Source organism: Hippichthys cyanospilos, chromosome 4 (genome assembly GCF_059441005.1).
Source record: "Hippichthys cyanospilos isolate Australia breed blue-spotted pipefish chromosome 4, RoL_Hcya_1.0, whole genome shotgun sequence".
NCBI classification, from domain to species: domain Eukaryota; kingdom Metazoa; phylum Chordata; class Actinopteri; order Syngnathiformes; family Syngnathidae; genus Hippichthys; species Hippichthys cyanospilos.
In genome coordinates, this window is record NC_142372.1 from 11,901,548 (window position 1) to 11,959,359 (window position 57,812).

The 57,812-nt window shown below is 38.6% G+C and overlaps 3 protein-coding genes and 2 long non-coding RNA genes across 5 annotated transcripts; 2 read left to right on the top strand and 3 right to left on the bottom strand.

Moving 5' to 3' along the window:
* The first annotated feature begins 4,602 nt into the window (after nt 1–4,602).
* Nucleotides 4,603–9,030, top strand: rhcga (Rh family C glycoprotein a). The gene is made up of 11 exons (XM_088412574.1): nt 4,603–4,876; nt 5,505–5,697; nt 5,928–6,078; nt 6,570–6,717; nt 6,790–6,956; nt 7,019–7,156; nt 7,471–7,607; nt 7,683–7,807; nt 8,148–8,221; nt 8,347–8,420; nt 8,511–9,030. Exons 1-11 carry the CDS (start codon nt 4,660–4,662, stop codon nt 8,542–8,544), a joined length of 1,458 nt encoding a protein of 485 aa, XP_088268700.1. The 5' UTR covers nt 4,603–4,659; the 3' UTR covers nt 8,545–9,030.
* Nucleotides 9,031–20,545: 11,515 nt separating this feature from the next.
* Nucleotides 20,546–29,073, bottom strand: LOC148424614 (uncharacterized). The gene is made up of 3 exons (XR_015865482.1): nt 28,752–29,073; nt 27,976–28,179; nt 20,546–20,808 (listed from the first exon to the last, which is right to left on the bottom strand). It is a non-coding gene; the product is annotated as an uncharacterized LOC148424614 (long non-coding RNA).
* Nucleotides 25,646–29,357, top strand: LOC148424615 (uncharacterized). Its single transcript, XR_015865483.1, has 2 exons — nt 25,646–25,762; nt 27,637–29,357. It is a non-coding gene; the product is annotated as an uncharacterized LOC148424615 (long non-coding RNA).
* A 1,813-nt stretch (nt 29,358–31,170) lies between these two features.
* On the bottom strand, nt 31,171–42,955 carry kif7 (kinesin family member 7). Its single transcript, XM_088414106.1, has 20 exons — nt 42,890–42,955; nt 41,355–41,719; nt 41,053–41,250; nt 40,416–40,815; nt 39,989–40,336; nt 39,707–39,899; nt 38,727–38,894; nt 38,432–38,584; nt 37,949–38,061; nt 37,706–37,818; nt 37,226–37,381; nt 36,936–37,141; nt 35,958–36,155; nt 35,749–35,874; nt 35,488–35,664; nt 35,185–35,400; nt 33,196–33,402; nt 32,696–32,894; nt 32,097–32,258; nt 31,171–32,016 (listed from the first exon to the last, which is right to left on the bottom strand). Exons 2-20 carry the CDS (start codon nt 41,683–41,685, stop codon nt 31,649–31,651), a joined length of 4,032 nt encoding a protein of 1,343 aa, XP_088270232.1. The 5' UTR covers nt 41,686–41,719; nt 42,890–42,955; the 3' UTR covers nt 31,171–31,648.
* Nucleotides 42,956–44,166: 1,211 nt separating this feature from the next.
* On the bottom strand, nt 44,167–54,078 carry LOC148424617 (fibulin-7-like). Its single transcript, XM_088412321.1, has 8 exons — nt 53,913–54,078; nt 50,749–50,908; nt 50,477–50,647; nt 49,989–50,114; nt 47,489–47,677; nt 47,271–47,408; nt 45,622–45,757; nt 44,167–45,402 (listed from the first exon to the last, which is right to left on the bottom strand). The coding sequence occupies exons 1-8, from the start codon at nt 53,979–53,981 to the stop codon at nt 45,039–45,041; spliced, it is 1,353 nt and encodes a 450-aa protein (XP_088268447.1). The 5' UTR covers nt 53,982–54,078; the 3' UTR covers nt 44,167–45,038.
* Between the last annotated feature and the right edge of the window lie 3,734 nt (nt 54,079–57,812).

Below are 57,812 nucleotides of genomic sequence, written 5' to 3' on the forward strand. Positions count from 1 at the left end.
ATTTTCAATTCAAAATTTGATTGACAATGACAATGATTTCTGCTTTAAAACCTAGATGTGAAAAAATTAACATGATTCTACTCCAATCTACTGTGCGAGACAAAATGACGAATGGGGACATTGATGTGTGGTCTTCTAAAATTGATTGCGTTTCGAGTTGTAAGGAACACACTTTTTTCCACACCAGTTATGATGCAATTATAAACAATGCATGAGTGGATATTTTTGCTTTCTGAGTTATAAATGTATGACGACATCTGATTGCACCATGGAGTTAGCGGCTTGTGCTAATGCTGGAAAATTGTGTAGTATCATAGAAAGACAGCGTAATTGACTAATGGAATTTTAACATCTTTAATCAGTAAGACATTGTGATTTTTAATGGCGGTGCCTTGGATTAATTGAGAAAGCTTCTTTATCATTCATGAATCTGAAGAAAAATAAGTCTTGGTTTGATATTAGTTTGAGTGATTGTATTTTTTTTCAGTGTAGCGTTTCATCTTTCCCAACAAAATTCCTAAACTTAATAACCTCTGAAGTAGACTCTGGTCACAAAGTAAAGTCCGCCAAGGTGTGCTTGGACAATTGTGTTCCATAGGCGCTCAAGAGCCCCGACTTGAAACCAGTCAACCACAAGTGCATGTATGTTTAACCTCGTCTACGCTTATAATGCATTAGAGGCTCATTCCTCAAGTTGTGTTTAACGACACTGAGTAATTGGACAAACATTTTGAGACCAAATACGCTATTTGTGGTATTCCCTTGTAGCGGTTACCCCTCTCAACATGTAACACAATGCAGTCATTCAAGAATTGTGACTGTCGAGCTGGACCTGCTGGCACGTCACTGGAAGTGAGTTTAAATTGAACTGAGGAATTTGTCTGAACAAGCACAGGTCAACATCACTAAAAGTGTCCCTTGGTGTCCTCATTCAAACTATTTGGTCATCATAAAAACATAATTGAGACCCACTCAAACCACAGAAAAAGAAATGAGTGTAAATGAAGGTGTGTCTTTCATGAAAAACACAGAAGAGAAATATTTCATAATATAGGTGAATAATTGGTGGGAATCTGTAAATACGTGTGATGGGTTCACTGTGACTGGATATTTTCGATCAATCGCTATAAACTCTTTGCACAGTTTAGACATTTGTCATCGTCGACCCTGTCAATAAGCTCACGTTTTGCTGTTTGCATGTACATGGAAAACTGAGAAAGTTTGACCAATATGCATTTCTAAAAGCATATCTATTTACTACAATAAACATAAAGTTCAATAAGTTAATTTACTGATATTATTTACTCTGAACCATGTTGAGGACAAAGTTGAGAAATTGAAATGAAATTGAATACACTAAAAAGACAAGATATTTATTGTTCATACTGATGTTATAAATGTTTATATAAAAATTAGGAACTGAGGATATTATTTGTTGAGATTTTGTAGGTGTCATTCTTTCCCATTCTATCCCTAACCACTCGAACCATTTTTGCTCATTTTATTTTACATCATTCACATGGTATTTTAGCTAAGACGTGGCATACTCCTGGTCGTGTCATGACTAAGTGGCCGTATTATTTTGAAAATTGACATGTTGTTAACATATGGGTGAAATTTCAGCTCCCTGGTTTCAACATTCACTGCCACAATCTTCAAAAGTTATCTTCTGAGAACTATCAGCTGATGGACTTTTATTTATAATTGGCCCAGAGGACAGCAAATAACTGTAATCATTGGCAATGGACATATTCCTGATACCACATGACAATGTTGAACTTTCATCAAGTGATACCATTCGGCCTTGCCATATGTGCACAGAAATTTCTCCAGATTCTCCAAATCCTTCCATAATATTACTGTAATCCCTGAATTTATTGCAATCGTATGTTGAGAAACTTTTTTTAAATTTTGGACTATTTGCTCAAACAGCTATTGATAATGTACTCAACCTTACCAATCACTCCATCCTTGCTTGTAAATAACTATCTTTCAGGAATATCCCTGTTATGCAAGCCCAATCATGACATTCAAGTGTTTCCAATTACCTTGTCATACTGTGGAGTGTTCCAAATAGGTGTTTTTTTTTCCACCCCTCAATTTACCTTGTCTTTAACTAAATACAGCTTGAAAAGGATTTGACCAAATAAAAAAAAGCACCAAATTGAATGAAAATAAGGTTGGTGTTTTCTACGTTTTGGATAGAAAAGTCTCCAAGACACCTTATGGCTATGGTTCTCAGACGGGGGTACTTGAAGGGGCTTTAGGCGGTACTCAAGATTTTAAACGAAACTAAAAAACATGCACAAATCTTTCAAAATTAATTATTGACTTAATTTATTGTATAAGGAACGTATAAGTTTATAAAATAAATGTTATATTCAGTAGGTAATTCAATCTCATTATTGTAAAAAGCCAGATTCTCCCCCATAGGAGAATGGTTCGACCCAACTTGTCACATGCCACCTCTCTTTACCTTTCAAGTGAATGTTTTATTTTTGCGAACACATCTCGACTATGGTCCAAAAGGAGGTTGAGATTTATAAGTTTTTATTTATAATTATTTATTTTTGAGATCTGACCCTTTTATGTTGATAATTTTGGGGGGGACAAATCGTTATTAATAAATAAGTTAATGGTTTCTTTTTGGGAAGAGATCTCCACCGCAACCCCAAAACAGGACGCTTTATATTTCATATTTTTCAGTGGACAAATATTTCTATATTTTTTTGTTATTTAGTATAGTTACAGTTATTTATAGTTATTTCTTTTGATAACAGATTTCCTCTGTGGTCCAAAAGAGGACACTTTAGAGTGATTATTCTTTTGTGGACCAATACAAATGAAATTTGAAAGGGTGTAAAGTTTGATAAATCAGACTGATGGCATGTTTTTTTGTTTTATTTTTTAACCCCAAAATTCTTTGCACTGGGTACTTGGCTGAAAAGATATTTCACAGGGGGTACATCACTGAAAAAAAGTTGAGAACCACTGCCTTGCGTTAAAATGGTTTCTGTCCATCCATCTCCTCCATCTGCCCCCTCGGTTTATGTGTTTCAAATAAATGATAGCGAAAGAGATGTTCACATCCACGTGATCTGTGGGCAAAGTCTTCACATTTTTTTGCGTTATGTAATTAATTGAAGAATGAGCGCATATAGGAAACAGATATGATCTGGAATGTTCTTCATGTCATAAACAAAACCAGGCTCACCAACATGTGACAAATGCCTCATCTGTAATCTTGATGTCGTGATGGCGCCCAGCAGCGTCTTTTCGCAATGCTAGTGCGACGCAAACAGTCAATAAACACGTGAATGGACTGTCCCACGCACGAGGAAGTCTTTACGCAAAATCCCGTCTTCAAGAGGTGGATTAAATAACAGGATGACGAGATGACCAAAAACAAGATGCACCCACAAAAAAAAACAAAACAAAAAAACATACATACATAATGGCTGCCTTTTTCATGTACTTCAATCTACAGCCACAATTTTTTGGACAACTTGATTAAATCAAATCAAAATTGTATGAAATCTTGTACTGACGTAATAGTTGAAATAGCATTTGGCAATCACATTGCTATCCTTAGACATCATCACAAGTGTGGACGACTTTCAAGCAAAGGTATCAGCAAATCTAATTTAGTTCAATTTAATGCCATAATTTAATTTAAAACCATAACCACGTTATTATATTGTTAAAGTTTTATAATTAGCATGAATTTGTACATAGAAATAAATAAATGTAAAAGATCAATACTGACTCTATGGCACAATTATCAAACTCAAGGCCCAGGGGCCAAATCTGGCCTGCCACATCATTGTATATGGTCCTCGATATGCACATTTTAATTTCAAGTTTCTGGCTAAAATATTAAATTTGTGTTCAACTTTTAAAAATTTGGAGAAAGAAAAAAAAAAAAACAAGCATTTTTTTTAAATTCCCAATATCGTTTTTGAACATTTTTGACAGTATCTGGTTTCAAAACTTGGTAAGTGAGTGACAAACTCCATTTTTTTGTCTTCAAAGTCATAACAACCCCCTGACAGAAACTAGAGCTATAATGTGGCCCATGTTAACAATGAGTTTGAAATCCCTGCTCTATGGTATTAATATGATACTGATATAGACTATGGTATCAATTCTATCAATAGCACCACCCTAGTTTTAAGTGTTTTTTTTTTAATCTATAAATGCTGTTTAGAGGGTTGCAAAAATCTTTCACAGGGAGTGCATCGTTGTTTGTAGATGTGAATTCGATAAGTTGGACCCAAACCTCAGTATGTAATTGAAGTAAGCATAAAAATGAACATTACTCCAGCCTAAGTACATTAAAATAAACAATCCATTTTTTTCCAGTGTGATGTTTTTCTGTCAGAGTAAAAATGAAAATAATGTTTTTTGAGTCTGTGTAGTGTGAATCGGTCATTCCTGTTGAGCTTCCTGCCTCGTTAGGAATGTCGCCTACCTTGATGCAGAATTTGCAGGGGAAGGGGCGGCGTGCGTGCTCACAGGTGAGGTGTGCACCTATCCATGTGCTTGCAAACCGAGGGGAACAAGAAGCAGGACACACCTCCTGGCCACTCCATATAAATCCAGCCGCTGTGATGCTGCGACGGAGGCACAGTCAGCTGAGCATCTTCAGGTCAGATCACCATGGGCAACTGCTGCGAGGCCATCTGCAATGTCCGCAAGAACACCAACGTGCGGGTTAGCCTGCCGGCCGTCTGCTTCGTGTGGCAGATCGCCATGGTTATCCTCTTCGGAGTCTTCATCCGCTACGATGACGAGTCGGACGCTCGTTGGGAGGAGTACAAAGCGTCTCAAAACATCACCAGTGATATTGAGAATGACTTCTATTTTAGATATCCCAGTAAGTATCTTTTTTTTAACTATTCTTGTTGCAGCAATAATGCCATTTCTCATTTTATTTGTGACAGAGTTGTTCATCGTTGTCACAGCTTTTTGAAATACACATTTATTATTGAATTCATTCATATATAATTTAATTGTTTCATTGGTTTTACTGTATTAAAAAAACGCCATTCATAGGATTGGGGTGAGTGACAGGTGTTCACCTTAACACTAAGCATGTATCTTTGATTGTTTTTGTTGGAGAGTTAGTTCCATATGAAATATAATACATGAATATACTAATACTACTGAAAAGATATATTGATGCATGTATCAAAATCATTTAAGATCAATTAAATGTGACTTAATACATTACGAATAGGGATAGGCGAGTACTGATAGTAAGTATTGGTATCAGGCCGATACATGGTCATATTTCAGTGTATCAGTTCCCACAATGCAGCCGATACTAGTATCGGCCTCTCTTTTGGAGCATTTTTAAGATCGTGAACTGGATAATGCAAATAAAAAGAATAGGAATTTTCCATTTCATGCCATTTTAAGAAAAATGTTAAATTGGACAAGGAAGATCTTCCTTTTGCAATAGGAGCTGTGTCCCAAAACGGATAACGTCTTTTCAATTCTAGGTTTCCAGGACGTCCATGTAATGATCTTTGTTGGATTCGGTTTCCTGATGACCTTCCTGAAGCGTTACAGCTTTGGGGGCGTGGGCTTCAACTTCCTGATCGCCGCCTTTGGCCTGCAGTGGGCTCTCCTCATGCAGGGCTGGTTCCACGCCCTTGACCCAAACACTGGAAAAATCACCATCGGAGTAGAGAGGTGAGAGGAATGCGAAGAACCAGACAGACATTCGAGTTATTTTTGTTTGAACTGGACCTTCCACTTTTGTGGTAAAACATAATTATTTTAAAGAGCTTCTGTCATGTCCTGCAGCCTCATTCTGCTCATAGCCCAGAGATTAAGCTTGCAGTCAAGAGTCATTTAAGGAGCTGGATCTTCAAGTTTGGCTGAAAAAAAAATGGACTGTGTTTTCTCAATGTTTCTTCCAGTTTGATCAATGCTGACTTTTGTTGCGCCGGCTCTCTAATCGCCTACGGTGCGCTGCTGGGGAAAGTAAGCCCTGTCCAGACGTTGGTTTTCACCTTGTTTGGTGTCACGCTCTTCGCTGTGGAGGAGTACATCATCCTTGACCTCCTACATGTGAGTCTCACGGACAATCATCAATGATATTTTGTACTTTGTGCTTGCACATAAGACACTAAAAGGCTCAGACAGAACAGGTGCATCTGCATACTTTGCTGTTGTGCAGACAAGATAAGCACCTCTCATTATCATGCATTACACACACACAGCAATGCAAACTATAACCACAATCATAAAAAAGATTGTTCGAATATAGCCTGTCAATCAAAAGGGAGCATTATCGTCTTTGTAAACGCTTGATGTTTCATCAGACTGCACTTGTACCTAATGAAGCGGCTAAGTGTATATACAACTCAAGTTTCGCAACAGCGGCAGTTTTGGCACATAGACAACAACTCTACAAAAAGCTAGCTTTAAATCGTTTAACATCTCCGTTATACAATTGAAGTAATTCCTCAATTTTTCAGGAGGTTTCGGAATTCATTAAATTGTATGTAGAGGCAGCAGGGAAATTCGATTTATGATGCTGATGTAAATATTTTCAACAGTGCAGAGATGCCGGCGGTTCCATGGTCATTCACGCCTTCGGGGGATATTATGGTCTGGCCATCTCCTGGGTTCTGTACCGACCAAAACTCAACCTCAGCAAACGCCTGAATGGATCCGTGTACCACTCGGACGTGTTCGCCATGATCGGTACGAGTCTTTTGCGCGCGGACTCCATCTCTAAGACCTGGCCACTGACACTCGACTTGTTTCACCGCAAAGGTACATTGTTCCTGTGGATGTTCTGGCCGAGTTTCAACTCAGCCATCACAGACCACGGCGCCGGTCAGCACAGAACAGCCATCAACACGTACATCGCCCTGGCGTCGTCCGTCCTCACCACCGTCGCCATATCGAGCTTGTCACAGAAGAAAGGCAAACTGGACATGGTAAGTTTAAAAAAAGAGCATCTATGAAGACATTGTAACTAATGGAACCTTCCACCTGATAGGTGCACATCCAGAACGCCACTTTGGCTGGTGGCGTCGCTATGGGGACTGCGGCTGAGTTCATGATCATGCCCTACGGTGCGCTTATCGTTGGCTTCCTCACTGGCATCATCTCAACTTTCGGCTACCTTTTCATCACGGTGAGCTTCTTGCCTCCTTTCTAAATTCAGCAGGACTTGCTCAGCAGGGAATCTATTTTCTAAAATTCCCTGAGACATGGTCACCATGCCCCTGAGTGGCATCTGCTTTACCACAAAGCCATCAATTTAGCTTAAAACTAAACATTGGCTTTCTTAACCTATTCACCACAATTAATGGCTACAGACAGCAAAAATAATGTTTTACCGGGCTGGTACTGAATGAGTTAATATACTCTACTGAATGCTCAAGCAGGTGGTGTTCATCTGTTTCATATGGATTATTAAAACACGTTTTTTTTTCTTCTCCTTCTCAGCCCTTTTTTGAAAAGTACCTGAAACTGCAGGACACATGCGGTGTCCACAACCTACATGCCTTACCGGGTATGCTTGGCGGTTTTACCGGTGCAATTGTCGCTGCTGCCGCCACTGAAAGTGTCTACAGCAAGCAAGGGTAGGCAACTTGCACACTCAAACGTCTGTCGCTGATTTCATATGTGAGTCACATAATCGATATTTGTCCCTCCAGACTGATAGACACCTTTGACTTTGAAGGCAAGTTTGAAGACAGGTCTGTGGGGACGCAGGGGGGCTTCCAGGCTGCTGGCACGTGTGTGGCTATCGCTTTTGGGCTCGTAGGAGGAGCGCTTGTTGGTGAGTCAGACTTCATGTGTACTCACTCTATAATGATTGAAAACTTTCGTTAACACAAGAACCCCGTGAAAAAATCTCTAAGTTCTGTATAGTCATCATAGCATAGAACAGCCCATACTCTTTGACTAAAAGTCAGAGTGTGACAGATGTGCATAAATTACCGATTTATTCAATTTTGTGATGTTACAGTATGTAAAATATGGGCTCAATGAATCGGAAACAAAGTTTTACTGGGTCCTGAAGCACAAAAAAGTCGGGATCTCTTGAAAGCTGAAAAGCATAAAATAATATTTAAACAATAGTTGGTGATTGGTTGTGGCGCTCATTTTTGTTTTTCCAGGTGTCATCCTCAGGATCCCAATTTGGGGCGACCCTGCTGATGACAACTGCTTCGACGATGAAGTGTACTGGGAGGTGAGTGCGCTTTTGTACCGCCAGAGGGCGGTCTTGCTCCGTGAGCGGTGCCGGTATTACTCGCTGTGGTTTTCCCCTTGAGTAAATAGTGATAATGAACCTGTATGTGTCTTGGCGGTTTGCAGCTCCCAGAAGAAGAGGAGAGCATCCATCCGGTGCTGGAGTACAACAACCACATGATCAACAAGCACCAAGACCTGTAAAGTCACTTCTGTCACTAAAGTCAATTTTGAGCCTTCTGTATTACTGTAAATACATCTTATGATTTTTCTTTTCTTTTCTTTTGTAGATCGGAGTCCAATTTCTCTGTGGAGCAGAGCTAGTCGCACAGTGGATGATCTCAGAAGATATGACCGCACAACAAACGAATAGTACAAAAAAAAGGATGGACACAACTTTTGAAATTTGATATTTGAGTCCCATTAATGTATGTGCATGTGAACTAGTGTGTGTGCGTGTATGCGTGTGTGTGTGTTTGCATAAGATGAACTACTGCGGTGTTTTGCAAATACATCTCCTATCCTTCATGACCGTGAGGTCTAAAATCTTTTTGGCGTGTGTCCATCAAAAGGTAGTTGTTGAGAATAGTACGGTATGTGCACTTGTAAATTGTAGCTCTTGTTCCTTTCAAATGAACTGTTTGTAAGAAGTGTGTACAGTTATCATTTTCCTTGCCATTACTTGTTGTTAAGGTGACTCAAAATTTTGTGATTTATGTGTGTGCTCAATTAATGAAATATTGATGTATTATTGTTCTTTTCCAAAATCTTGTAGTATTACTTTAAATGTAAATTAAAGATATCATGTTATCTTTTTGTTCATTCATTTATTCATTTTTTAGTCACTTTCATACGGTACGTCCTTCCAGCGATCAAAACGATTAATTCTGAAATTTATTAAATCCAATATGTCCTCTAATAGAAACGACCACATATGTACGTCCACAGAGTTTATTCCATGACAGCGACTCTTAACGGTGACAGGTGGAATAGCATTTTTGCCAGTACACGCTGTAAGAGAAGTGACTGAGTATGGGTGTGTATGAGCAACTGAAGGTAAAAACATTCCACGTTTATTAATGGTTGAGGTTAGGGTTAGAAATTAGTGAAGAACAGTGTCCGATGGTTGGTTATAGGGATAAGATTCGGAATAATTAATTTAAATACGACCTATGCAGTCGACGGAATTGTAGGGCATGATTCTGTTATCAAAAATGAATCGCCAGAAAACAAAATTAGTTCATCTCAACACATCACTTACTTGGAGAGTATACCAAATATACTAAGATAAAAGGATCCAAGCATTCTCATTTAATATTTCAGTGGTGCCTTGAGATACAAGCAACCCAACTTAAGGGTTTCACGTGACGCCATTGGTCATTCAACTAATTTGAGTTGTTTAATAAATTGAAGCGAAAAAGTATATGTGGCAAATACTGTTTATTTATTTTTGATTATATTTAATTGTATAATTTCTGATGCTAACATTTCCTGGAGGTCATTGCTTGTTGTCTCTGTTGCTGCCTTGATTGTGATGGTAATTATGTGTGGACGGGTCAGTCCGTGGGGGTCATATCCTGACCAATGGTGTGTGACTGAATGAACTCTTTATGCACAGGGAGGACATATGCTGCATGTCAGAGTGCACATCCTGACGGGTCAAACACATTAACTATCATGTTTTTATTCAAGATCAAAGCAATCAAACATTTTATTGACATTTTATTGAAGCGTATTTAATCCTTGTTTCAGTTTGTTTGTTGTAGTGTTTGGAACATTTTTCTATAAATTGCATGATGAAGGATCTTTTTTGAATTTGTTCATAAAATACATATTTTGTATAGAATATATATCAAAATATATGAATTGACTAGAAAATAAATTATGAAATACATCAATACAATAAAACACAAATATCTCGAAGAAAAATTGGAGGATCAAAATATGTGGTTGTACAACTTGGTTTTCAGTGAACTGCAAAGAAAATTGAACAGTGATGCTGTAGTTTTGGGATGTTCAGTGTGTCCACTGCGGTAGTCGAGGTCGTTTTGGGCAACTACATGACATCCCACTAGATGGGGCGAAAAAAAGAACGTCAATCAGAAAAAAAAAAAAAAACTGTGTTGTTGACATCAGTTGCTACTCTGGAAGGAAAAGATTATCAAGTTGACCGTTGTAATGAGCATGCTTCCAGTAGGAACTTCAACATAAAAGTTTACCAAGCATCTGGTTTGTTTCTTTCTTCGCTACAGTATGTTCAATATGACTATCTTTATTTTCAATTATGAAACAAATGTTTTTTTTTGTATCTCATTACGCTCATTTGACATCCAGTGGAATGGCCTTAAACTAAACCTACATAAACTTACATGCTTAAAAAATATCCCAAAATAAATATTATTGCTTCCCTGGACTTTTAAATGATGCATAGATCACTGGAAATATAAAATAAACACAAAATAAAATAAAACGACATGAACAAATTTCTCTTCATACCAACAGTAAACCAGCGCCATCTCAGGGCAACCAAATGAACTGCATTCATGTTATCAACTGATTCAATTAGTATTATAAATTTAAAGGGTTTAGGAGTATTGGGGGGGGGGGGGGGGGGGCTTTATATGACAGTACATTGTAATGCGCGTTACTGTCATTTGTGCGGGGTAAACTATTGCTAGTTTTTTTTGTGTGTGCGTAATGCCTCACACTACCGCGTTACAGCAAAAAGTAATGAATTACAGTAATTACATTGCTTTTGTAATGCATTACTCCCAACACTGTTCTACATCTTTTTCAGCTTTTTTACTTGCAGCAGTAAATACTGAAATTGGATCGTATGAGACAGGAAGTGGGAGACGTTTCTTCTCAGTGATTTTACCAATAGAGGACCTTTTGAGAATCATATTAGCCTGCCGAGAGTGTTTGTGAAACCACTTGGTCCGCTATTGTCCTCCAGGGACTGGTCGCCTCTGAAAGACTGCAGAAGCCCCTGTAATCAGATTAAAGGCTGCTGGAAAGGGGAGGAGGGACGTCGCGGAATAGCCGAGATGCCGTGGAAGTCCTCTGACCGGTACCTGCCATTGAAGTGCAGGAGAGGGGCTAAATAACGCAGCAGGGTGGAGGAGGCGGGAGCCGAGCCGGAGGGACAAATTGGCCTGTTGTTGCAGGGGGATAATGGAACAATGAAGGAGGGGAGTTTAATCAGCAAGTATAGACTTGGAGAGAATAGGTGCAATGGGGAAAGGAGGAGAGTGGAGAACTCCAAAAGCTGTGGCCTCATCCCACCCTGTCCCGGCAATTATATCACCTTTGTGAGCTGATTGGAGCGGTCTGCGCCATCCATCTGGGCTCCACCCGTATTTTTTTTTCTTCAACAAGACCCTGAGAGTGGGCCCCCTAAAACTCATTTTTCTTAAGGGAATAGCAAAGCAGTTAGAACGTCTTCACACCCCTGTTTAAATGCTGTCTACTTGGCAATTCCTTTGATTTCAAGATGGCAAGTAAAAAGGAATGACAGAATGTGGTTCCACAAGAGTGCACACCCTGTTGTAGCCATAGGTCTTTGATCGTTTTTGTTATCTATGGTCTGAAGAAACTAAAGTTGTACATTTTGGGCTGAAAAGTATGTTTGGCACGACAAAACTGCTCACAAGCAAAACAATGCCCCTACCTACAGTAAAGTATGGCGGTGACACAAACTTGCTTTGGGCCTATTTTTCTTCACTTTTAATGGAACAGTAGACAAGATGGAGGAAATTATCCAAATACTCTGAGTTATCATAAAACACAACCCCCCGCCCCTCAAAAAAAAAAAAAACATTGAAAATTTGTGCTGATACAGTTAATATAACTTCTAACTAACCCTAACCAGTTGCAATAGGGGGTGCACAACTGTGCAATCACATTATTTCACTCATTTATTTTTTTCACTCAAAAAAAAAGCTGTACAGACTACCATATTTTCCACACTAAAAGGCCTTCAATTTTCTCAAACGTTGACAGCGTGCCTTGCAATCCAATGTACCTTATACAGTGCATAAATCTTGAATTTTGGGGGAAGAAAAAAATGAAATAACTCAATCAGCATGCAAATTCTTCAATTTTAACATTTGTGTAGACTTTTTTTTTTTATATCCACTCCAAGCATATTTTGATATGTTTGATTTTGTGTTATAAAATGTAGCTCTTATTGAGTTCCCCCATGCAAAAATAACTATTATTTTTTAAGTTTACACACAGAGATACAGTAGCTAGAAAAATGTTCCAGAAACAAAGCACTCACTCATGCACCCTCGGATCTCTACTTTTTGATTCAGCTGACAAGCATCCACTGGGTGGGGTCAAAGTCTCAGGGGTTAAGACCTGTGTGAGGACCAATGCCATCAAAATCCCTTTTCATAGCGGGGGAGCACTTTGATAGGTCGGTACGCGCCATTACTTGCTCCATGGTTTCAAAAGATGCCAAGCAGCTCTAAAATCGTGCAAGGCAAATTGAATAGGTGAACTAATTGGGGGCCCTAGCTGCCCTTGAACATCAACTAATAAATGTCGGCCATTATGGTCAAAAATTACTAAAGGCTAAAGTTTGGATGACGTGTGCATTGGTTGATTTTCATTTACATCAGAGAGAAGTTTTTACAAGTCTTTAAGACAAACCGCATTGCTTTCGTCTGCTGTCCTAGCACTGCATGCAGAATTCATTAGAACAATGGTGGTCATGCTTCTTCAGGCTTGACAGGTTTGGCATGATTTTACTGCACTGTTAGGTTAACTACTTACTACCTTTTAGTTTATGCTCAATAAACAAGTTTACGAACGAAATACGTCTCCTTTTCTGTCTACTTTGTTGTCATAAAAAAATACATCTTTAAAAATCACTGTTTCAAACGTGTTCCTTAGAATTTCTGCATTTAAAAATAAAACAGCTTCAAGCATACCTTAACTGCTTTGAGTTTTTTCCCCTTTGACTGTATGTCGACTATGCAAAACTCTCCGTGAATTACATGCAATTTTTTACTTGCTTGGTAACTAAATCATAAATTACTTATTTCGTTAAATGCTTACTTGTATGTACAATTATTTGCTATTGCTCATTATATACAGAAAGTAACACATATAAGATGACATAACACAATATGTAACAACATCACATAACAACATTGATTTTTCAGAAATTCTGTAACCTGTGAGGATAAGCGACTAAAAAAATGGATGGAGGGATAGATGTTTATACTGAGATCAGTTTTTTCACCTGCCATGCATGATTTTGGAATGTGGGAGGAATGCCCAGAGAGAACCCATGCGGGCTCGGGGAGAACATGGAAACTAACAAACAGGAAGGCCGAAGCCAGACAGATTTGAACTCAGGTCCCTGAACTGTGAGGCCGATGTGTGCTGAGCACTGAGCAACTGAGCTGCCACAAATCCCTGTAATGAAAATAAATATAACTATAAAAACTGGTAAACCGGAGGGCAAAATTTTCATCAAGTGCACATGAGGTGCAGTGACAGAGAGACGGTAGTAAATTCTCACTCAACAATACGAAAGCGGCCAAGGAACACCATACAGACGTGGCGGGATGAAATGAATGATAAGGAGAGCTGATGATTCTCTTGGGGGTGTTTGGGTGAAAAGCAACAGCATATGTATTGTTGGAGGCCCTGACTCGCCACCCTGGAGAGATCCCCGTTCCCACGGTTTGCTCAACAAACAAATGTACCCCAAGCGCTCCCCCCAAAACACACACACACACACACAACCACCACCATGCACCGCACGAAGGGTGATGTCATTAATTACCATCAAAATGAGCATGACAGCAAGCAAGTGTGCGTTTGTCTGCCAGCGAAGCTTTGTGTGCATGTGTATGCGAGTGTGCGTATGTGAGTGTGAAAGACGGAGAGAGAGAGAACACGAGAGAGAAGGGGGCAACGTAGGGAATGAAAAAGAAAGACACCATTGTCCTTTATGAAATAAAGAAATCTCCAGTGAAGCAAAAATGGAGCAAATTTGCGCATCTCTGAGCGCGAGCCGGCTTGTCACGTCTCATCAGAGCTTCACAAAACATGATGCGTGCACTTTGCCCGGTGTGTGAGAGGCTATTAGGTACATCACTTAGGGTTACCGCTCACACACTACAGAAACGCACCCACAAACACTAGTCAAACGCACTCATATGCATGACTCACAATGCTCTCACACTACAGAAATACTCACAGACTACTGAAGTTTATGCCCGCTACAGAAACGCTCAAACTCAAACTATTGAAATGCCCCAAAACGCTACTGAAATACTATTTTACACACTACCGAAATGCTCTCACACTACTGAAACACTGTTTGGCAACGTCCCTGACGGTCCATTTTATCGCGCATATTTTCACTTAGGGTGACCGCTCACACACTACAGAAATGCTCCCACAAACACTACTGAAATGCATGACTGACAATGCTCCCAAACACACTACAGAAATATACATTACTGAAACTTACAGTATGTCCGCTACTGAAATGCTCAAACACAAACTATTGAAACGGCCAGCGAAACACTATTGAAATACTCACTTACACACTATTAAATTTCTCTCACAATCTACTGAAATGGTCTTATCCTCTAATGCAGGCATGTCCAAACCCGGTCCTTGAAGGCCACCTATCCTGCATGTTTTTGATGTTTTCGTCATCCAATGCAGCTGATTCAAATGATCAGGTTTGTTGTCAGGCTCCTGCTGAGCTTGCTGATGAACTGATCATTTGAATCAGGCGTGTTAGGAGGACAGAAACCTCCAAAACATGCCGGATGGGCGGCCCTCGAGGAATGGGTTTGGACATGCCTGCTCTAATGAGACATTCTCATACTCATGCCTGGCAAATGCTCTTAGACACTTAAATCACTAATGGACACACAACTGTCATTGATCTCATACATACTGTTTTCATGCTCTCACACACTGTTGAAACATTCTTGCACATGTAACTGATGATGTTCTCACACTCACTATTGAAACCACTGAAACCCTCTCATTCACACTGCCACTCTCATACTCTGTATGCTGTTATACACTCTATTAAATGATCTAAAATAACCTATGTAACACACACCCACACTTGAGTGAATGGCTCTGACACACTATCATAATGCTATGAGAATATCATGTTGGTTTCAACTTGTTGCACCCTATGTTTTTTCTACAGTATTTTTCTTTGTGTGGCTTTAGACTCTCAGCGGAAAAAGTTTTAACAATTCTGATTACAATTAGTCCATTAAAGATTATTCGTCGTCCTAATAAAACCACAGTGGTTGAATATTGACATGGGTCAAAGAATAATCAAGGAACTGATAGATTCAGCTCAGCTTTGTCTGTTCTTCGGCTGAGAGTCCATCAAGGACGTGTCTTGGTTGTTAAATGGAGAAAGAAAGGGATAATTCAACAGTGTGGGCCTCACTAAGCTCTGCTTGTGCACCTAACCAGGCCAAGGATGAAGATTATTGTCCCATGTATGAAAGCATGGGATGCCACCTCATCAAAGTTCACAATGATCATTGTGAGGATTTGATCTCCAATAGGTGGAAAGAAACTGTGTTAATTAGAAGCTGTGATTAGGAAACCAAGCACAGAGAGACAAACATGTGCTTTGTTTGCTTGAACAAATATCTGCTTTCAGAGGTTAGCCGCTCCCGCAGCATGGAGGGTTTTTTTGTTTTCCAAACGTCTGTCTTAGGAAACTATTTATGAATGCCTCATTCCGATGGCTCATCAGGCACTCTGGCAGTACTTGTACGGATACAAAACACAATTTTACAATGACTGCGATGCCTGAGGAGTGAAGGAAATTAAATTGCTACCATTTTAAAAATGTACATGGTCAACTTATATTTACTGTAATTGTGTAAACACATTAAATAGCTGTTCATGAAATAAAAGTGTTCCTTCACGTCTTTGTTCATCGAATGTTGGTTGTGTTAAATAAAATTATTAGGGATTTTGTAGGGTTAAAGTATGAAATATTTGCAAAAATGTAAAGTTTTGGAATGAGGAATACAAAGGCTTAATTTGTTGGAATGTCTTGAAGTTGGAAAGGTGTGACTCAGTTGTGAAATAGAAATAGTTGAAGGATACAAAAAAAGTGGATAAGAAAAATACTAATGGTGAAAAAAGTTGTTAGCAAGAACATAGCTTTTGGGAGTGTTGGGAATCTTTGTCAAGGTGAATTGAATGAGCTGAACATTTTGAATAGCAACAATACAGACCTTAAACCAGCTCCTTAGATGACTGATGAATTTTGCGGCTGAACAATCTACAATATCTTGGTGAAAAATATGTCACTTTTGGTAAGTGAGAACTGATCCTCCCACTTGAAAGATACACTTCATTTGTATAATGGCATCGATGCGGTATGAATGCCACATACAGTATTCATTGTTCAATGTGACTTTTATATCCAGCAGATGGTGCCAAATGTGAAATGATGCCCTTGACAGTGCAAGTGATTTACAGTAAAGGTTTGAGGATGGGATTAGTTGCTCATTTGTTGAAATATTCTTTGACCCTTCAACAATTAATGCGACCTCTGAAAGGATTATATAATCACAATAATAGAAAACATGGTAACCTTTGTAGTGGTTTCAAAGTGTCAATTAAAGTTTCAATGTCTTTGAGTGAACCACAAAGAACAGTTTTGCGCCTCTTCACAACGTAAAACACAACCTTTGTGCTACAGAGGGTGCTGTAGAGCAACATGAAAGTTTCTTGCAAGTGCCGAATTGATTTCTTGAAAAAAAAACCTTGATATACAGTACTAGAAAACCCTTGTGAACATGATTTTTTTTCAGTGAACAAAATTCCAATGGGCTGTTTTGTTACCATCATTTTATTCTTGCACAATCAAAAGTATCACTAAAAATAATAATAAATAAATAAAAATCTTGCTCGAATCATATAATCTTATTGAACTGTGGATTATTACACAGTTGAAAAACTGCTGTATTTTTTTGTATTACCTTGCAATCTCTTAAATTTTCCAAATATGAATAGGTCTACAAAGGCGGGAATCTGTAAATGCCTAAAACAAACTTGTGGAGGGGTTCTAGCCAAGCAGCCAGGGGCTTAAGATATATTAAATTACCATGATTGGGACTTAAAGGCTGTTTGAGTGGCTGGGGAGCGTCAAAGCGCGGCTATTCATGTCTGGGGAGCTGGGTCAATAGGTTGGGGAAGTTCACAGGACCTGATGGCATTCTTATGCAAATGAGGAATACAAGAGCTAAAGCTCAGTGAGTTGGAAGATATAAATGACCGTGCAATCATCTGCAGCCTTGCACACACACAAACGAGCTGCCCGCTCGCCACTGCAGCTCAGTCTGTCATTTCCAGTACTGTACAAGATGGGTTACATACTGGTGGATTTAATGCATAGAAAAAAAATCTCATGTGCCACTTGAAAAATTTCATACTTAAAATATCATGTCACAGTCTAACTAATTGGATGCTTTACTGAGAAGCATTTTTTGTCAGTGCTATACTAAGGGGCCACTGAGGTATTCCTAATCACATGTATGACAAAAATGTCTAGTTTACTGACCCCAAACTGCCTTATTCACATAGTGATAACGCAAACTTGTGGTCGGATTCATGAAAGGATGAGCAAGTGTGCGTCGGCGGAAAACATTTAGACAACCACTGTAGTTGTGAATGTGTTTATAGCATGTTATAGTGGATTTTATTTGATGGAACACACTGCTCTCAAATAAATTGGGCTACAGCACGGAAGTGGTGACTTTTCCTGTACATACAGTAACTGAGAAAACAACGACAAATTGGACCCCTATCAGCCTCAAGGAGCCTCGACTGCTTATAAGACCGGTACTGCTCCTGTCTACTGGCTTCCAGCTCGTGGCTAATGCTAGCCAATTCCTCTGTTAACATTGAGATTAGAATATTATATACTAAAGCTATTAAATAACATATAATAATATAATACTACTATAGAAAATAGATGGATGGATGCATTTTACTGAACCCTAAAGGCTATTGTTCCCTTTTTTCCCCTCAAAGATGCTATATATTAATCATAATTATGATTATTCATATTACTATTATTAACAATACCATAATTAACATTATTGTTGTTTGGACATTTACTTACGTTTTATTCATTAATTAAACTGCTAATAAGAAAGACAAAATTAAATTTTAAAGAAATATTATATTAAACATGATGTATTTACTGTATTCTCCACTTTTCCAGTAGCGTGCCATATGGGCTTTTAAGGCCTTCTCTAAACACCTCTGGCAGATAAAGATCGTCTTCCCTCATCAGATGAATAAAAGCCTTCTGGGGAAGAATCTATGTCTTCTAAAGACAATATTTTGTTTATTCAAGAGCAAGTGGCAGCAAACCCCACTGTATCACACGGGGATCCGAACGGCTTTGACCGAAATAGCAGTCAGAGCTGCGTCTGTATTCTGTGAAAATACCATTTCATCCATTATCAAGGTATCATTTATCCCCTTTTTTGTATCAAGATATTAAATCATATCAAATTGATATAACCAATAAAATCTCACAAGATTAGTTAGGAAACTTTGTAAACTCACAGATAAACTGGTCATTTGTTTACTACTTCAGAAAAAGAACCAGTGCACCAGCAATGTGCGAAATATAACTTGAATAAATGTTGAAGTTCCTCAACCAACATTTGAATGGTTTTTTTAACTATTTTTTTTCACTTAAATGTTTGCATAATCCTGCTCATTAAACTCCATGAAATCAACAAATGTCTGATGAGTTTTCAAATGCAACTCTGTGACCTGTTGGCCTTTTTTCTGCAACAAATACATTATAAGAAAACAAGTTGTTATTATCCATTACTTCTGATAGATTTACAGATAATCATCTTAATTTGATGGGAAAAAAAGACCTGTACTAACTTTCCATTTAAAGCAAACGAACTTGCGAAGTTAATAACCTGGAGAACATACTATTTCTTTGGTGATTCGGCTTGAGGGTCAACTGCAACAAGACCCCTGGGAGGAAGCAGCACGTGTGTGGCAATTTGCGCGGGGTCAAGCTGCGTCCCAGGAGAGCAAAAGGTCACGACTCTTCTGTTCGACTCACTTCGGACATCATGTGAACGTTTGTCCATCTGCTGTCTTGACTTGTCACGTTTATACTTTCAAAAGACCACTTGAGACATGATCAATGAAGGTCTCCATTAACTGGAACCTCAAATTCACATCTATTATGCTAAATGAAGAGTATAGTAAATACATCTATCTTGCGCCACAACAAGTTGTTGTTGTTTTTTTAACATATTGCAAGATTTGAGAACAAAATTGAAACAAAAAGTGAAAAAGGAAGTCATAAATAGAGATTAATGTAGAGAACACATGTTCAAAGGGAATAGGAAAAAGTGCAAAATTTATCTAATCCTACCCCTTATTTTTTTATTATATTTAACTTTGATATTAGTCGTACACTGGTTGGTTATTCATATCCTACATTCATCCATCCATTTTCTATAGCTGCTTATCTACAAGAAAACATTATACGTTAAAACACATTACTATCTATATCTATATCTATATCTATATCTATATCTATATCTATATCTATATCTATATCTATATCTATATCTATATCTATATATAGTTTGCTCACAGATCTTGTTCTTCACAAGGGGTCGCAGGCTTGCTGGTGCCTATCCCATCTGACTGCAGGCAGTAGGTGGGGGGACACCCTGAACTGCTGAACTGGTTGCCGGCTAATCACAGGGCACACAGGGGCGAACAACGCACCCAATCACTTCTAAGGACAATTTAGTATGTCCAATACATCTGCCATGCATGTTTTTGGAACGTGAGAGGAAGTCATGCACCTGCCATGCATGTTTTTGGAATGTGAGAGGAAGTCGGAATGCCTGGCGAAAACCCATGCAGACTCGGGAAGAACATGCGAACTCCATGTAGGAAGGCCAGAGTGAGATGGATTTGAACTCAGGTCCCTGAAATGTGAGTTGAATGTACAAACCACTGCCCCACCGAGCCACTCAGATTTACAACAGTTGCATTATTTTTAAATTGCTTTCTCACATATTTTCTGTTCTATCTTAGTCATTCAATAAATTGATACCTTCTACAGATACCCACATTTGTTTTATGTTTGTTTTTATTTTTTAAAGTCACTCTTGTCCCTTACGCTATATTATAATAGTAACACCTCCTGATTTCAATATAAAGGTCTGTGCAGAACATTAGTATTTTTATAGCAATAACATTTGCAATAAAAGCTGATGTAAGGAATAAAAGAGAACCACACAGTAAGTGAAAATATAAGAGCATTTATTTGAATTATCGTTTCATATAAAGACATGAAATTGACATGAAGATTCAAAAATCGGTTGGCTCGGATCAAGTTTTCTCCCAAATTGTTTTTTCATTGATTTCCAGGCAAAGTCTGAGTATAGACGGCAGTCACTTGGGCTTCAGGTTCATAGTTGTGACAAGTGAAATGCGTTTAAATTCCTTTTTAAATGTGAGAGACTTGAATGGCGATCCACAACACGATGGCATTTGCTGCTTCTTTTCCTGAAAAGACAAAAACAGTCATTGCTACACTTTTTAGAATCGTGAGATGTGATTTGTGTGTTTGTGTGGCGACGAAGGATGCGCGAAGCGGCGAGAAAGGGTCGCGAGGATGATAAATGTGACATTGCTGGTGTTCCCAGGGTCCGGGTGCTATTTGAAAGGCCTGATGAGCGGGAGGGGGGGAGTGATTCGGCGGGCGGGTCGATGCTTTTGGGGTGCTAGTGTTGTCGGCGGGGGGGAATTTGTGCACAGCTGTTGGGGGACCCTACGTCTCCCTTCTCTCTGCCTCTATGTGCGTTTGTGACAGGCTGTCCTTTTCACCAACACATAGCCGGGCCGTCCAGCCTGCTGCCATAACAACGCCACGGCCCCTCTGTCATCTTAACGCCAAGAGGGGGTCGGGGTTCAAAAGGGGGAGGAGAATAAGTGAATGAAGTGTCCAGACATTTCTATCCTGTGAACTTGAACTTGACTGGCAGTCTGAGTCACCGGCGGGAAGGAATGGAAATGCATCCCGGGATGATTATTTGATTTCTGTGGAGTGGATCCTGACCCATGGCTCGCGGAGAGCAACGATCCGTGTACGCTCGTCGCACGTTATAGAGCAGTGAAAAAATATAGTTGAATGGAAAAGATGGAAAAAAAAAAAAGGAAAATCATGAATGAGTGTAAAAGAGCCTCAGGAGATTATTTAAACACCAACGCCCAGATATTAACGGTTCAATAAACACAAATTCGGAATTATTTGCTTAGTATTTCAATACTGATAGCATTGATCAATTTTTAACTCATTCAATGAAAAATATATATTTTTAAGTCCAGACATTGAATATCAGATTCTTTTTTTTTGTTATTTTTAATTGTATGGTTAAATGAGCGCCTAAAAATGGCTGGCACTAAATGAATTACTAAGGTAATAAATTACATTTGGTACCGGTAATAAAGTATTGTAGTAATTTTACTTTTACTTTTATACAATACTTTAGGTAGTAAAGTACATAAAAGAATCACTTAATCCTTAGTTACCTAAAGTAATTCATTCCTTCAGTACTTCAGTACATAATCAGTTACTTTAGGACTTATTACCTAAAGTAATTTTTTGAACGTTAGTACTTAAAGTAAATGATTACTTTAGCTCTTAATGCATTGATTACGTAATTATTCTTAATCCATCAGCCATTGATAGCCCCAATAGCCAAACATGTAACATTTTGAAAAAAATAAATAAATAAAATAACATCCCAAAAAAAAAAAAAAAAATATATATATATATATATATATATATATATATATATATATATATATATATATATATATATATATATATATATATATATATATATATATATATATATATATATATATATATATATATATATATATAGTGCCTGGGATAAAATATCTAGATTTAAAAAAACAATAAAAATATGTCTTTGGGGTTGAATGAGTCAACGGCATGCTGCATTAAAAAGGAATGAATGGCAACCACAAGTCCCCATTGGGGACCTTAACAGTTCCGATCCACTCGACCATGGGAAAAAAAAGAGGTGTGAAAGGTCCCCCGTCAGTGTTACAAAGACAAGAACAAGCCTGAGTGGGATAATCAGGTTTATCCCCGGATTAAGACGGGATTGGCAGCTGTGGTCTCCTGGTGGGTGGACTGACACATCACTGGTTCCCAGTTCAGGTACCTCACATTTACTTGACCTGGCAACCATGATATATCTGACCATGGGCGTTTCTAGTCCATTCTAGAAAGGCTCTTGAGCACCCCTAAATTGAATCTCAGCACCGCTAATTATGTAAGATTTTTTTTTCATGTAAATCCCTCAATTTCAGAACAAGCTACAGAGTTTATCAAAACAAAAGAATTTGCTGAAATATGATATTGTGATGACAAAATTACAGCAAATGTCCCCAACAAAAAAAAAATGGTTGTTGGCACCCAATTTATTCTCGACCAATTTTTATAAATGAATATGGTGTTTTGAGACAACATGACAGTATAGCAAGTGTTAGCATGTAAAAATATAGCTTGTTAGCTCACAAGAATATAACATATGTTGTTAATAGCTGGCTGATAAAATTATTGCTTTGTACCACTCAGTACTCTCACAACTTTTTGTTCATGCACTCCATGCACTCCTCATTGTTGCTGCATTAAATTTTTGTTTGCCATTCATATTGTTAGGAAGAAGCTCGCTGATGTTTTTTTTTGCAGTCACCTGACACAAAGCAATATTAAGAAACATAACCATACCTAATTGTGTTCCATCAAGCCTTTCAAAATAAATATTTATTGTATTGTATTTACCAATTACTGTGTGTTGGCTCAATAGTCCTTTCCCACCACAGCCGTCCGTTTTGAACCTTCAAAGTTCAGATCTAGCTGGGTTGGAGTTCAGATGGGCATATGCGCCGCTGTGGGTGGGGACACTGCTGACTTTACGCCATTCTATAGAAGTGGCTCTCCTCATTTTCTTTAAATTCAGCACAGGAGAGGCGCAAGTTCTCCATCCATGACATTATATATTACTTTCAAAAGAAACCACATCCTTTTGCTGAGGATGGCCATACACACCTTATCCCCTCGATCGTGAGCGTGTATGTGTGTGACAATCCCCTCAAACCCACCTATAGTTGCAGCTCAGTCAAGGAATGAATAATGAATAATAATTCATTCAATATATTGATTCCTACAATGATTCAGAGGGTTTGAGTCACACTTATCAATAAAATATGATGACATTCCCCCACCAAAATTGTGTTACACACAGAGGTGGCAAATCCAGGTGCCACAGTTTGGTTTATACTTACTCCCTTCTCTTATATTATTTCATGGACAGCGTGCAATTACACTGGCCACAGGTAAAAGTATTGCTGCACCAGATTTAGCGAGTCGCAAATTTTTATCTCTAGTCCATACATAAAACTAGAAGACAAAATACAAAACAACAGTGGCACAACAAACAACCATCACCTACACGTCAAATAAATCGTATTCAGACACAGTCACTTTCCTGATATGAAGCGAAGGGCATAAAGCACCTTGTGTGCACATACAATTTCCGGTTAGAGATTGCTATTTATAATTCTATGATTTAACTCAACCTAAAGATGAAGAAGCTCGTTTATACATTGCACATAAAAGTTGAATGCAATTTGCACTTTTGACGCAAATTTGTCATACTGTTTGCTTAAAAGTTAAATTACAACTGAGCTCTACTACTAACTGTATGTGATTATTCAAATGTTTAAACGATATGCGTAGGTACAAGTTGAAAGGAATTTTTCATTGTATTTCAAATGTCAGCGTTTTTTTTTTTTAATTGGGTCTTGCAAATGCCACAAGAAAAGATCAACATGCCACACTTTGAGAATCATTAGGTCTAAATAATGTACAACACATAGCATGTACAACCATGCACACAACTACAGATGCTCATACACACACCCACACGGTGAGAATGTGCCACGCAGACAAAAAGAGGCATTAAAGACAAAAGACGACTTTTCGGGAGACGTCTGCTGTTGTCTGGATCGCCGTTCCCACCTGTTTACCCAGGCTTCGTTGCAACCCTCTCCCTTTTTTGCGCACACACGCACACGAATTTGCACAGACGCGGCGCAGGCCAGTCTTTGTCAAGTGGCCCATGCACAAAGCTGCCATTGTGGAGCAAGGCCTCGTTCAGAATGATAATGTGCCCGATGAGGCACGTGTTTACCAACAGGACTTGTGAATGAGGCAAGGGCATGGTTTGAGATGACTTCAAAAGTGGGGAATCAACAAGGCAGTTTATCACTTAACCAGGGTCACGTATGCTGTGGTTTTCCTTGGTCCAAATCAGGGAGTCACTAACCTTTTTGAAACTGATAAATGCAAATGCAAAAATTCAAAAGTTAGTTTATGTTACCTTGAATGATATAGTTAATTATATAGCCACTCATTGTTTTGGAATAATACCAAGGTTAATGTCTCTCACAATAAAAAGCAAGCAGGATTTAACAAGGTGGGAAGCAACTAAATATAATATGCAACTCTATTTCTATAAATCTCTGCAAACGTTTTTGTATCTACAATATTTCTAGGAAAATGCAACCTAAGATTACGAGTGAGCCATTTATAAAAGAGGCTCTTGGCTAATTACGTGGTCTTCAATGGCAACCTGGTGACTCCTGCTAGAAAGGCATTTTACAATCTCATGAAGGTCACATATGCACATCTTTTCTGGGATTAAGTAGAGAAACAGTCTTTTCAACATTTCACTACTGTCTGTCTACCACAACATATAATGCTGAATGAATGTTACACTTTATGTAAAATAACTGTACTTTGTGACAGTTGAAAGTTACATGTATCAAAAACGGATGTCATTTGGACAATATTCAGAGAACATTATTTGCCCAAAAATATTGCCCCAAATTAATTGTGAAATTTGAAGGGTCCTACCTAACTGTGTACAATTAAAGGTGCATATTTTTAATAGTTATTGCTCCACCAAGGGAACTAAAATAACAAAATAACAGCAGTGCGTTTACATGTAATTTGTCTTAATGTAGAACTGCACAGATAATGAAAGTGACGTTTAAAAAAAAAGCATGCTGCATAACAAGCGTCATCCGTGAATTATCCAGCTGCGTGTGTAGGTGGTGTTGAAAATAGTGTCGCTGTTTCTTTAAATATTCAGCTTCTCTCGTTTCTATGCAACTATGTTAATGAGTGGTGCGGTTGTTTGCCCCTCAAAGTGATTCATTCTCTATCTCTCTCTCTCTCTCTCTCTCTCTCTCTCTTTCTCTCTCTCTCTCGCTCGCTCGCTCTAATTTTGCACGCGGTCAAAATATCATCTCCGTCGTCCTTTTCCTTGAAGCACAAAAGATACGTAAAGCACGTTTTAAAAATAGAATTAATGTTCATGTTTACAGATTCAACGAAAAGGCACGCGCCAACACTTAAGTGAGTAGGCTATATATGTCATTTTTGCCGTGTTGTTTTTCATTATTACAATCCAATAATCGTTTTGTTTGAATCCATTCGATTTTTCAAATGAGAGCAGGCGACGAAAAACAGCCTTTTTTTTGTTAGGGCCAACTCCAAATTTGGAGAGCACATACATTTAACATTAACAAATTGCGTTTCACATTTCCTAACGAGTTATGCTTTAAAAAAATGCATTTTGACGTTTATCAGCTTAATCTTTTGATAACATCCCCATAGGAACACTTCCAAACCACAAGTACAAATTAAGGAATTAATCTTTCTTCAGATAGTGCATCAGAATTGCGTGATTTAAAATGTAGATGTGGCTCACTATTGAATCTAACGCAATAGATTCATTGCAAAAAACGCCTGATGGCATTATACAAAAGAGGTGCTTTAAAGTTGGTTTTGAAATGCATTCAGCAGTAAACAATATAGTAATAATAATAATAATAATAATAATAATAATAATAATAATAATAATAATACTTTTCATCTGAAAGATTATTAAAAAAACGTTTTTTAAAGCATGCAATACTTTGTGATTTATGAATGTTTATTAAGGGATTGTAATTGTGATCATTTTTAATTAATATCAATATTTTGGGCAACAAGTGCTTTTTATTTATTTTTCTAATATTTTAGAGTTTTGTATTTTACAGTGAGTTTCAAGTCTGTCATGATGACAGTGTTATGGGACATATATGCATGCATAATAATGAGTATTTCTATAAGATTAATGTCCAAACCAAATGAGTTAACTCTTCAAAGAAGGATTTGGACACTGGGGCATTTTACTCTCAATTTCTTAGGGATTTGTATGATACAGTTTCCTCAGGTTGTACCGCAGTCTAATTTTTCATGACTATTCAAGATGCAGTTTTATCATTTTCTTCCACGAGTAAGGAAACCCAAGAGTGCTAATTGCTTTATAATGAAGTGCGCAGCTAATTAAAAATGAACAAATTTGCTTCATTGCCTCATAAAGGGTTAAATAGAGTGTGACCTGTGAGAGGCCTCAATACTGTGACCTCATCATGAATCTAGACTTAGTGAGATCAAACGTTCAAACCAGGTCTTAAGAATAAATAGTGCCAATTAGGGCTGCTGGGTTTCCATTTGCACACCATGCAGGGAGAATGTCAAGATGGCTGACAACACCATGCCAGTGAGCATGCAAGCATGTGCTGCCTCAAATAGGCCACGAGGCCTTCATTTGTGTGCCTCCTTGATTTGTCTGCGGCTTGGAGCAGAAAAGATGCAAAATGAGCTTCTCTCTTAACACAAGGCGGATGAAAAGTAACTACTGTAGATTTAAAACAAATTTTAAACGCACACTAAAAGAAGATTTTTTTTGTCGTCATTCTTCATGATCTAATCTCTTTTCCCTGATAGGATGATCACTTGACTGTTGGTTGCTTATGATGATCAATGACTATTTATTTTCTAAAAGTACATATCACTTGTTTCAATACCATTGTAATAGGACGATGGATTTTATGAACCAATTTTTAATGCAATTTTTCAGCCACTGTAGTTGGAAAAAAGTACTAGTTTCTTTGATACTGTGTATTTTGTCTTTGAGACTGTGATGATTCAGGGCCACACAAATAAACTTGACTTAGTTGATGTTTAGTTATTCGACTATAGGATGCCTTTTTGCCCCACCCTTAAAACTTCTAGGTTCAACAAACAAAAAGGGCAAAAAATAACCCAATATGTGTTAAACAAAATACAGTAGCTATTTTTTTTTAAACCAGTTGTTACATGTGTGTAATTGCCTACAGTAATGTGGCTTTTTCTTTTTTCTTTTTTTTTATATACCACCTGAAAATAACTTGGACCACTAGATCTTGGTGAGGGTAAGTGTGGTACAAAAATTGAAGAGAACAGTTTTGTAAAATAAAGATAAAAAAGTAGCATTTTCTATTACTTAAAATAGTCAATAAATGTGTGAAATTATCCTATTAAGTTGACAGAAACTTAACTGAAGTGGGACCATTTCAGATGGCAAAAAATGTCTGAGAAAGAGCAAAAAAGGCTCCTTGATTTCAAATCTTGGGATCCATATAGATTCAGGGGAGTGATGTATGAAGTTTTGATCAGGTCTTTATGAAGCGTTTGCCAAACGATATCATCAAACATCATATTTAAACGTGCAAAAGATTGAGACTCAAAGCAAACCTAACCTGAAACGAAGAGCCAGCACATCCTCTTGTGTTTCTTCTGTCTTCTTGTCTTGCGAAGGTTTGAAGGTCATTCCTACTTTCGGTTATCTAGCTTTATGATGGATGATTAACACTCATACAGCTAGATAACCAAAGACAGGAACAGGCTCTGTTCTTTGCCATGGCAGCACACAAGTGCGTGTGCATGAGTGTGCGTGCTCCTTCCTGAATGGGAACAGAACACCCCAAATATTTTAAACTGAAATTTATTACTGGGTTGCAAACGTGGCTTCCCCAAAACTCACTTTGTATTGTGGCATTACATTTGAGAAAGTAGTTCTAAATGCACTCATTGTTCTAACATAGTCGAGAGTGGCTCTTTTGAACATTTTGTACTTACATTGATTTCCAGTTTGTCAGTTTGTTGTCTTCTTTTGTTATTATTAACTATGGCCACAAAAGGGAAAATTACATTTTGATCATCTCAGAATTTTGGGGCAATGCTTGATTTTAGTTAAGCATTACTGGTTCCTTTAAAGAATTTATCCCGCTTTAAAAATATAAGAGTGATTGCATTGATCGCATAACTATGCTTATTGGTTACTATTAATAATCGTTTTTATAATGTGATCAATCATATTCAAGTAATGCCTCTGTGGATTTGCAATTCATATTAAATAACCACAACAATCCTATAAACATTATATGTAAAAACACGAACGCATGTGATGACAGCTTTGATAAGAGGACGACAGAATACATGCACAAGCAAGAAACCCACAGGAGGTGTAACTTACACGCATTCGTACAAGATGTCCATCTGCCGTAAACGTGGAGCACCCCCCCTCCCCTCCCTCTTCTTCTTCCTCTCACATCCAGCACATGTGCTCGTGGACATAGAGCATCCTTCCGGTTCCAGGTGTGAGAAACAGGTGATCGGATCGATACGTGGGACATGCCCTTGATGCTCCTGCTCCTTTGTATCCGTCTGCTTGACTTCCAGGCCCGCAAGAGGGGGGGCCGAGGAGGACGTGTTCAGTGGCCGAGAAGGCGACCTCGTTCCCGGGTGCGTAGGCTGCGCAGTGTCTCTCTCCCTGATGATGGAGGCTCCAATGCCGCCTCTTGCCTCCTCTGGTCCTCTTCCTCCCCCGAACTCCTCCCCTCGGCCCTATGACGTTACCGAGGGAAGTTCCAGATTAACCAATCAGAATTGTGATTCGCCCCATTTTTGTTTTTTATTCTTTTTTCTTTTCGACATCTAGTGGAAGAGTTTTGATTAGTAACATGTCACCTGCAAGATTTGATCTCCAAGACTCGCATTCTAAAATTGACAGGGATATCGATGATGACTGACAGTTTTAAAATATGCATATATATGCCCATTAAAACAAAAAGTGCAATGATTTAAGTCTTGTTTTGTGCTATGTGAGTAGTATTCCAACCTTTAAAAATAGTTAATCGAAAACGGAAATTCTTTTGCTGCCCCCCAGTGTAAGTATGCAGGAAGACTGAACTAAAAAGAAGACATCGCCCAAGGTAACCACACAAACCCAATGAGATAAAATGCATTGGTTGTATTAAAACATGCTTTCACAAAAAGAATGTTATGCCATTTTAATCGACGCTGTTCGTTGTGGTTCTGTAGATTCCACTATTGTTTTACTGTTCACGTTGATCTAGTGGTTCTCAAATTTTGAACCTGAGAGCCATAACTTAATCTGTAAAATCATGAAAAATGAATGAGGTAGTATAATTTTTAATTAAGATTTGCACATATCTCAGGTCAGAAACTCTAACGTGGCAAAATCACAGTTTTTGCAAAATTAAGAAAAACATGGCTCAAGTATTCCCGTTTACGGGTTGATTATGGTTATAGTTATCTATTCACTTATACCATTCTTGCAAATTTCCGAAAAGTAGTTGTTGTTTGGGGTTTGTCCACTTTACGTTTTTGCTACCCACTACAGAATTCCCACACTTCTATGTAAGGTTCGCAAGCATTGAAACAACTAAATGCTACTAACATTTTTGGACGAAAAACAACAACAAAAACAAAAAAATAAAATAAAAAACATACGTATCTTATTGTTACAGCCGTGAAGCGAATAATATGCATGGATTCAAGGGGAGCCAACTTGATCTTTGGTTTAACTAAAAAAATTTGTTGGAACAAAACATTTAAAGACTAAAACATATATCTGACACAGCGACATATGAAGCCCTGCAATGTTGTTGCAACATTACGTCACACGCTTCTTTAGTTGACTATCAGCGATCGTGCACTGTGGTTACACTTCCCCCTGTTGTTCATTTTGGGACACTGCCACCATAAAAAGAAACTCCAGTGTACTAGTCGTTTACGGCAATTTTATCCTACGAAGACGGCGTAATCTTAACATGGATGCAAAGCAAAACGCCCCATCGTCCATTTCGCAGCAAATACCTGCATGAAAAACACTTTTAGGCCAAAAATAAGAAACAAAATGGCAGAGGGGGAGAAAATAAGGAAACGTCCAGTTTTACAATAAAAATATAAATGCCACTGGTATTTCAGCAGATTCAACATCTGATGTAATATGGCGTTCCTTCGTTTATTGCTGGGGATACATTCCCAGAAATACATCCAATAAGTTAAATGCGTGATCCAGAGGTAATTTTTTCGTATATTATATATACGTTTTAGTTTTATTTTCCATAGGAACGTTTAATATCACTTTTTTTCAGACCAATCCCAGTACAAATACTTAACTTCTAAGTAGTCACAAATACCAAGTACCGATTCCACTAATACTTTTAATTCACATAAGAATTCCTCCCCAAATTGGCCCTTTTATTCCAATGTAACATGTTCCTTTTTTTAATCACTATTGTTCTAATTTGTAGTTCCTGATTGTCTAACTACCATCTGTACTTGAGGTTTTTAATAGTTCCTTCTTTCATTCTGCCTTTTTTTCCCCCTTGTTCAGTGTCTTAGGTCATTGGGTTGTGCCTAATAGATTTCTTTCAGAATGCTTTATTTACCATATTTTTGGGGGATGGCACTTTTTTATTTTAAAAGGGACAATGTGTAAGATTCAGACCTTTCTTCAGTACGGGCAGCAGGAGGTGCTGCATTTACCATTGTCCATCACTATAACAAACATGGAACTCAGGAGAAGTGCCACAGTAAAATATTTTAATGATAATTAGACCTACAACTATATTTAAACCATAATGTTGGTTAAGAACACCTTTATTTGCAAGTTTTTTAACATCTATAATCATTTAATTCATTCCTTTTTAATGAAAACCGGTCTAAATCTTACAGTGTCTAAAACAGATACTGTATTTATTTACTTCAGCAAATAGGTAGTTAACGGTAGTTGAGGTCTTTTACTTAATTTACCCGTCATTTTGACTCAGATGCCTGTAATTCGCATAGTGTGAACTCTTTTGCCACCTCTGCTGTGACCTGATAAGACTTTAAAAGAAATCCTTATTTCGTATTCATGCTGACGAATGACTTTCAATCTTAAAGGGCAATACGTCGCACACTTAACACAAAAACTACCAGTCAAAGTGCTTTGTATAAAAATCAGTCCATTAAACAATTAAATACAAATATATCAAAATACAAAACTGAAAACACGTTTTGGGGAAACAATTAACAATATCCAGGCTATTCTACATGAATAAAATAAAAAGTTTTTGTTGTTCAGGCAAGATTCTTCCTCAAGTCTATGAGAGCATTGTTTGCATTGAGCGGTCCGACATTAAGGCTGCTGCGGCGGGAATCTCTCCGAGACTTCATAGCGGGCAACGATGTCGGAACGCTGGACGAGCTCAGCCCGGGTTGGACCACACGGTTGATGGGGCCATCCGAGGCCGTTCGCCAAAGCTCCTCCATGACTGCGGGCTCCTCGGTGGGGAGAGAAGAGCGCCTCCATATGGATGGAAGAGGGGCGTTCACCAGCTCCCGCATTTCCTCTCTGGATTTTGAAGGTTTGTCGCTCATTGATGTCCCTCTGCCCCCGTGGCTGTCAATACTACTGACACCTAGTGGTTTACCGTAGCATGGCACCACTGAAGAGTAGCACAATAGAACAGTCAGAAGATCAAGATTGATTCTATTTCAAAGGATGAAAATAAGACTTGAAATATACCTTTGACCTGCTCCTTTGGCTGATTGGCAGAACCGCAGAATTCTCTCAGTTTGTTGCTCAGTTCCACATTTGCCGCCTTATAGTGGTTCAGCTCCTTGCTGAGCCCGTGGATCCATCCCTCGTAATGTCGCTGCCTTCCTGCCAGGCCCTCGTCCATTTGCTCTGCATGGACGCACATTTGCAATTTCTAGCAGCTTAAAGAGCTTAACAAAACCAGAAAATGCAAATTATGGAGAAACTGTGTGTGAACGCTGTTGTTGGGCACACCTCTAATGTGAATCTGTCATAATGAATGTGCCATCTGGGAATTAATGAGTTTTTCATTTGGTGAAAATGTGGAAATGTTGGAAAATTAAACTCTTCGTATAGATTCATAATGTGAAAATACATTACCTCAATTACGTATTTTTTTTAAAGTCCAGACATTAAATCCCTGATAGTTAAGTATTATATCAAAACTTGAGTACATTAATTTCTAGATACTTAAGTATTAAATTGATACTTGATTGAATGTCTGAACTCTTAAAAAAACATGAAAATACGTCCCTGGCATTGAATGAGTTAAAAGCGACACAAGGTTCTGGAAATGCGATCCACACCTCGACACTGTTGCAGTAAGAGCTGCACGCTCCTCTCGTGTTCCTTCTGCTGCTGTGTGAGCCTCCGGTCGGTGTCGAGCTGCGTGCGATCCAGAGCGTTCTCCAGCCACTGCATCTGCCGCTGCTGTTCATCCAGCTGCATTTCCAGTTCGGCGAGCGCAAGTTGTAGCTTACGCTCCTCTTCGCGCAGGGACACCACCTGCGCAAACAACCGAGGTTACCACAGTGTTTAGCGCGACATTAAAATGATCATTATTGTTTCTAGTAGAGGTTTAAACAGTAGTCTTTCTCTTACACGGTATCAGGGCTAAGGTATCACATTTTTAGTGTACAATATTGGCGCTGATAGTGGTTAGCGGTGCAATCCTTAGCCTTGAGATAGTTTTATTTATTTATTATTTATTCATTTAGGAAGTTGAGTTTCAAAGACAAGATCAGACCACGGCGTTTCAATGGCAGGACACAGCCCTGTAGGTGAGATGAAACGAAGAACCACAAACCTTGTCAAAATACTTGCAGAGCAGAGCTCTGGTCTCAGAAGCAGACAAGTAGCTGAGTTTCGCCATGAGGTTCATCTCCCATTGGGACAGCATGCTGGCAGATGCCCGGAGCTGTCTCTGCCTTTGGGTGATGGCCTCGTTCTTGTACTCGATGGCGGCATCCAGAGCTTCGATGGCCTCATCCAGCTGGAAGAGGGTTCGCTCCTCCTGGTTGAAACAGAGAGAAAAGACTCAGGTTCATGTTGTAAGAGCTTGCTTGACGTTAAGCAGGGTCACCCTAGTGTTTTTTTAAAGCTATGAACATTGAGATAACGAACATTGACTTGAAACGTTAGAATGGCCACCAAACGTTTAGGAAAGCATTTTTAACGTAAAAGGTTTTGTTGGCCTAAACTTGTTCCCAATATTGTAACTTATCATGTGAGCCGGTTTGTTTTTTTAATAATCTACTAAGGTGTGAAGGAAATTCATATTTTTCAAATTCAATATATCAATAAAATAGTGTGTACATGGAACTGTGTTATTCTAATAAAGATTGAGACGACGTAATGTCAGTATAAAGCAGATATGGTCCTGGCCCAGGGGAAATAAAGACAAGTCGGCACCTCCAAAAGGAACAGATGGCATCCCCCGACCAACATTCCACCATGGGCAAAAGGCTAGGTGTGGCCTTCAAGAGAAGATATCAGTCAGGGTTTTATGGTGCTCAGACTTCCTCCCGCTTCAAAGAATGGCCGGCAGAACAAAGACTTTTGAAGACACCATCCCCACGCAAACAGACCCCCACGCACGCACACACGCACACACCGACAGGCACGCACGCACGTGCACGCACACACACACACTTGCATTCCACAGTGGGACTAGATGCCCCAAAAGGGTATAAGAACTGAATGTTGAAGGTGAAACGTTGCCATTTTCTGCTCCGACCCATGGCAGGACTGGCCCGAGGCCTCGTGTACTTTCCCACTCTGTCTGGATTAAATCAATTGTTTCACTATGTTGTGGTGTGGGCGATCTTTCAACAAAAACGAACACGCTAGGAACTAGTTTAAGGCAAGAAGCTTTTTCTAGATTCCTTCAGGTGGATGTGAATTGAAATGAGTGGATAACTACTCATTATTCATTATCTTCTATACATATGAATATTTACAACCCAACAAAATTAGCCTATGTCAACCAGTTAGCAATTGCGATTAGCATTAGCACACTAGCAGTTACCAAAACCTTTATGTTATATGGTCATGTGTGGCAATCTTTGGAATCAGTAGAAGAGCTGAAAAGGACCAAAATACCACAAACGCTAACTACCACTTCCTTCACACATACATAATATACACATCCCGCACGCATTTGTGTCCTTAAAGTCACTCATAGATGATACATCAACAATATTCCATGAGTGAACTTGAGAGAAGAGCTATCTGGTAGCTACTATACAGTACTACTTCTTGATAAGCAGAATGTTTGACTGTCCCCTTCTAGTGAAAATCCATACTTCTAAAACCAAGCCAAAATGAGTTTTTTGTAGTTATATAGCCTCCCTCATTCGACCACTAGGTGGTGTACCAAGACAAGCGATGGAGCGGTTGTCAAGACAAGTCTTTGCATACCTTTTTTTTTTTTTTTTTTACTCTATTAGTACCAATATGGTACGCCTTCTCCGCTATAAAATGTAATTGAACATTAATTCTGTGACCGTTTTTTTTTTCAAATTGAAAATGATCCCTAAGTTGTGTTATCTTGCTTTTTGTTCTCCTTTGCCACCATTGCAACACTGTGTATGTCTGCAAGAAAGGTCCATATGGAAAAGGGCGGCACAGACATAGTTCAGGCATTACTTTGAGGCGGACATTTTTCGTCAATCTATTTTTAAAGTCGACTTAAACTACTTGGTCGACTTTCTCCCCAGCCCTAGTTACACCCCATTGATAAAATACACGAGAAAATGTGGGCGTACGCTAAAATGTTCAGGGTGAAGATTCTGACCTCAGGTGAGAGCAGGTTTCCTTGGCGCAACTTATCATCCAGCTCTACTCTTTGTTTGAGCAAAGAATCTTTCTCTTGACGCAGTTTAGAGATTTCTTGTCGAATCTGCTGGGAATCCTGAGCACTGCTGCTGCGAAGGAGACCGTTCCTCTCGCTCAACTCATGCTCAAGGGTCTCTATGCGTCCCGTCAGAGTCACCAGATCTTTACTCAGCGCCTGCAGAGACAAATGAAGTCAGTGAAAATGTATTACTCTTTCCCTCTTAAGCATGCCCTTTAAACTTCTGGTTTTCTGGTTGAATACCTGACTAGAGCGGAGCCTCTTGGTCTCCAGACCACTGCGCTCCTGTAACAGGGCTTCTTTCTTGGCCAGGATTTCCTCCCGTTTAGTCAGTTCACCTTCCAGATCTTCAAGTCCACGTCTCTGGTCCAGCACACGTTCCATTTCCTCATCCAGCCAGCGTTTTTGCTCCTCTATCTTCTGCTCACACAAGGCACGAAATGGCACCGTCACCACAAGACAATGGAGTTTAGGCTTGCTTCTGCAATACAATTATCACTAAACCTGTTGCTCCTCAAGAGAGATGACAGAGCCATTGCTACCGCTGCGTCTCTGCCGCTGGAAGGCAGCAATCTCTTCAGTCTTGATCTTCAGGATCTTTTGCTGCTGCTCATTCTTTATCTCAAGCTCCTATAAAAGAGGACGCGTGAAGATCCGAAAACCTATCAAAAGGATCAAAAGAAAAGAAAAAGAATACACAAAGTAAAGAACACCTTGACTCTGTGAGTTCTGCGCTGCATCTCTGTCTCCAGGCGACGTTTCTGCTGACTTTCCTGACGCAGCCGCTTCTGCAAAAGCTCCTGTTGTTGTCTCATTGACTGAACACTGCGCTCCAGTTCGAGCACACGCCGCTCGCTTTGCGCCGGCAGATTAGCCAGATGGGCCGTATCTCTCTGGCGTTGACTCAGGACCTTCAACAAAACCATTTGCAAATTAATTACGGTAAATACTTTTCATGACACAAACTGACAAAGTACGACATCAAAATAAATTGTTTGTGATGCGTTTTCACAAAACCAGACTTATGTAGAATTATATTCTAATTTTCCATAACATCCCCTTAAATTTATATAAAATATATGGCGGTAGCTCAAAAACAAAAATGAAGTTACAGCAAGTTGAAATCCCTAGTTTTGAGGAAAAAAAAAAAACCTTCAAAGTTTTGGCACGTTCATATTTCAAATGCCCATAGCAAGCAGGAACTACTTTAAAATCTGAGGATATTTTACATCTTAGCAGTTGAATTTGGGCAAAAAATGGTTCTTTAGCCTCAATCCTAAAAAACAACTTTACCATTAAATTCAAATCTAAGATTTTTGTGTCAATTAAAACATGTTTTGCCATTTGGTGTGGCCTAGTGGGCCTCTACAAACATTAGATTTTAGACAAATCTCTCCCAAAAAATTGTGGTCTATAGGAATAATTTATTGGCTAAAACAGCACATTTTAGACAGCAAGGTTTGTTAAAATGTGATCAGAATGGTGACTGTCTCAGGTTCTCAGCATCAAAGCGTACAGCATTTTTATAAACCAAATTACTTAAGGACTTCTTTCAGCCTTAGACATGCCCACCGAAAAATTGATAAAAGCCTCAATTGTCAAACAAAACATGCCTATGTTGAGCCCCACTCTAATATAGCTTGATATTTAGTCGGAGAGTGAATGGGTTCCACAGCTGACAGAATGCAAACCTGAACTTTGCTTTGAGCAGCCGCAATCTTTCGCCGACACTCCTGAGCTCTGGTCTTGTCTGAGGCACTGATCTCTCGTTCCTGCCTCTCCAGCTCCTGGAGTTGCCTTTGGGCTTCATGCAGCTCTTGCCGCGCCTGCATGGCTTCGCTCTCCAGAGCTGTGATCTTGTGACTGTACTGCTTATTCAGGGACTGCGCATCCTTGCCTGATAAACCACATACAGCATGTCCAAGTGTAACATATGGCACAAGAAAGAGAACATACTCAAAAATTTCAGTAGGACGTGTACCTGTTTTGACCAGCTCCTTGATGAGTTCTTCTTTCATGCGGATAGTGACTGACAGCTCCCTTATCTTCTGCTGAGCCTGAAGAAGACCTGGCTCTGAAACTCCTTCGAAGTTCCTCAGGGCATCGCGTACAGCGGTTTCACCTACACTGGAGTTGGCTGAGAAGTAATGGAAGGACATAGTACGAGTAAAAATTAAAACAGGAAGTCGTTGAATGAACACTAATTGAAATGTAGAGAGTTTTGTTTGAAATGAAGTTGACAATCAACCTGGGAGTTATTTACAAGATGTCATTAAAGTCTTCTATGATGGTGATCTGAGCTGAACACTTCAAATCGAGTCTTTTTTTTCTCCCTTTTACGTTAAGGTGACAAAGGAAACTAAGAGAAAGGCGACTTGTAAACAGCCACTGCTTGACTTGCATTTCTGTATGTATGACTTCAGCCCACCTGAGTGCCACAATGTAAAAAGGTTGAACTTACATGCTTTTCTGGCTACATTGGCACATTGATTGGGTTCGGGTAGATGAGATGTCCCATCGACTACTCGCCCAACCAACAGCATGTCCTTCTTGGTCCAGGTTTGGTTCACCTGCCTGGCATCAAATACGTTCAATGTTACATCATGAAAAAACAGGAGGAACAACTGCAATTATAATAACGGTGTGTGAACTGTTGTAATTGTATCTTGATTGTGTGAGGTACAAACTGATTCTCAAGACAAACCTTTGTCTCACTCTGAGATGATTACATTGTGCCCTGTCAAGATTGAGCCCATGAATTTCGGCTCCACTCGAGGTCATCTGTTCCTCATAGAGAGAAACATCCTGATCATCACCCTGTAAAAACCATCATCACCCAAAAACGCAAAATTACATGACTATGCACAGGACACCTTAGCTACATCTTCAATTTGATGTGACCCCAATGATAACAAAAAAAAAAAAGAATTGAGAGCAGGGATTAGAACAATTTAAAAAAAAGCGGTGGCAGTTTTTTTCCACATTATTTTAATAATCTATTACTTTTGAAAAAAAATTAAAAAAAAGCACCAACTATGAATAGAAACTTTATTTATAAATATATCTCCGACAAGGTTATCGTGGATTTAAACCAGGCAAATCGGGACATTAACATCATAAGGCTAAGATGCTAAATAAAAATGGTTTATTGGTGCAAATACAAAAACTCAGTCCAGAATTTGGTTACCTGCAAACCTCCATTTTGGCTTCTTTGCATGGAGCTAATCGGAGCAGTGTGAGGCCGTGAAAACAAATTCAGGCCCAGGCCGCGCACATCGGGACTGGTTACCAGACACTGTAACTCAGCAATCAGGTCCTGTTGCTCCTGCAGCTTATCACTCTGACAAATAGAAAATTGTGATATATAGTAAAATAAACAAATATAACAGCAGCAAACAGCAACTTTGTTGGGCTTCTATTCTGATGAACCAAATTTCTGCTGGTAACAAACCAGCAGAAATCAGGACTCTGATTGAACAGACCTGTAGCTTGTATTGCTCCATTGCATCTTCCAGAGCCGCCAAAAAGTCTGTGTTCTCCCTCTCCAAACGAAGGACCTGAGCTTGAAGCCTGGCTACGGTCTCATCCTTCTCGCCGTCTTTCACACTGTCCCGCTCAAAGTCCCACTTTTCCTCCACAGAATCGGAATCCTAAGTTCACATGGCAGAAACAAAGATTACTATGTAACACATGTTCACTGTTTGTGTTTTAAATAGTGTTTGGAGGTTAACATGAGTCAAAATTTTATCGGATTAGTTATGTTTATCAGACATTTTGTTCAAAGGTTAACGAAATCAAGGTCTGCATTAGGTTAAGCAAGTATATCATTAGAAATTAAAATATTTAAGTCATATATGAACAAGCTTAAAGTTGATTCAATATTATTCTCTGCAAATAATTGGATGCCTTCCTTAAGAAAATTTTTAATATAGATGACACAAGTTCGCATAAACGCTGTGCTTTTGTCAAGCGGCGTCTCTATTGTATTGTACTTACTTTGGCCCAAAGATGCCACAAGATGGCGACAAAGCACTGCTTTTCTCCAAATCAAGGCTTACTGATTTAAATCAGCTACTTCTTTGCTTTAATTACCTTCAATAATGTTGATAAGCATTAATGATGCTCATACTATTTTTGAAAACATTGGTCAAGAAAAAAAAACACACACAAAAAGATTGACTTTTTAAATGTTAATATTACCAAGGATCAGTTTAATTAATTGTGGCAGTCAATATCATGATCGCAATTAGAATTCAATTAAATGTGCATCCGCTAACATATCGGCATAAGCGTTGCAGTTACACGTAAGGCCTGAAGATATCATCGTTTTGCAAGAAACGCGGAACTTCAATAATGCCATTTTCAGAGGGCTTAAAAAAAATGTATGGTCAGCTTTAATAATAATTTAATACAATTGTTTTGTTATTTTCAACTAAAAAGCATAGATTTGAATGAAACACACCTGGTGGTTGACAGAAGGCCTTTCCCTTCTTAAAGCCACATTTTCTTCTGTTGAGCTGTTCTCAATGCCGCTGTCTGGTCCGGATGCGGTAGTCAGACGACTACGTTCCTCCTCCACAGAGCAGAGCCACTCTTTCACTCTCAGACTGTGTTCCGCAGTCAGCACTCCTTCACTTTGCAGCTCGCGAAGCAATCTACCATATCGCACAGTATAGCTTATGATGGGAAGTTTATACATTACAGATACAGTATTTATACTACAGGAGTTAAATCGTAAAGCAACCTGTAAGCGGTGTCTGTGCAGGTTCGATAGTGGGCCCCCTGCACTTGCAGTCTGCTGATTTCTCCTTCGCCAAGTCGCGGCCTCCTGTTGGGATCGGCGTGAGAAATGATCCGGGTCTCTGAACGATGGCGATTTTCCAGGGCTCGGCGAAGGGCCTTAATTTGTTGCTCCAACCCTTCGACTCGATCCGGCTCTCGCTTGCAGTTGACTGTAGCTCGATTCTGAATATTGCGGGCCCTTGTGGCGTAGTTGAGCGTGTTGAGGCTTTCGTCAAAGTCTGATGACGACGGGCTGATGCAGGCTATCATCAGGGTTTTTGAATTCCCTCCCAAAGAGTCTTTGAGGATCCTGTGTGAAAGTGAGATAATACCAACTGTGGATTAAATGTATATGCTTGATTAACAGTACGGTATGACTAGAAAAGCACCTTGTGATTTTTGAATCTCTGTACGGAATGTGAGAGCCTTTTCTTTTGGGGTCACCGAGGGCTCCGATAACATTTCCAAGGGCAAGAAGACCGCTGTTAATCTGAATGCTCTCCTTCAGTCGTTCTCCCGTGTTGCCTGTTCTCAAGATGCGCTCGGAGCCGGCCAAGTCCACAAAATGAAATTTGGAAGACAGCATTTGGGGTCCGCCACCTGCGGCACTCCCGTAGAGACGCAAACTTCCCCGACGCTGATCCATGTATATGGTGAAAATGGTGTGAGAGCGGCTGGAGTTTGGATTCATTTGAGTTGCGCCGGTGTGTCTGGCTGTGTTTCCTGATTCCAGTAAACTCAACACCTCATCGAGACCTTCTACGACGCACTCCTTGACCCCACACAGCACTACACAAAACAAGAGATCAGACAGACATACAGTATACTATAGCAACAAAACATACCACATGACTAATTGTGCCACACTTATGTCAAACCTTCCCCAACTCAATATTTACAGGCTGTCACACAATTTTATAATGGATTATTATACCTATTATGCAATTGTGCTCTTAAATTGTTTCTCAGGTACTAAATGTCATGGCCATTGAGGGTATATTAGAATGAAGACAGAAAATCCCATACCTATGTTGCCCTTATCTTCTCGAATGTGGATGTCCTTGCTTGCAGTTTCCACCTCCAATAAGTCCTTGAATTCCTCTTTGTAGACCTCCAAATAGGACACTCGGACAGAAAAGTCTGTGAGGTCGTTTTCATCCAGCAGCTTGAATACATCCGCAACCGCCCTGGGGATGATGCCCTGCTCCTCATCTCGAAATGACGCTAAAAATACATGCAGACAACAACAAAAAAAGAGTGGAGAATGGCTCAGAGCAAATTAGCAAATTGAACTATTAAACTAAATGCAGACAATATGAACAACTTACATATATTAGCTTCCCCAATGGTGTAAGTCTTGCCTGAGCCCGTTTGACCATAAGCAAAAACTGTCGCATTGAAACCTTGGAAGAAAGCATCAATGAGTGGCTGGACTGAAGCTGAATAAACCTCCTCTTGAGAGCATGTTTCCTCAAATAGGAAATCGCACAGAAAGTGTCTGTCGTGACCTAGGGTGACCCGCTGGAGCTCAGAATCCACAGTGATGCAGCTCTCGTGACAGCGGAGAAGCTCTTTTGGCAGAAGCGGCCGGACTCGGACTGCGACTTGAACAGCTGAATATTCCCCTTTGCCTTGGCCGCTCGGCACTTTGGGAGACATTTTGCTACAGCTTCAGAGCTATGGCTGTGTCATCCTGAAGACAATCACAAAGCAATGGGTTGGAAGATGCAAGAACAATGAGTTGATGCGCGCAAAAAGAACACCATCTTAAGCAGTTAAAAAAAAAAAAGCAGATCGATTCCGGTACATGCCCTGCAATTGGCTGGCAACCAGTTGAGGATGTCTCCTGCCTACTGACCGAAGTCAGCTGGGATGGGCACCAGCAAGCCTGCTACCTTTGTGAGAATAAGCGGCTCTAGAAAATTAATGAATGGATGGATTCTAGTACTAATAAAGCCAACCAATTTAACAGACTGGTACATATGAACTACTCTATACTTTGGAGTTGAATTTCAGAAATGGACCTCAAATGCACTATATCGTTTTCTAGTAATCTTTACTTTTTTTTTTTTTTTTTTTTTTTTACTTCTGAAGATCGTGTTTTAAGCACTTTTTGCGTTAACTGTTGTTTTGAATGCCCAAATTTACATTTCATGGTTAAGGTGAATATGAGGCCGAACCTCAAGTTTACCTAAAAGCTGAATACATCTAACGTTTGTGAGAGGTGTAATAAAAAAAAAAAGTTATACCCACCTGTAAATGTAACAAATACAAAAAAGATATTTCTCTGAAAGGTTTTACGCTTAATGGAGTTTGCTATGAACAATGTGGAATATAACTTTTACATCTACAGCTAATAGTAAAATGTAGCGCAAGAGTTTATATAAACACGTGATGAATACAACACAATTTAATTGCAATTTGCGAATTTAACGTTGCAGGTAAATAATCACAAACATTGCGTTCTTTTCAGCAAACATTTGAACAAATCGTTTGGGTGCAAAATGTAAAAATTTCGTAGCCCGAGGCACTGCACAGAAGACCACGCGTGCCGAACTACGAGCATTATCACAAATTAGCATGTGAGAAAGGCTGTATTGTTCAACAAGTAAACTTATCTGTTGGCGACAGCACTAAAAGTTCACATTTTAGCACTTCAAGACGCGAGCTGCGCTTACATAGTTCGCCCGCTTGTGTTTACTGAAAAGCTAAGCTAACGTTCCAAGCTAGTTGGCAGTAGTTGGAACAAAAACAAGACAAACGTGAGTTTTCCTGCAAGCTCCAAAACTTCAAAACAAGGTGGGAAATTCAAGAGAATGCAATCATTCGGGTTAAGTTCAAACGACCCTTAGAAGTTACTTACTTGGGTGTTGTTTAAGTTAATAATGATTGAAGAATAAAAGTTTTTTTTTCCTTGGGAAAATGGAAGTCTGGGGGAAGTCACTGGGAGGAGCCGGAAAAAAAGTTTGGGATTGTTCTTTTTTTGAACATCACGGATGTTTTGACTAAGCGTCATCGGGGCTTAATCTACACATATTTATTTACTCATTCAATCATTATTCATTCAAAATTTATTTTCAGACAAATTGTAGCCAACAATCCCTTTTAGTTGTCTCCATTAAAATTTCGTTAATTACCATTAATCCGGTGAGGTTTGAAAGACCATGGCATGTTTCGTAAAATAAATTACACATAATTAAAAAGACTTTTACGCCTTTTACAAACTTCGAACATCGTCTGAAATATTTCTAGGACGTAGTCAATGAAAAATGATGTTAACTATTACAACGCGTTAAAACGAATGTCGTTTTTTCCCAACTCGTATAAAATGCAATCAATGATTTACTTTATATTGTAGATTCACCCTTTTACAAATATTCATTGCGCTTTATAAAATGCACGCACACACGCAAGTACGAACGCACGCACGCGCGCGCACACACATGCATACAGAAACACAGAAAATTGCGTCATATTTCGCTAAAATAAAAGTACGTATATTTGTCTTGAGAGAAAAAATTTTGGCAGCAAACGGGTTTGCGCAATTACAAGACCAGACAGTGGGAGGCGATGTAGCTCCGTGTTTTAGCCACGTACTTAATGTCTACAGTAGTTTCCACACACGCTGAAAAACGTTGTTTTCAAGAGGGCATAACAAATTACTGAATGATTTTGCCTTGTGTGTTAGCTAAACAAGAGGCATATTCCAAATCTTAAGAGCCATAACAATATAATAACGTTGAAACTGTCGAGTTTCATGCTCCCTCGTGATCCACAGGTACATGTTTTGTTTGGCAGTTCTTGATTAGAATATTGCACGAATTTACACTCATTAGTACAGCACAATACAGTATATGTTTCAGACACTCTCACGCATGCACTGTGTGAATTGCAAAGACGTGCTCCTGCATGCATGTTATATAGGCGAATTTAAGCCGTCAGTTATTCCTGCACTGTACAAAGCAGCTTCTTTGAGCAGCCTGTATTTGGTGGTGTGTTTGCAGAACAGCGGTTCCCTGTTATACTTTGTGGGCTTTTTTGACACTGGGTGTTGCAGCAGCTCACATGCACCCCTCACTTTCATGAAAGCCAAAGACATGGCCTGGAGGATTTTTAATATTTTTGCACGTAAAAAAGGCATTTTTTTCCACACATTTGAATTTATTTGACAGTTTTTTTTTCAATAGAAGAGAAATCACACACATTTTTAATATATACATACATCAGTATTGAAAACATTTAAGCTATCACATTTGCTCTATCTTGCTTATAATGTGAAAGACAAACCGTTCAATCGGTTACCACTTTTGACAGTAATGTCTATCATTCCAAACCTTTATTGAGCCCAAGAACACTCGTTTTACATGAGAATAAACTCACAGAACACCATAAAATGAAAATGTCACACAACGTATATAACCTGAAATAATGAGGATCTCATTGCGATATACTCAGATTTACTCACTGTACCAAGTGTGAAAGCTAAGTCTGTTTAATTTAACGTACAGCTTTTATTCTGTTGTATGACTGCCTACTGTTGGATACACAGGTTTATTGTACCCTCCACCATCTAATGGAAGAGTGTTCAGTTATTCTGCCTGACAGATAAACTAACATGTGTTTCTAATTATTCAAATATTTTGGGAAAAATGAAGTGAAGTTGGATGATTTCCCAAAGCAACACTAATGAAACATTCACCACACCCTGTTTGGAAATTGCAGGAATACAGTTTGTAATGCAAAATAATTCCTTCGTTCTGATTAAATTTAATGAAGTGATTCAATATTTCATTAACACAGACTAGACATTGAATATGTTTCGCTGACTTCATCAAAACCTGCACTAGATTAGCATTTCTGTAGCACTGTATGCATGTCTTCTAATAAAGCCACCTACAGTATCACGTGCAGCAATGCAAGAACAGCTGTATTGCAAATGACATAAATGGCAACTTGCCAATTTATGTTTCTACTAATAACCATCCAGGCTGCAACTTTACCCATCTTTGGTTTTAGAACTCATATGGGGAAACAAACATGGTGACTTTTGTTATGTACCTGCCTAGCTGGACCCGTCTCTCCAACTCACTCATCTCCACCTCAGCCTCCAGAGTGGCAGGGCCCTGCACCGCGCTGCTCAGCATCAGCTGACCCGTCAGGCGATCCGAACGCTGGACTGTGAAGTGACGTCGGGCTTGCCTCCCACCCAGCAGGGAGAAGCGAAGCGTGTCACCTATCGGACGCAACGCTGAAACCCGGAACATGACACGGGGAGCTGACAGGTTGGACACGACTGCCAGGTAATGGTAGGAGAAGGAATTTGGAGCTTGAGAACACAGCTTGTTATCCACAGGGCAGGGATTACGCTCGCAGCGCCTTGAAAGAAAGGATAACAAGAGTAAGCGGAATAACAATGTTGAAACTGTGTCTGATATAACACAGGGTGGTGTATGAAAATTTTAGTCAGCACGGTATTATTAAAGTCAGTTTGGTTGTGGTTTGAAGTGGAATTTGTTTTTTTGCATCTTATTTTCAAGAATTACAAAGATGGACTACCGGTAAATGTGTGAGCCAGTGAGTCTACGCTAGTCTTACATTGGTGATGTTTTGACATAGGTGGCATGAGGGTTTTTTGGACAGTCCACACGAACGCATTGAAAACCTCCATATGTGTTGATGCACGTCTGCTCCCTGGTGCAGTTGTTTTGTCTGGAGGCACACTCATCAATGTCTGCAAGGCAACAGAAGCAACATGGCAGGCACAAATGTATTCATCATTCCTCCAACGTCTTGCATGAGAAATCAATTTAGATGTGTAAACAAATTGAAAGTGGAAGCTGGGAGGAATTATTATGATAACTTCCACATGGTCCACTCTTGGAGTATGTCCTCCCATAGGAGAGGAAGCTGTTAAATCATTGACCATTTCACCATGATGTCATATACTGTATATTTTCAGGTGGCAAAAGGTCAGGTGGCTACACAAGTAAACAAACGCCTGAACGCACACAAGGCTAAATTAACGAGGTGATACAACTGATGCTTCCCCTCTTCACCTCGTTCTTTGTCCTTTTTTACTCTTTTCTGCGCAATGAATTTTATTATCTTGACTTTTTTTACATATTTCTTTGGGGTCACAGCAAATAAGTCGCCCTTCACATTCACTGTAGGCGATAAGAGTGATGGTGAGAGGTATTATCATTTGGATAAATATCAATTAGTCATTGCTTTACATTTGAATCTATCTTAGCATATCCGTTTTAAGTGTTGATAACAATGACTAATATTAATATAAATTTATTTTAGGTGTTTTTTTTCTTAATGCAATTTTGCAGTGCTCTCAGTATCCATGCCAGGTGCCTAAGTATTTTCCTGTGCTGCGTATTGCAGCATGATAATCTTCTCTTTAAAACTATTTACAATTTTGACTTTTACATTTTCTTAATTAAGGAATTAAAAAAAAGTCTTTTGGGGAATATCTGTCAGCATAACCAAAACAAAACTGTTATTTGTTATCGATTCATTTCATGGCATTTTCTTCCGTTTGGAAGTACCTGAGCTACCTTTTCTTAAAATAAAAATGAAATATGAACCTGTTGTTTAAAAACATTATGAAATGGTCTCCAGAGCTGATTCTCAAATAGCAGTGTGCCTACTGGGGACACATTGTACATGGGACTTTAACAAGTTTCTGCAGGTATCAGCAAATCCAATTTACTGTCCTGATAGAAACAAAGTAATTTTTCTTTTCAAAATAAGAGCAAATCAATTAGAACACGAAACAACGTATGGATAAATTATGTGGTAGTGACGTTTTATACGGCTGCACATTGCCATTACTGACACCATTTTCTGGGAGACTCGCCAGAAATAAAACAGGTGATGTTACACAATCTATCTTCGGGAATAAATGACACTTAGATAGGCCACGACCAGTGCAGTTCCAAATTTAAATCAAAACAGATGACACAGCAGTTGTTTTTAATTGTTTTTTTCCCCATCCAAAATCTTTTCCTTTGATTTGGGGTTACTTGGCTGAAAAAAAAAAAAAGATTTCGCATTGAAAAAGGGTTGACAACCATTGAGGTCTGTAGCATCAAAGGGAAAACTCATTCCACAATAATGCCAATAAACTGAGAATTCAGAAGATTTGTATCTTGCAAATGTAATGCAAAAGTAGATGAATTTTGTTTACCCATATGCTGCTTGTACAAATTCGGCAAGACATAACGATAAAGATGCACCTTTACAGCTGCGTCCATCGCGGGTCACATTATATCCAGCAGGACAAGTGCAGCGATAACCTCCAGCTGTGTTAACACATGTGTGTAAACAGAGTTTCCCAGCCTGTCCATTATGAAACAGCTCACATTCATCTATATCTGTAATGCACAAAACATACACTCAACATGAAACCACATGGCTTGAGGGTTTTAGTTTTGACATCACCGATTAGTCATACCGGTGCAAGTGGTGCTGTCTCTGCCCGAGATGGTATACCCTGGCTCACAAGTGCAGTGGGTGGTCCCCTGCACCGTGCTGCAGCGTGATGGCCGCACAAAGGAGCCAGCTGCATCAGCCGCCAGTGTAGCAGCGGCGGTGGCAGAGGCTGGGGATGTGGCGGCCGAGGTGTTTGTGATGGTGGCAAAGACTGCAAAGGAAGTCAGAAAAGGTCAGTGGAAGTAGATTAGGCCAAGCTGGATCAACTCGACAGCTAAGTCATTAAGGGCACTAGCAAACTGGCTGACTGATAAGTCAGAGAGGTTTATTTAACAGTATGTGTATTATTTTAACGAGACGTGCATCAAAACTGCAGTTTTTTACATTGACGCATCGGCATTAAAAATTAAATGCAAGTAATTTCATCCATCCTCGTATGAGTCAGTGTAGCAGAGATCAACCCAACCACAATTTAAGGCCCCAAGGGCCACAAGAAAAGCCCATGGGCTCATTCTACTAATAGCGAATCAGTGATGGGACATTTAGGGTTTCTCAAATTTTGTAACATTGAGTGATCATTTGAAATGTAATAGAGATTGATAGAAATAAAGCACTGCTTTTATTAAGAAAACATTAATAGCCCAAGCTTCTATTTTTGTTTTCTTTTTCATTTTACCACTTTATGAAATGGAAACTAATCCGTCAAGTCCATTCAGGGAGGGAAAATACAGTACTTAACCCATACATAAATCAGCCTAACCCTAATTTTGAGAGGTGAGTCCAAGCCAAAAAACACAGGATTTTGCATCATTTATGCAAGTATTGCTACACTGGTATCTTTTATGATTTTGTGTTTGTGAAATTAGTTTATTCATTCAACCATTAAAAGACAATAAAACACATGACTTCTTCAAAATACAGGAAAACAGCAAACAAACACTTTTCTTCTTCCTAATTAACATGGACTGTGTTTTGCAAAAAACAGCGCCATTGAATGTCTACTAATGCAGGTAGCAAAAGTTGATGCAGGAAGCCCAGTGTACTCTACCCACCAGCACATTACACCTTCAAGTTGATGGAGAAATGACATGAAAAAAAAAAAACCCTAAATAAACCAGGCTTCAGACCTAAGGTCTCTTTGTATTCCACAGCTGTGCATCAGGGAGCAGATAGCCACTCACCCAGAAACTGTCCAGGACTTCAGGCTTAAATTCAATAAATCCTACTTTGTGGGTTGTAGCATTGGCTTGTATTGGCAAACCAAACCACTGAGCAGAGTAATCTCCTTTAGTAGACCAGGGAATTCCAGGCTTAAAAAAGTGTTGTCTGTGGATTTACATAAATCTGTGGTCGAACTTCACCAGACACTTCATTAAGTACACCTGAATTTTTTAATGACAGCCAACACAAGAGCCGTATCAACAACAAAGTATATACGGTGCGTATAAAAGTCTAGATGCCAAAAGTGCCTTAATCTGTGGCTGAGCAACACCGAGTATTAACAGGCTGTTAAGACTGCTTCAGACTTCGTGTTATGGCTGAGCGTCGGGGTGTTATTATCGTACGTCATGTAGAAAAGGAGAAGCGCAAAGCGGTGAGGGAACACTGTGTAATGGGGTCACTTCAATTGCAAAAGAGAGAAATCTTTTAAAGAGGGGAAGGAAAAAAAAAACAATTAACTCTTTCAGTGCCAAGTAATATCTGTGTCGATTTCGAGCATTTTCACACATTTTTCAAGGCCCACAGACTATTGTATTGTATGACTTTGTAGACATTGAGGGTAACATATGAAAGATTGGATTCCATTTGTTATTTAGAAAAAAAGTAAGATTATACCTTATTCCGTTCTTTAGTAATCATTCTTTGAATATAGGGCATTTGAATAACACGAAGCTATTTCGGACAAAAGGAGAACATTTGCTTTTTTGTGAAGATGTGTTTTCTGCACGACAGTGACTTTGACACAAAAAGTTTTTTTTAGTAGCATCTGAAACATTTCAACAGTCCTTCCCTTCGTTGAAACGTAAAAAAACAGTGAAAATGTCTTTTTGATAGCAAAGTAACAGCTTGTGTATGTATATAACTACATTACAACAGTGTTCAATTGGCATAAAAAGAGGAGTGCTGGCCATGAGTGTCTTCTATCCATTCATTTAAAAAAAATAGTGATAATAATTCTTGTCACTGACACACAACCTAAGTATTTTACATGACAAAAATTCTCGTCCATGGCACTGAAAAAGATAAGATAAAGTGCACACCTTTTCGCCATGACTGCGTTTAGACTTGACCAATCACATTACTATCATATCATGGTGTTCTTTTGCTGATGAACAGCACTGAGTGTGCCAATTTGCCAAACATGCCTTTTGGAATACTGGCTAAAGGTTCTACATTGTTTTCATCAGACCATGACACATTTTCACACGTGAAGCATTATGGTGGTAGAATAAGGAAAATAAATATCCATGTTTATTTGTGGTGCAGCGGAGTTTCATGTCAATATACTGTATTGTACATACATGTTGGTACAGGGCTTTGGCAGGTTTCTCCAGCCCAGCCTTTAGGACAGATGCATGAAAACTGGTTAACTTCATCTATACACGTTCCACCATTCAGGCATGGGATGGATGCACACTCGTTGACTTCTGCGTGAGGACAGATCAAGATGGAAAATTTGTGTGAAGAAACTAAAAGACGGCATTTTGAAGGTTCATTTCACAAAAGTTGCTGTTAGAGTGGCTAGAGAACAACAAGCTGACAAAATGAAGTCAGCTTGTGCTCTGTCATCATTAAGGCAATAATATGTTGCGATTTGTATTAAAAGAAACATTTTATATCGTAATGATGCAACATTGGCTTGTCATGAAGTTTCGCCTTAAAATGTGCAATGTTTTTCAATTAAAAAAAAAGTAGCATTAAAACTCTTTGAAAAAAGACAACATGAAAAAAAATATATAGTGTTGAGTCACACACAGAATAGGGTATTGGGAATGTTGGTCACGTTCACCTCTGCATATCGGTTGCTGGCCGCTCCAGTTCAAACTTTCCTGACAAATTCTGCTCTCTGTTCCCACAAGTTCATAGCCAGGGTCACACAAAAAGTGAACCTCATGGCCCACGCTGTGTGATTTGCCCAGTTTCCTCCCATTGTTTGGCGCATCCAGTTTTGGGCAGGTACCTTGTAGAAATAATCAATCCAGACATGAATATTTTGCTTGTTATATTACATTAATATAGTACTATTTATTTTGAGCCATTCTTTCCCTATTTAGAACTTACTGTTTATGTTTCTTGTGGTGTGCTTCCCTGTGCTGCTCTGCAGTAGGTTTATTTTCTTTTTCAGGTTGCGCAGGCTCTGCAAGTAGGAGGCTTCATGAGCTGAGAGAAGTTTCTGAATTTGTTTCAGGGATCCTTGTAGTTCCAGTCTGCTTGAACAGTCCTGTAATCCAAAAGCGAAAAGCAGTAGTTGGTTGTAACTCACAACACAAAAAATGTGTCCGATGCTCAGGTTTTGCAAATTGAATGATGGAAATTGCATTTCTTCTTTTCAATTATTATTTTATTATTATTTATTTTATTTTAAAAATTGAGCAAAAAACATTTTTTGTGGCGGATAAGGCGCACTAAACTGTAAGCCGCTGGTCAAAACATCAAATAGTGATGCCAAAAGGTGGTATATGGAAGTTGGTTATTGTTTTTTTTTTTTTTACATTTTTTTTTAACTGCCTGCCAACGGCAACATCCTATGTTTAGCATCAACATATTAGAGAAAACGGATTGATGGATGGATATTTTCAGCGACAGAATACTGGTTAAGTTAAATAGCAGTTCAAACTCAAAATCAATAATTTGATTGTCTTCTTTTGTCTCCCTTTGTTTCATTGAGTGAATATTTTAGTGAACAACACATTGCACATAATTCATCTATACAATCGTAAATATATAACTACAATCATATATACTGTCTATCAAATTTACACGTCACAAACGTTTATACAGGATCTTATTCAATTTAGACATTTTTATATTTTTAGTAATATATTTGTAAAAGTATTTGTGCAAAGCAATTGGTTTAACATCTCATCTTCAGTTTTATTTCATTCTTGTTCCATAAATTGACACCTTAAACAGATACACACATCAGCTTGACCAGTTGATTGTGTCCTGGTGGGTAGCAAAAAAAAAAAAATAAAAAACAACAACAAAAGCAAAAATCTGCGGATTAGCCACACTGGACTATAAGCCGCAGGGCTCAAATCCTAAGAAAAAAGTTGTGGCCTATAGTCCGAAAAATCTGGTATTACAACATATTGCTTAAATATGACTGAAGAGGCATTGTGTTTGACCAAAAATGTTGTGTCAATGTTTGAGACCGAAGCCTTCCAATCACATCTGATGCAGATGCAGGTCTGTTGAATGTCAAGTACACTACAGAAGTGTGCTGTTTGATATTGAAGTAAACATACTTGGATCAAAGTATGTTTGTCCAATCTAACTATTTGCATGATGGAACATCTACCCCCACAATCATGTACTGTAAATATCTGAAACTGAATGGTCCCAGTTTACTTCTCAGATGTGGTGCGGCCAAGGGTGTGGTTGGCAAGGAAAATGTTATGTAACCGTATCAGAGAGAATGAGTGTGTTCATCACAATTAATTTGGCATGTTGTGTGAGGACTATATGCACATAGATGAATTAAGCATACACAAACATATTTATAAATCTATGTGAATTTTCCTGCCTTTAAAAAGCGCATTTGAAAGGCTAGCGAAAACCAACACGCAGGGCAGTGCCACCGGCGTGAAGGCAAAATGGCGGGCGGAGGGGAGAACTTCTCCGCTCATGTAAACATTGCGAAAGGCCAACAAAATAATCACAACATATCATCTTTTCAGCAATGGAGCTTCTGAATGATTCTCAAAAACTAACATTAATTTTGCACTTTAATTCAGTAGTGTTTAGTTGTATTCCTCTTCCACTAGCACTTATAACACTTCATTTTACACATGCTGTCTTCCCCCCAAATTTTCCATGGATTGAAAACATCACAGTTACTATATTGTGCAACATGCTCTTTTAAACAACATTTCATGGACAAAACCATCACCATTGAAACGACAAGCTAGACTGTGGTCCTGCTAGTGTACAATTCCCTAATGAAAAAAAGTTACCTTACGGACACAAATGGCTCAGTCATCCCAGGAGAAATCGCTGCTTGGTTGAAACGCTACTTGAACTCACCACTGAGGGAGGTAGAAAAACTGAGAATGTTTTTCTGATGTAGTTTGCTTAGAACATTTCAACTCTTGACCCGCATCTTTCATATCGACTGCTTACAGGTTGGGCAAAATTTAATTAGGCATTACTATTGAATTTTCAGAAGTCATGTTGGAAACATTTAAAAAAAACAACCCTATCTATCTATCTATCTATCTATCTATCTATCTATCTATCTATCTATCTATCTATCTATCTATCTATCTATCTATCTATCTATCTATCTATCTATCTATCTATCTATCTATCTATCTATCTATCTATCTATCTATCTATCTATCTATCTATCTATCTATCCACCACTCTAATATACAACTTTAAACTTTTTAAAAAAAAATAACAATAAGTGACAGTGTCCTTCAATATTTTGGTATATACGTATACTACAAAGAATAGTTTATCATGAAGAATAGTGTTTACTTTTTTTTTAAAGCTATCCATTTACACAAATGGGTTCTCATCCCTTGCCCGTCTCATTCAACAGCATAATTTCACCCTTGCGCCATCACTTCACGCATGTTTTCAGGCAACCAAAAATGTGTTTTCCAGCAACAGTTACGTAAGAAGAGTCAATATTTGTTGGAAACATTTCTGATCTGGACAGCAGCGAGGTTTGGAGTGCCTTCAGTCATTAGGCGCTTGGCCGGTGTTTATAGTGTATTTGTCAAAGGCCTCTTTCTACCACATTTCACATGTATGGTTGACGTTAGCACAGCGGGTAAGAGGCATGCAGGTATGCAGTGAAAAGTTGTTGTACAAATCCCCCACCCCCTTCTTTTTGTCTTTTCTCCATATGTATTAATAATGAATACACTGTACAAGCAAACTGTACCCATACTAGTGTATATCCTTATGGAGATACACCGTACGTACAAACACAGTAAATAAGGTGGGAATTCGTGAGTAAAACTACAGCAAATGCAAATGTTGACATCTCTGCAAGATTCAGTTTAATAAGAAGCTTTGACAGTCAACGTTTATTAAACACTGATATAATCAGTATATTTATGCTCATGTCTAGTTGGGCTCATTCGAACTTTGCTTGAATTTATGATGCCATACACGTTGCTTCACAGCACAACTCTTTAAATATGAACTACAATCCAAACTTACACCCTTTAAATCGTCTAAGAACTGTTTCCATTAGTTCACAGTGCACTTACCTGTCCAGAGGTAGAATGCAGCAAACAGAAGCCAAGCAGAGTGATGACAGCTGTGACTGATGCATACATGGTTCCACTATAAGCTCAGTGCAACGTGGAGCCCGTGACTAAATCTGTGATGCCTGAGGCAGTGTGAACTTGGAGTGGGCAGACCAACACAGCCTACAAGGACTCCTCCAGGTGAGTGAGAGACCACACTTAGCCAGCGGGGAAGTCACTGTGGAATGTTGGCTTTAAGAGCCAAGAGCCAATCAGAAGACGAAAATATGTTCCTTTCCACTTAACAAACAAATTTGGCGTGTACATGCTCAGCGTAGGTTTATTTACAGTTTCTTCATGAATAGGTGCGATGGTTCTGGATGGTACATACTGTACTGAATTTGGATGGAACAACTCACACAAGACATAAAGCAATGTTTTTATGGTGATAGGTTGATAACACCATGTGAACAGCAGACTATGCTGGAATAACCTATACGGATTAGACACTATTGGGAAAAAATCTTGAATTCAAAATATGGTCCATTTCTCGTTTTTTTTTTCCACGTAATATAATTATTTGACTCTCCCACGTATTATTCTTATGCATTTTTAAGAAATTTAAAATAGATTGAAAAAGTGTGGACTCTGCAGGAGCCATGCATCATGACTCACCTCATGAATGAAATTTTTCAGATGTCAACCACTGAAAATATTAGGTACATATATTAGATATGATTAAATGAGGCTTTTCTGTTAAAAAAAAAGAAAAAAAAAGATAAAGAAAGGTCCATGTAATTGCACTGGTCTGCCACAAAGGCAAGTTTATGACAATTTCTTATTATTCATAATTTATTGCTCTAAGAATTTGGGAATTTGATGAAACCACTTTCTTTTGCTTTGTGATGTATTAACTGTATGAGCACAGACTTTCATGTGGACGGCTGCCGCTGGGGACATACCTACCATACATAGTCAATTAGTGACTGACCATGACTTCTAGGTGATTTCTAGATGCTGCTGCACAACGATAAACACAATAATAGCAATATAAGGTACACTGTAATACTTACACAAACAATTTCATGTTTTGTGATTCAAGCAAGATGAATCCATGGACAGACAAGTAACCAAAACCACCAAAGGGAATACTGTATATGCATTCCAACATTTTATGCCGCACATATTTCCCTGCTATTTCTATAGCAACCAGAGGTAGTGGTCATATCATCAAATTGTATTAGCAAGCAGAGTATTAAGGAAGCAAGGGAGATGCAATCACAGCAGCAAATACCACATTACTCCTTGAAAGAATGAACAAAATATATGGCTGGTTGCGGGTGAGTAAACTCCTCACCCCCTAAATGCTAATGGACTTTTACCGCCATATTTGCATGAAGGTCATAACATTTTATGGATCGTCCTTTGAGTGTATTACCAGTGACAAGTCTTTCAAATTCCATATCTATAACTATCTTGACTTAGAGGTTATCAATATATGATACAAAAATAAAGCTACATGTTGATTATCAGTCAATGCTTTATTCTTTGTGAAAAATGACAAATATTACTCAAGCTTATGGAGTAATTTGTGATAGTCTTCTTCTTGTCTGTATTACACTAATCCCAGGTGTACCAGAAAGAGCAGCAAAAACAATACAATTGTTGGGCTGTTTTTGTGGGGTAAAGCTGATACTTATAAATGGCATTTTTGTTTATTGTGTTTCAAGGTGATTTGTGATATGGGTGTTTTGATTTAGGAGCAGATCACGTATCACATTGAACTCATATCTCACAGTAACAGTGTAGTAGCCACTTCTTTAGTCTGTAAGAGATAGAGCTTCTTCTCTCTGCAACACAGCATTTTGCAACATTCACATCCCAATGTAAATTTGTTTTTGAAATCATCTACAAAATTGTATGCATCTCACCCTACTGAAATTTACCACTGGATGAATATGCTCTGCTACTTACATACAATTTTAAGTGGCATGAGGTATGCTCACAAGGGTTCTTTTGGTTGAGTTTTACTTGACAAAAGATCTCAGTGGGAGGTTGTGCCTTTCTGACTCAACCGAAAGTCCGACAGTCGCTGCCAATGTGTCAAAATCAAAAAGAAGAGAAATAACAGGTGAGCCTGTCTTAATACGCGGAGACGTTACAAGTGACGACAGATAGTGAGACAGCTCAAAATTTGCACATCGTGACTCATGCTTCCCACACTGTTTTTTTTTTTATTTTTTTACTGACACCTCAAAAACATCTTTGATTTTTTAATAATTGTATCTGTATCTGCTACAGTCTATCATGTTTGTCTGTTATTCCAAGAAAATCATCCAGAACAGAAACACATACATAATTTAATTCTATTGACTAAAATCTCTTGCTGATTACAAATTGCAGCTATTTGTCTTATATTACCGTAATGCCGCTAAAGCTCCTAAGGGCACATGCGAAAAATTACACATACTCCGTTTAAAAGTCAAGAAAACTTTGCAAATAAAATTATTAGACATATAATAATATGACAGAAAGATAAATGTATTCATGACATTAAAAATAACAAAACATAGTTTGTAAAATAAAAAATCCATGCAAATAATGACTTTATTTATAAATGGTCTGACAGTAAGAGAACAAATGAGGGACATACTCAAAGGCAGTAGATTCTTGAGATTATTTTTTAAAGTAGAACAATAAGGAATTTTTCACCTTGATCACGGGGCAGATTTAATCAGTTGTTTTGCAAATAGAAAGGAAGTGACATATGGGCAGAGAAGATTTTAAATAGAATCAGATTTTATAAATTGTGTCTTCTTAACAACAAAACAGATCAGAACTTTATCTGAGAGATAATAAGCGCAGGGTTGTTCATATCACTGTAATGCTTTCTATTTGTTTCTGTGCCAGATGCCATGGTTAATTTTCCTTCTTTAATCTTATTTCGTCAGGAGCAACTTTCCGGCTGCTGTAAAACTCTTGTAAGATTAAAGGGAAAGGTGGGTCAAAAATCTTCTTTACAATATGTTTCTACACAAGTATCATTATTATACAGTAAACATTACTCTAGGTACTCCTAGTTTAAATGTGACCAACCCTCCATTATAGAAAGGCTTACTTTATATAAAATATTGCACCGTTTTGTTACCATAGCAACAGCACTGGCAGTATCTATACTGTCTTGCAGATCTCGGGAGTGTAGGACTATAAAAACATTGCTGTCCAAAAGAAAAGACAGTATAATAATAAATACATTTGAAAACCTTGTCACCTACAGGAGTTTGACATTTTCTTATGTCTAAATTGTGTCGCCTTAATGTGTGGTTAAAATGTTAAGAATATATCGTATATAGCCTAAATACTACTGTGAATAAATGATGGTAGACTTGCAAGATTGGAAAGAGTTTCATCATGCTGCAAAGACTGTGTCAAGAACACACGGAATCTTATTTAGACCAGTACCAGTACAATCCAAATCCAATACAAGAGCTGGATAAGAACTCTTGCTTTTACAATCGCTCTCGATTGGCAGCAAAGTGCTTGCACTCGTAATCGGAATGAAAATGCGAATAGGGGAATTCATTTTCTCTCATCTCTATTTGCTCTCAATGGAACTGTCAAACCAGTTTCATGAGTGTGAAATGATGTTAGTGCAACCCTTTGCGCAGTTTGCTCTGCTCTGCTGCAGGCCAACTGATAGTGGGGATCGTTAGAATGAAGCTGAAATCAATTAAGTGTGCATGGAGTCTTGTGAGGGTCACATAATGAGATAATGCCTTACAAATTCAGTGTTTTCTTTTTTTTAATCCACAAACCATTTGCCTGTGAAAATACATATAAAAGTATACATATAAGTAAAAATATACATATAAAATTACTGGCTAATTCTGCATTACATGTACTTTTACTGTCTGGAGATTT

What these genes read in the sequence shown, in the direction of transcription:
- rhcga (XM_088412574.1), top strand. Translation starts at nt 4,660, where the DNA reads ATGGGCAACTGCTGCGAGGCCATCTGCAATGTCCGCAAGAACACCAAC. An exon ending in CTTCTATTTTAGATATCCCA is followed by an intron (nt 4,877 to 5,504) that starts GTAAGTATCTTT and finishes TTTCAATTCTAG; the next exon opens with GTTTCCAGGACGTCCATGTA. An exon ending in GGACGTGTTCGCCATGATCG is followed by an intron (nt 6,718 to 6,789) that starts GTACGAGTCTTT and finishes TTCACCGCAAAG; the next exon opens with GTACATTGTTCCTGTGGATG.
- kif7 (XM_088414106.1), bottom strand. Translation starts at nt 41,685, where the DNA reads ATGTCTCCCAAAGTGCCGAGCGGCCAAGGCAAAGGGGAATATTCAGCT. An exon ending in AGAAGATAAGGGCAACATAG is followed by an intron (nt 40,816 to 41,052) that starts GTATGGGATTTT and finishes TGTTTTGTGTAG; the next exon opens with TGCTGTGTGGGGTCAAGGAG. An exon ending in GCCAAAATGGAGGTTTGCAG is followed by an intron (nt 38,062 to 38,431) that starts GTAACCAAATTC and finishes TGGTTTTTACAG; the next exon opens with GGTGATGATCAGGATGTTTC.
- LOC148424617 (XM_088412321.1), bottom strand. Translation starts at nt 53,981, where the DNA reads ATGTATGCATCAGTCACAGCTGTCATCACTCTGCTTGGCTTCTGTTTG. An exon ending in TGCATTCTACCTCTGGACAG is followed by an intron (nt 50,909 to 53,912) that starts GTAAGTGCACTG and finishes TTTGGATTACAG; the next exon opens with GACTGTTCAAGCAGACTGGA. An exon ending in CCAGCAACCGATATGCAGAG is followed by an intron (nt 50,115 to 50,476) that starts GTGAACGTGACC and finishes GTCCTCACGCAG; the next exon opens with AAGTCAACGAGTGTGCATCC.